This window comes from Oncorhynchus keta, chromosome 23 (genome assembly GCF_023373465.1).
Source record: "Oncorhynchus keta strain PuntledgeMale-10-30-2019 chromosome 23, Oket_V2, whole genome shotgun sequence".
Lineage (NCBI taxonomy): Eukaryota > Metazoa > Chordata > Actinopteri > Salmoniformes > Salmonidae > Oncorhynchus > Oncorhynchus keta.
Window position 1 is genome coordinate 8,612,124 of NC_068443.1, and position 66,511 is coordinate 8,678,634.

At 44.8% G+C, this 66,511-nt stretch overlaps 1 protein-coding gene and 1 long non-coding RNA gene across 2 annotated transcripts; one reads left to right on the forward strand and one right to left on the reverse strand.

Moving 5' to 3' along the window:
- Window positions 1–25,264: 25,264 nt before the first annotated feature.
- On the reverse strand, window positions 25,265–53,312 carry LOC127911135 (zinc finger protein basonuclin-2-like). The gene is made up of 8 exons (XM_052477397.1): window positions 53,292–53,312; window positions 53,079–53,181; window positions 35,530–35,705; window positions 34,265–34,330; window positions 27,020–27,253; window positions 26,480–26,944; window positions 26,072–26,236; window positions 25,265–25,774 (listed from the first exon to the last, which is right to left on the reverse strand). The coding sequence occupies exons 1-8, from the start codon at window positions 53,310–53,312 to the stop codon at window positions 25,265–25,267; spliced, it is 1,740 nt and encodes a 579-aa protein (XP_052333357.1).
- A 1,138-nt stretch (window positions 53,313–54,450) lies between these two features.
- Window positions 54,451–57,118, forward strand: LOC127910942 (uncharacterized). Its single transcript, XR_008076967.1, has 6 exons — window positions 54,451–54,475; window positions 54,518–54,559; window positions 54,845–54,886; window positions 54,929–55,054; window positions 56,324–56,407; window positions 56,908–57,118. It is a non-coding gene; the product is annotated as an uncharacterized LOC127910942 (long non-coding RNA).
- Window positions 57,119–66,511: the final 9,393 nt, after the last annotated feature.

Consider the following 66,511-nt stretch of genomic DNA (forward strand, 5'->3'; position numbering starts at 1 on the left):
TCTCTCTCTCTCTCTCTCTCTCTCTCTCTCTCTCTCTCTCTCTCCCCTCTCTGTGTCTCTCTCTCTCTCTCTCTCTCTCTCTCTCTCTCTCTCTCTCTCTCTCTCAATTCAATTCAATTCAATTCAATTCAAGGGCTTTATTGGCATGGGAAACATGTGTTAACATTGCCAAAGCAAGTGAGGTAGACAACATACAAAGTGAATATATAAAGTGAAAAACATCAAAAATTAACAGTAAACATTACACATACAACAGTTTCAAAACAGTAAAGACATTACAAATGTCATATTATATATATATATATATATATATATATATATATATATACACAATGTACAAATAATTAAAGGACACAAGATAAAATAAATAAGCATAAATATGGGTTGTATTTACAATGGTGTTTGTTCTTCACTGGTTGCCCTTTTCTCGTGGCAACAGGTCACACATCTTGCTGCTGTGATGTCACACTGTGGTATTTCACCCAGTAGGTATGGGAGTTTTTCAAAATTGGATATGTTTTCGAATTCTTTGTGGATCTGTGTGATCTGGGGAAATATGTCTCTCTAATATGGTCATACATTGGGCAGGAGGTTAGGAAGTGCAGCTCAGTTTCCACCTCATTTTGTGGGCAGTGAGCACATACCCTGTCTTCTCCTGAGAGCCATGTCTGCCTACGGCGGCCTTTCTCAATAGCAAGGCTATGCTCACTGAGTCTGTACATAGTCAAAGCTTTCCTTAATTTTGGGTCAGTCACAGTGGTCAGGTATTCTGCCGCTGTGTACTCTCTGTGTAGGGCCAAATAGCATTCTAGTTTGCTCTGTTTTTTTGTTAATTCTTTCCAATGTGTTAAGTAATTATCTTTTTGTTTTCTCATGATTTGGTTGGGTCTAATTGTGCTGTTGTCCTGGGGCTCTGTAGGGTGTGTTTGTGAACAGAGCCCCAGGACCAGTTTGCTTAGGGGACTCTTCTCCAGGTTCATCTCTCTGTTTGTGATGGCTTTGTTATGGAAGGTTTGTGAATCGCTTCCTTTTAGGTGGTTGTAGAATTTAATGGCTCTTTTCTGGATTTTGATAATTAGTGGGTATCGGCCTAATTCTGCTCTGCATGCATTATTTGGTGTTCTACGTTGTACACGGAGGATATTTTTGCAGAATTCTGCGTGCAGAGTCTCAATTTGGTGTTTGTCCCATTTTGTGAAGTCTTGGTTGGTGAGCGGACCCCAGACCTCACAACCATAAAGGGCAATGGGCTCTATGACTGATTCAAGTATTTTTAGCCAAATCCTAATTGGTATGTTGAAATTTATGTTTCTTTTGATGGCATAGAATGCCCTTCTTGCCTTGTCTCTCAGATCGTTCACACCTTTGTGGAAGTTACCTGTGGCGCTGATGTTTAGGCCAAGGTATGTATAGTTTTTGTGTGCTCTAGGGCAACAGTGTCTAGATGGAATTTGTATTTGTGGTCCTGGTGACTCGACCTTTTTTGGAACACCATTATTTTGGTCTTACTGAGATTTACTGTCAGGGCCCAGGTCTGACAGAATCTGTGCATAAGATCTAGCTGCTGCTGTAGGCCCTCCTTGGTTGGTGACAGAAGCACCAGATCATCAGCAAACAGCAGACATTTGACTTCGGATTCTAGTAGGGGGAGGCCGGGTGCTGCAGACTTTTCTAGTGCCCGCACCAATTCGTTGATATATATGTTGAAGAGGGTGGGGCTTAAGATGGTGGTCCTTCTGTAGCTCAGTTGGTAGAGCATGGCGCTTGTAACGCCAGGGTAGTGGGTTCGATTCCCGGGACCACCCATACGTAGAATGTATGCACACATGACTGTAAGTCGCTTTGGATAAAAGCGTCAGCTAAATGGCATATATTATTATATTATTATTATTATTATTATTAAGATGCATCCCTGTCTCACCCCACGACCCTGTGTGAAAATATGGTGTTTTTTGCCAATTTTAACCGCACACTTGTTGTTTGTGTACATGGATTTTATAATGTTGTATGTTTTACCCCCAACACCACTTTCCATCAGTTTGTATAGCAGACCCTCATGCCAAATTGAGTCGAAGGCTTTTTTGAAATCAACAAAGCATGAGAAGACTTTGCCTTTGTTTTGGTTTGTTTGGTTGTCAATTAAGGTGTGCAGGGTGAATACATGGTCTGTTGTACGGTAATTTGGTAAAAAGCCAATTTGACATTTGCTCAGTACATTGTTTTCATTGAGGAAATGTACGAGTCTGCTGTTAATAATAATGCAGAGGATTTTCCCAAGGTTACTGTTGACACATATTCCACGGTAGTTATTGGGGTCAAATTTGTCTCCACTTTTGTGGATTGGGGTGATCAGTCCTTGGTTCCAAATATTGGGGAAGATGCCAGAGCTAAGTATGATGTTAAAGAGTTTTAGTATAGCCAATTGGAATTTGTTGTCTGTATATTTGATCATTTCATTGAGGATACCATCGACACCACAGGCCTTTTTGGGTTGGAGGGTTTTTATTTTGTCCTGTAACTCATTCAATGTAATTGGAGAATCCAGTGGGTTCTGGTAGTCTTTAATAGTTGATTCTAAGATCTGTAGTTGATCATGTATATGTTTTTGCTCTTTGTTCTTTGTTATAGAACCAAAAAGATTGGAGAAGTGGTTTACCCATACATCTCCATTTTGGATAGATAATTCTTCGTGTTGTTGTTTGTTTAGTGTTTTCCAATTTTCCCAGAAGTGGTTAGAGTCTATGGATTCTTCAATTGCATTGAGCTGATTTCTGACTCTCTCTCTCTCTCTCTCTCTCTCTCTCTCTCTCTCTCTCTCTCTCTCTCTCTCTCTCTCTCCCCTCCCTCTGTCCCTCTCTGTGTCTCTCCCCTCTCTCTGTGTGTGTCTCTTTCTCTCTATTTCTCTGTCTGTCTATCTGTCTGTCTTTTTTGCAGGCTCTAACCAATAGTGTGAAAAATAAGTGTGTGTGTGTCTTTTTGTGTTTGTGTGTGTCTTTCTGTGTGTGTGTGTGTGTGTGTGTGTGTGTGTGTGTGTGTGTGTGTGTGTGTGTGTGTGTGTGTGTGTGTGTGTGTGTGTGTGTGTGTGTGTGTGTGTGTGTGTGTGTGTGTGTGTGTGTGTGTGTGTGTGTGTGTGTGTGTGTGTGTGTGTGTGTGTGTGTGTGTGTGTGTGTGTGTAGTAAAGTAAGTAAAGTAAGTAAAGAAATAAAACAACAGTAAAAAGCCATTTAAAATAAGAGTAGCAAGGCACCTGTCAGGCTGATTGATTGAGGTAGTATGTACATGTAGTTAAAGTGACTATGCATGTATGATCAACAGAGAGTAGCAGCAGCGTAAAAAGAGGGTTTGGAGGTGTGACGCAATGCAAATAGTCTGGGTAACCATTTGGTTACCTGTTCAGGAGTCTTATGGCTTGGGGGTAAAAACTGTTTATATTCTACCTCTGTCTCTCTCTCCCCCTCTCTCTCTCTCTCTCTCTCTCTCTCTCCCCTCTCTCTGTCTCTCTCTCCCCTCTCTCTGTCTCTCTCTCCCCTCTCTCTGTCTCTCTCTCCCGTCTCTGTCTCTCTCTCTCTCTCTCTCTCTCTCTCTCTCTCTCTCTCTCTCTCTCTCTCTCTCTCTCTGTCTCTGTCTCTCTCTCTCTATGTCTCTCTCTCTATGTCTCTCTCTGTCTCTATTTCTTTCTCCCCTCTGTCTCTCACTCTCACTTATTCTCTCCCCTCTCTCTCTCTCTCTCTCTCTCTCTGTCTCTCTCTCTCTCTCTCTCTCTCTCTCTCTCTCTCTCTCTCTCTCTCTCACTTCTTCTCTCCCCTCTCTCTGTCTCTCTTTCTTTCTCCCCTCTGTCTCTCTCCAGAGGAAATGTTTGCACTTGGGAGGTAACCTGGCATCAGTGCACAGCCTTCCCCAGTATCGTTTCCTTCAGTCTGTCATCAGGAAGAGTACCAGGAAAGTCCAGCGCACCTGGATAGGAGCCAACGACGCCATCAAGGTCAGAAACACCGTCTGTTCAACACTCCTGAAAACATATAGGATGTATTGACTACAGAACCTTAAGCCACAAATTCTGAAAGCTGCCCCTATTGAAGTTAACCTCACGTCCAACCTCATCCCACCTGGCCAACATCCAGTGAAATTGCAGATTGCCAAATTCAGAAACAGAAATACTCGTTACAAAAATTCATAAAACATACCAGAGTTATACATCGGTTTAAAGATGAACTTCTTGTTAATCCGGTCAGATTTCAAAAAGGCTTTACGGCGATTATCTGAGAATCTTCCTCTTCACAAGAAATGTTAGTTTTGTTCGATAAAGTAACTCTTTATATCCAAAAAAACTCTGTTTTGTTCAGTTATCCAAAAGCAGTCACACGAAAAAATCTGAAAAGTATCATCAGTAAAGTTTCGTAGAAACATGTCAAACGATGTTTATTATCAATCCTGTTTTTTTTTTTTAATTCATAATCAATAATATTTCAACCGGACAATAGCTTCATCAATACAAAAGGACTCTCGGTCGCGTCACATTAAAAACCTCTGGGACACTGCGGTGTCCACTCATTCAAATGAAAGGACTCTCGGTCGCGCACATTAAAAACCTCTGGGACACTGCAGTGTCCACTCATTCAAATGAAAGGACTCTCGGTCGCGCACATTAAAAACCTCTGGGACACTGCGGTGTCCACTCATTCAAATGAAAGGACTCTCGGTCGCGTCACATTAAAAACCTCTGGGACACTGCGGTGTCCACTCATTCAAATGAAAGGACTCTCGGTCGCGTCACATTAAAAACCTCTGGGACACTGCAGTGTCCACTCATTCAAAGTGCTCTTACTCAGAATACAAGCCTGAAACAGTTTCCAAAGACTGTTGACATCTAGTGGAAGCCATAGGAAGTGCAATTTGAGTCCTAAATCAATGGATACTGATACTGGCTGTAATCAATAGAAAACAAAAAAAAAAAATTAAATACCACTTCCTGATGGATTTTTCTCAGGTTTTCGCCAAATCAGTTCTGTTATACTCACAGACATTATCCAAATATACCAATTATATGCATATCATTGCTTCTGGGCCTGAGTAGCAGGCAGTTTACTTTGGGCACGCTTTTCATCCGGAGGTGAAAATTGTGCCCCCTACATACCAGTTCTTTTCAAAGCTTGTTACCTCATGCTTATCTCATAGATGGTCAGTCTCATGCTTATCACATAGATGGTCAGTCTCATGCTTATCACATAGATGGTCAGTCTCATGCTAATCTCATAGATGGTCAGTCTCATGCTTATCACATAGATGGTCAGTCTCATGCTTATCACATAGATGGTCAGTCTCATGCTTATCACATAGATGGTCAGTCTCATGCTTATCACATAGATGGTCAGTCTCATGCTTATCACATAGATGGTCAGTCTCATGCTTATCTCATAGATGGTCAGTCTCATGCTTATCTCATAGATGGTCAGTCTCATGCTTATCACATAGATGGTCAGTCTCATGCTTATGACATAGATGGTCAGTCCTAATGCTTATCACATAGATGGTCAGTCCTAATGCTTATCACATAGATGGTCAGTCTCATGCTTATCACATAGATGGTCAGTCTCATGCTTATCACATAGATGGTCAGTCTCATGCTAATCTCATAGATGGTCAGTCTCATGCTAATCTCATAGATGGTCAGTCTCATGCTTATCACATAGATGGTCAGTCTCATGCTTATCACATAGATGGTCAGTCTCATGCTTATCACATAGATGGTCAGTCTCATGCTTATCACATAGATGGTCAGTCTCATGCTTATCACATAGATGGTCAGTCTCATGCTTATCACATAGATGGTCAGTCCTAATGCTTATCACATAGATGGTCAGTCCTAATGCTTATCACATAGATGGTCAGTCTCATGCTTATCTCATAGATGGTCAGTCTCATGCTTATCACATAGGTGGTCAGTCTCATGCTTATCACATAGATGGTCAGTCTCATGATAATCTCATAGATGGTCAGTCTCATGCTTATCACATAGATGGTCAGTCTCATGCTTATCACATAGGTGGTCAGTCTCATGCTTATCACATAGGTGGTCAGTCTCATGCTTATCACATAGATGGTCAGTCTCATGCTAATCTCATAGATGGTCAGTCTCATGCTTATCACATAGATGGTCAGTCTCATGATAATCTCATAGATGGTCAGTCTCATGGTTATCACATAGATGGTCAGTCTCATGATAATCTCATAGATGGTCAGTCTCATGCTTATCACATAGATGGTCAGTCTCATGCTTATCACATAGATGGTCAGTCTCATGCTTATCTCATAGATGGTCAGTCTCATGCTTATCACATAGGTGGTCAGTCTCATGCTTATCACATAGATGGTCAGTCTCATGATAATCTCATAGATGGTCAGTCTCATGCTTATCACATAGGTGGTCAGTCTCATGCTTATCACATAGGTGGTCAGTCTCATGCTTATCACATAGGTGGTCAGTCTCATGCTTATCACATAGATGGTCAGTCTCATGCTTATCTCATAGATGGTCAGTCTCATGCTTATCACATAGGTGGTCAGTCTCATGCTTATCACATAGATGGTCAGTCTCATGATAATCTCATAGATGGTCAGTCTCATGCTTATCACATAGATGGTCAGTCTCATGCTTATCACATAGGTGGTCAGTCTCATGCTTATCACATAGGTGGTCAGTCTCATGCTTATCACATAGATGGTCAGTCTCATGCTAATCTCATAGATGGTCAGTCTCATGCTTATCTCATAGATGGTAAGTCCTGGTATCCATAACTCTGTTTAGGAATCTGAGTGGTTACATTTTTCCTGGCCCATCCCTCAGCTTTTTACCTAAACAGTGGTTTGCCTTTTTAAAGACAGTAACTACAGTGTGTATATATAGTGTTTACTGTCTGCTAGTGATGCATCGTCCTGTGTGCTCTGTAGGAGGGTCTCTGGCTGTGGAGCGACGGGTCCAGGTTTAACTACCAGAACTGGGCCCCGGGTCAACCCTCTAACTCTGACCACTTTGTTGTGAAAGACAACACGAACAGCCAGAAGCATTGCATGGAGATGAACTATGGAGGTACAATCCTGTCACCAGACTGCTCTCAGACTGTCACCATTTGGATAGAAGTGGTCTTAAAGGGAATTTGTTCCTTTTTTAGCTACATATTTATAAAACAAAAATAATACCTACCTCTCTGTGTTTCTCTCGTTCCCAGCTTCTCGCTGCCAGAACGATGCCCCTTGCTGGTTTACATTTCCCTTCCTGTGTTCCAGAAAGTTGTGATGTCCACATTTTGGGAGAGATGATCTCTAAAGATGAGATTGTTTTAAATAAAGGCACCATCTGCAATGTTACATTTTGTTCAGTGGTCATTTATACAAAACAAAACACCAGCTGGATCCAACTACTAAACTCTGTAGTAAATAACATCTTTGGTAAAATAAACTTTAAACAGTTGCTTCTCACTTTGTTTGATTGTCGTCAACATTTTCTACATTTTCAAAACAATGTAAATCACCTCCATCGTCAGATCGATTAATTATTAATTATTAATATTAATATATTATTATTATTATATTATTACATATATATATATATTATATATTATTATTATTAATATATTAATTATTCTCAAATTGCTAACACACATTTCTTACACCTGTCAAATCGTCTCAGATATCCTCATGAGGTCTAGGGCTTCAGGGTTAATGGTGACTGTACTGTCGTCCACTCCAACCAAACTAAAACACAGTGGTTCTCAATCGCTGAGCAAATACTGCCACCTTGTGGTCATTTGTCGCTAACCCATCTGGACAAGAGGAATACCTATGTGAGAATGCTGTTCATAGACTACAGCTCGGCATTTAACACCATAGTACCCTCCAAGCTCGTCATCAAGCTCGAGACCCTGGGTCTCGACCCCGCCCTGTGCAACTGGGTACTGGACTTCCTGATGGGCCGCCCCCAGGTGGTGAGGGTAGGCAACAACATCTCCACCCCGCTGATCCTCAACACTGGGGCCCCACAAGGGTGCGTTCTGAGCCCTCTCCTGTACTCCCTGTTCACCTACGACTGCGTGGCCACGCACGCCTCCAACTCAATCATCAAGTTTGCGGACGACACAACAGTGGTAGGCTTGATTACCAACAACGACGAGACGGCCAACAGGGAGGAGGTGAGGGCCCTCGGAGTGTGGTGTCAGGAAAATAACCTCACACTCAACGTCAACAAAACTAAGGAGATGATTGTGGACTTCAGGAAACAGCAGAGGGAACACCCCCCTATCCACATCGATGGAACAGTAGTGGAGAGGGTAGCAAGTTTTAAGTTCCTCGGCATACACATCACAGACAAACTGAATTGGTCCACCCACACAGACCGCATCGTGAAGAAGGCGCAGCAGCGCCTCTTCAACCTCAGGAGCCTGAAGAAATTCGGCTTGTCACCAAAAGCACTCACAAACTTCTACAGATGCACAATCGAGAGCATCCTGTCGGGCTGTATCACCGCCTGGTACGGCAACAGCTCCGCCCACAACCGTAAGGCTCTCCAGAGGGTAGTGAGGTCTGCACAACGCATCACCGGGGGCAAACTACCTGCCCTTCAGGACACCTACACCACCCGATGTCACAGGAAGGCCATAAAGATCATCAAGGACAACAACCACCCGAGCCACTGCCTGTTCACCCCGCTATCATCCAGAAGGCGAGGTCAGTACAGGTGCATCAAAGCTGGGACCGAGAGACTGAAAAACAGCTTCTATCTCAAGGCCATCAGACTGTTAAACAGCCACCACTAACATTGAGTGGCTGCTGCCAACACACTGACTCAACTCCAGCCAATTTAATAATGGGAATTGATGAGAAATGATGGGAAATATACAGTGCCTTGCGAAAGTATTCGGCCCCCTTGAACTTTGCGACCTTTTGCCACATTTCAGGCTTCAAACATAAAGATATGAAACTGTATTTTTTTGTGAAGAATCAACAACAAGTGGGACACAATCATGAAGTGGAATGACATTTATTGGATATTTCAAACTTTTTTAACAAATCAAAAACTGAAAAATTGGGCGTGCAGAATTATTCAGCCCCTTTACTTCCAGTGCAGCAAACTCTCTCCAGAAGTTCAGTGAGGATCTCTGAATGATCCAATGTTGACCTAAATGACTAATGATGATAAATACAATCCACCTGTGTGTAATCAAGTCTCCGTATAAATGCACCTGCACTGTGATAGTCTCAGAGGTCCGTTAAAAGCGCAGAGAGCATCATGAAGAACAAGGAACACACCAGGCAGGTCCGAGATACTGTTGTGAAGAAGTTTAAAGCCGGATTTGGATACAAAAAGATTTCCCAAGCTTTAAACATCCCAAGGAGCACTGTGCAAGCGATAATATTGAAATGGAAGGAGTATCAGACCACTGCAAATCTACCAAGACCTGACCGTCCCTCTAAACTTTCAGCTCATACAAGGAGAAGACTGATCAGAGATGCAGCCAAGAGGCCCATGATCACTCTGGATGAACTGCAGAGATCTACAGCTGAGGTGGGAGACTCTGTCCATAGGACAACAATCAGTCGTATATTGCACAAATCTGGCCTTTATGGAAGAGTGGCAAGAAGAAAGCCATTTCTTAAAGATATCCATAAAAAGTGTTGTTTAAAGTTTGCCACAAGCCACCTGGGAGACACACCAAACATGTGGAAGAAGGTGCTCTGGTCAGATGAAACCAAAATTGAACTTTTTGGCAACAATGCAAAACGTTATGTTTGGCGTAAAAGCAACACAGCTCATCACCCTGAACACACCATCCCCACTGTCAAACATGGTGGTGGCAGCATCATGGTTTGGGCCTGCTTTTCTTCAGCAGGGACAGGGAAGATGGTTAAAATTGATGGATGTAGCCAAATACAGGACCATTCTGGAAGAAAACCTGATGGAGTCTGCAAAAGACCTGAGACTGGGATGGAGATTTGTCTTCCAACAAGACAATGATCCAAAACATAAAGCAAAATCTACAATGGAATGGTTCAAAAATAAACATATCCAGGTGTTAGAATGGCCAAGTCAAAGTCCAGACCTGAATCCAATCGAGAATCTGTGGAAAGAACTGAAAACTGCTGTTCAGAAATGCTCTCCATCCAACCTCACTGAGCTCGAGCTGTTTTGCAAGGAGGAATGGGAAAAAATGTCAGTCTCTCGATGTGCAAAACTGATAGAGACATACCCCAAGCGACTTTCAGCTGTAATCGCAGCAAAAGGTGGCGCTACAAAGTATTAACTTAAATGGCATATATTATTATTATTATTATTAATTTTGCACGCCCAATTTTTCAGTTTTTGATTTGTTAAAAAAGTTTGAAATATCCAATAAATGTCGTTCCACTTGTTGTTGATTCTTCACAAACATACAGTTTTGTTTGAATCCTGAAATGTGGCAAAAGGTCGCAAAGTTCAAGGGGGCCGAATACTTTCGCAAGGCACTGTATCACTTGCCACTTTAAACAATGCTACCTAATATAATGTTACATACCCTACATTATTCATCTCATATGTATACGTATATACTGTACTCTATATCATCTACTGCATCTTTATGTAATACATGTATTACTAGCCACTTTAACTATGCCACTTTGTTTACATACTCATCTCATATGTATATACTGTACTCGATACCATCTACTGTATCTTGCCTATGCTGCTCTGTACCATCACTCATTCATATATCTTTATGTACATATTCTTTATCCCCTTACACTTCTGTCTATAAGGTAGTAGTTTTGGAATTGATTACGTGTTGGTTATTACTGCATTGTCGGAACTAGAAGCACAAGCATTTCGCTACACTCGCATTAACATCTGCTAACCATGTGTATGTGACAAATAAAATTTGGTTTGATTTGAAAAACACACTCTTTTGCTTCTGCTGGTATTCAAAGACAGTAGTGGTCTGCTATAGGTTAGATTTAGAATGGGGTCAGAGTTAATGGTTTAATGTACTGAACATTAGTGGTTCTATGAGCAAATACTGCCACCTGGTGGTCATTTAACAGTCCTAAAAACACTCAAACACACACACACTTCTGCTGGTATTCAATGACCGAATAGTGGTCTGCTATAGTTGACAGAAAGGAGGAGAGGAGTAGCGTGGAGAGGTAAGCAGCATCAGTAAAATAGTATGTATTAGAATGAATGAAGAGAAGTTGATATTTCAGCTGGAGCCTCGTCTATAGCTATTATTATATTACAGCCAACTCAGAGTCTGTAGTAGATTAGCATACTGGTTTTCCTTTCTCCTTCTGGACATGAATTGTAGAAATACAGTTGATAGAACTGCACAGGTACATTTTTGACTAGTTGATGAAACTGCACAGCTACGTTGATGACTAGTTGATGAAACTGGGCAGCTACGTTGTTGACTAGTTGATGAAACTGGGCAGCTACGTTGTTGACTAGTTGATGAAACTGCACAGCTACGTTGTTGACTAGTTGATGAAACTGCACAGCTACGTTGTTGACTAGTTGATGAAACTGCACAGCTACGTTGATGACTAGTTGATGAAACTGCACAGCTACGTTGTTGACTAGTTGATGAAACTGCACAGCTACGTTGTTGACTAGTTGATGAAACTGCACAGCTACGTTGTTGACTAGTTGATGAAACTGCACAGCTACATTTTTGACTAGTTGATGAAACTGCACAGCTACATTGTTGACTAGTTGATGAAACTGCACAGCTACGTTGTTGACTAGTTGATGAAACTGCACAGCTACGTTGTTGACTAGTTGATGAAACTGCACAGCTACATTGTTGACTAGTTGATGAAACTGCACAGCTACGTTGTTGACTAGTTGATGAAACTGCACAGCTACGTTGTTGACTAGTTGATGAAACTGCACAGCTACATTTTTGACTAGTTGATGAAACTGCACAGCTACGTTGTTGACTAGTTGATGAAACTGCACAGCTACGTTGTTGACTAGTTGATGAAACTGCACAGCTACGTTGTTGACTAGTTGATGAAACTGCACAGCTACGTTGTTGACTAGTTGATGAAACTGCACAGCTACGTTGTTGACTAGTTGATGAAACTGCACAGCTACGTTGTTGACTAGTTGATGAAACTGGGCAGCTACGTTGTTGACTAGTTGATGAAACTGCACAGCTACGTTGTTGACTAGTTGATGAAACTGTTGATGAAACTGCACAGCTACGTTGTTGACCAGTTAATGAAAATGCACAGCTACGTTGTTGACTAGTTGATGAAACTGCACAGCTACATTGTTGACTAGTTGATGAAACTGGGCAGCTACGTTGTTGACTAGTTGATGAAACTGGGCAGCTACGTTGTTGACTAGTTGATGAAACTGGGCAGCTACGTTGTTGACTAGTTGATGAAACTGGGCAGCTACGTTGTTGACTAGTTGATGAAACTGGGCAGCTACGTTGTTGACTAGTTGATGAAACTGCACAGCTACGTTGTTGACTAGTTGATGAAACTGGGCAGCTACGTTGTTGACTAGTTGATGAAACTGGGCAGCTACGTTGTTGACTAGTTGATGAAACTGGGCAGCTACGTTGTTGACTAGTTGATGAAACTGCACAGCTACGTTGTTGACTAGTTGATGAAACTGGGCAGCTACGTTGTTGACTAGTTGATGAAACTGGGCAGCTACGTTGTTGACTAGTTGATGAAACTGGGCAGCTACGTTGTTGACTAGTTGATGAAACTGGGCAGCTACGTTGTTGACTAGTTGATGAAACTGGGCAGCTACGTTGTTGACTAGTTGATGAAACTGGGCAGCTACGTTGTTGACTAGTTGATGAAACTGGGCAGCTACGTTGTTGATTAGAGATCTAATGAGCTGGGCCCATGCCTGTTTGGCTCCAGTGACTGTAAAAATTACCCCATTGTCTGTAGTAAAAGTAAAGGTACCTTAATTGAAAATGACTCAAGTAAAAGTGAAAGTCACCCAGTGAAATACTACTTGAGAATAAAGTCTTTAAAGTCTTTGGTTTAAAATATACTTAAGCATCAACGTTAAATGTAATTGATAAAATATACCTAAGTATCAAGTAGAAGTATAAATTATTTCATATTCCTTATATGAAGCAAACCAGACGGCACCATTTTTATTATTTTTTATTACAGATAGCCAGGGGAACACTCCAACACTCAGACATCATTACAGATAGCCAGGGGAACACTCCAACACTCAGACATCATTACAGATAGCCAGGGGAACACTCCAACACTCAGACATCATTTACAGATAGCCAGGGGAACACTCCAACACTCAGACATCATTACAGATAGGCAGGGGAACACTCCAACACTCAGACGTCATTACAGATAGCCAGGGGAACACTCCAACACTCAGACATTATTTACAGATAGCCAGGGGAACACTCCAACACTCAGACATCATTTACAGATAGCCAGGGGAACACTCCAACACTCAGACATCATTTACAGATAGCCATGGGAACACTCCAACACTCAGACATCATTACAGATAGCCAGGGGAACACTCCAACACTCAGACATCATTACAGATAGCCAGGGGAACACTCCAACACTCAGACATCATTACAGATAGCCAGGGGAACACTCCAACACTCAGACATCATTACAGATAGCCAGGGGAACACTCCAACACTCAGACATCATTACAGATAGCCAGGGGAACACTCCAACACTCAGACATCATTACAGATAGCCAAGGGAACACTCCAACACTCAGACATCATTACAGATAGCCAGGGGAACACTCCAACACTCAGACATCATTACAGATAGCCAGGGGAACACTCCAACACTCAGACATCATTACAGATAGCCAGGGGACACTCCAACACTCAGACATCATTACAGATAGCCAGGGGAACACTCCAACACTCAGACATCATTACAGATAGCCAGGGGAACACTCCAACACTCAGACATCATTACAGATAGCCAGGGGAACACTCCAACACTCAGACATCATTACAGATAGCCAGGGGAACACTCCAACACTCAGACATCATTACAGATAGCCAGGGGAACACTCCAACACTCAGACATCATTACAGATAGCCAGGGGCACACTCCAACACTCACACATCATTACAGATAGCCAGGGGAACACTCCAACATCATTACAGATAGCCAGGGGCACACTCCAACACTCAGACATCATTACAGATAGCCAGGGGCACACTCCAACACTCAGACATCATTACAGATAGCCAGGGGCACACTCCAACACTCAGACATCATTACAGATAGCTAGGGGAACACTCAGACATCATTACAGATAGCCAGGGGAACACTCCATCACTCAGGCATCATTACAGATAGCCAGGGGCACACTCCAACACTCAGACATCATTACAGATAGCCAGGGGCACACTCCAACACTCAGACATCATTACAGATAGCCAGGGGCACACTCCAACACTCAGACATCATTACAGATAGCCAGGGGACACTCCAACACTCAGACATCATTACAGATAGCCAGGGGAACACTCCAACACTCAGACATCATTACAGATAGCCAGGGGACACTCCAACACTCAGACATCATTACAGATAGCCAGGGGAACACTCCAACACTCAGACATCATTACAGATAGCCAGGGGAACACTCCAACACTCAGACATCATTACAGATAGCCAGGGGAACACTCCAACACTCAGACATCATTACAGATAGCCAGGGGAACACTCCAACACTCAGACATCATTACAGATAGCCAGGGGAACACTCCAACACTCAGACATCATTACAGATAGCCAGGGGAACACTCCAACACTCAGACACCATTACAGATAGCCAGGGGAACACTCCAACACTCAGACATCATTACAGATAGCCAGGGGAACACTCCAACACTCAGACATCATTACAGATAGCCAGGGGAACACTCCAACACTCAGACATCATTACAGATAGCCAGGGGAACACTCCAACACTCAGACATCATTACAGATAGCCAGGGGAACACTCCAACACTCAGACATCATTACAGATAGCCAGGGGAACACTCCAACACTCAGACATCATTTACAGATAGCCAGGGGCACACTCCAACACTCAGACATCATTACAGATAGCTAGGGGAACACTCAGACATCATTACAGATAGCCAGGGGAACACTCCATCACTCAGACATCATTACAGATAGCCAGGGGACACTCCAACACTCAGACATCATTACAGATAGCCAGGGGAACACTCCAACACTCAGACATCATTACAGATAGCCAGGGGCACACTCCAACACGCAGACATCATTACAGATAGCTAGGGGAACACTCAGACATCATTACAGATAGCCAGGGGAACACTCCAACACTCAGACATCATTACAGATAGCCAGGGGAACACTCCAACACTCAGACATCATTACAGATAGCCAGGGGAACACTCCATCACTCAGACATCATTACAGATAGCCAGGGGAACACTCCAACACTCAGACATCATTACAGATAGCCAGGGGAACACTCCAACACACAGACATCATTACAGATAGCCAGGGGAACACTCCAACACTCAGACATCATTACAGATAGCCAGGGGCACACTCCAACACTCAGACATCATTACAGATAGCCAGGGGAACACTCCAACACTCAGACATCATTACAGATAGCCAGGGCACACTCCAACACTCAGACATCATTACAGATAGCCAGGGGCACACTCCAACACGCAGACATCATTACAGATAGCTAGGGGAACACTCAGACATCATTACAGATAGCCAGGGGAACACTCCATCACCCAGACATCATTACAGATAGCCAGGGGCACACTCCAACACTCAGACATCATTACAGATAGCCAGGGGAACACTCCAACACTCAGACATCATTACAGATAGCCAGGGGAACACTCCATCACTCAGACATCATTACAGATAGCCAGGGGACACTCCAACACTCAGACATCATTACAGATAGCCAGGGGAACACTCCAACACTCAGACATCATTACAGATAGCCAGGGGAACACTCCAACACTCAGACATCATTACAGATAGCCAGGGGAACACTCCAACACTCAGACATCATTACAGATAGCCAGGGGAACACTCCAACACTCAGACATCATTACAGATAGCCAGGGGAACACTCCAACACTCAGACATCATTACAGATAGCCAGGGAACACTCCATCACTCAGACATCATTACAGATAGCCAGGGAACACTCCAACATCATTACAGATAGCCAGGGGAACACTCCAACACTCAGACATCATTACAGATAGCCAGGGGAACACTCCAACACTCAGACATCATTACAGATAGCCAGGGGAACACTCCAACACTCAGACATCATTACAGATAGCCAGGGGAACACTCCAACACTCAGACATCATTTATAGATAGCCAGGGGACACTCCAACACTCAGACATCATTACAGATAGCCAGGGGAACACTCCAACACTCAGACATCATTACAGATAGCCAGGGGAACACTCCATCACTCAGACATCATTACAGATAGCCAGGGGAACACTCCAACACTCAGACATCATTCCAGATAGCCAGGGGAACACTCCAACACACAGACATCATTACAGATAACCAGGGGAACACTCCAACACTCAGACATCATTACAGATAGCCAGGGGCACACTCCAACACACAGACATCATTACAGATAGCCAGGGGAACACTCCAACACTCAGACATCATTACAGATAGCCAGGGGCACACTCCAACACTCAGACATCATTACAGATAGCCAGGGGAACACTCCAACACTCAGACATCATTACAGATAGCCAGGGGCACACTCCAACACTCAGACATCATTACAGATAGCCAGGGGCACACTCCAACACTCAGACATCATTACAGATAGCTAGGGGAACACTCAGACATCATTACAGATAGCCAGGGGAACACTCCATCACCCAGACATCATTACAGATAGCCAGGGGCACACTCCAACACTCAGACATCATTACAGATAGCCAGGGGAACACTCCAACACTCAGACATCATTACAGATAGCCAGGGGAACACTCCAACACTCAGACATCATTACAGATAGCCAGGGACACTCCAACACTCAGACATCATTACAGATAGCCAGGGGAACACTCCAACACTCAGACATCATTACAGATAGCCAGGGGAACACTCCAACACTCAGACATCATTACAGATAGCCAGGGGAACACTCCAACACTCAGACATCATTACAGATAGCCAGGGGAACACTCCAACACTCAGACATCATTACAGATAGCCAGGGAACACTCCAACACTCAGACATCATTACAGATAGCCAGGGAACACTCCATCACTCAGACATCATTACAGATAGCCAGGGGAACACTCCAACATCATTACAGATAGCCAGGGAACACTCCAACACTCAGACATCATTACAGATAGCCAGGGAACACTCCAACACTCAGACATCATTACAGATAGCCAGGGGAACACTCCAACACTCAGACATCATTACAGATAGCCAGGGGAACACTCCAACACTCAGACATCATTTATAGATAGCCAGGGGACACTCCAACACTCAGACATCATTACAGATAGCCAGGGGAACACTCCAACACTCAGACATCATTACAGATAGCCAGGGGAACACTCCATCACTCAGACATCATTACAGATAGCCAGGGGAACACTCCAACACTCAGACATCATTCCAGATAGCCAGGGGAACACTCCAACACACAGACATCATTACAGATAACCAGGGGAACACTCCAACACTCAGACATCATTACAGATAGCCAGGGGCACACTCCAACACTCAGACATCATTACAGATAGCCAGGGGCACACTCCAACACTCAGACATCATTACAGATAGCTAGGGGAACACTCAGACATCATTACAGATAGCCAGGGGAACACTCCATCACCCAGACATCATTACAGATAGCCAGGGGCACACTCCAACACTCAGACATCATTACAGATAGCCAGGGGAACACTCCAACACTCAGACATCATTACAGATAGCCAGGGGAACACTCCAACACTCAGACATCATTACAGATAGCCAGGGGACACTCCAACACTCAGACATCATTACAGATAGCCAGGGGAACACTCCAACACTCAGACATCATTACAGATAGCCAGGGGAACACTCCAACACTCAGACATCATTACAGATAGCCAGGGGAACACTCCAACACTCAGACATCATTACAGATAGCCAGGGAACACTCCAACACTCAGACATCATTACAGATAGCCAGGGAACACTCCAACACTCAGACATCATTACAGATAGCCAGGGGAACACTCCATCACTCAGACATCATTACAGATAGCCAGGGGAACACTCCAACATCATTACAGATAGCCAGGGGAACACTCCAACACTCAGACATCATTACAGATAGCCAGGGAACACTCCAACACTCAGACATCATTACAGATAGCCAGGGAACACTCCAACACTCAGACATCATTACAGATAGCCAGGGGAACACTCCAACACTCAGACATCATTTATAGATAGCCAGGGGACCACTCCAACACTCAGACATCATTACAGATAGCCAGGGGAACACTCCAACACTCAGACATCATTACAGATAGCCAGGGGAACACTCCATCACTCAGACATCATTACAGATAGCCAGGGGAACACTCCAACACTCAGACATCATTCCAGATAGCCAGGGGAACACTCCAACACACAGACATCATTACAGATAACCAGGGGAACACTCCAACACTCAGACATCATTACAGATAGCCAGGGGCACACTCCAACACTCAGACATCATTACAGATAGCCAGGGGCACACTCCAACACTCAGACATCATTACAGATAGCTAGGGGAACACTCAGACATCATTACAGATAGCCAGGGGAACACTCCATCACCCAGACATCATTACAGATAGCCAGGGGCACACTCCAACACTCAGACATCATTACAGATAGCCAGGGGAACACTCCAACACTCAGACATCATTACAGATAGCCAGGGGACACTCCAACACTCAGACATCATTACAGATAGCCAGGGGAACACTCCAACACTCAGACATCATTACAGATAGCCAGGGGAACACTCCAACACTCAGACATCATTACAGATAGCCAGGGGAACACTCCAACACTCAGACATCATTACAGATAGCCAGGGGAACACTCCAACACTCAGACATCATTACAGATAGCCAGGGGAACACTCCAACACTCAGACATCATTACAGATAGCCAGGGGAACACTCCATCACTCAGACATCATTACAGATAGCCAGGGGAACACTCCAACATCATTACAGATAGCCAGGGGAACACTCCAACACTCAGACATCATTACAGATAGCCAGGGGAACACTCCAACACTCAGACATCATTACAGATAGCCAGGGGAACACTCCAACACTCAGACATCATTACAGATAGCCAGGGGAACACTCCAACACTCAGACATCATTTATAGATAGCCAGGGGACACTCCAACACTCAGACATCATTACAGATAGCCAGGGGAACACTCCAACACTCAGACATCATTACAGATAGCCAGGGGAACACTCCATCACTCAGACATCATTACAGATAGCCAGGGGAACACTCCAACACTCAGACATCATTCCAGATAGCCAGGGGAACACTCCAACACACAGACATCATTACAGATAACCAGGGGAACACTCCAACACTCAGACATCATTACAGATAGCCAGGGGCACACTCCAACACTCAGACATCATTACAGATAGCCAGGGGAACACTCCAACACTCAGACATCATTTATAGATAGCCAGGGAACACTCCAACACTCAGACATCATTACAGATAGCCAGGGGAACACTCCAACACTCAGACATCATTACAGATAGCCAGGGGAACACTCCATCACTCAGACATCATTACAGATAGCCAGGGGAACACTCCAACACTCAGACATCATTACAGATAGCCAGGGGCACACTCCAACACACAGACATCATTACAGATAGCCAGGGGAACACTCCAACACTCAGACATCATTACAGATAGCCAGGGGCACACTCCAACACTCAGACATCATTACAGATAGCCAGGGGAACACTCCAACACTCAGACATCATTACAGATAGCCAGGGGCACACTCCAACACTCAGACATCATTACAGATAGCCAGGGGCACACTCCAACACTCAGACATCATTACAGATAGCTAGGGGAACACTCAGACATCATTACAGATAGCCAGGGAAAACTCCATCACTCAGACATCATTACAGATAGCCAGGGGCACACTCCAACACTCAGACATCATTACAGATAGCCAGGGGAACACTCCAACACTCAGACATCATTACAGATAGCCAGGGGAACACTCCATCACTCAGACATCATTACAGATAGCCAGGGGACACTCCAACACTCAGACATCATTACAGATAGCCAGGGGAACACTCCAACACTCAGACATCATTACAGATAGCCAGGGGAACACTCCAACACTCAGACATCATTACAGATAGCCAGGGGAACACTCCAACACTCAGACATCATTACAGATAGCCAGGGGAACACTCCAACACTCAGACATCATTACAGATAGCCAGGGGAACACTCCAACACTCAGACATCATTACAGATAGCCAGGGGAACACTCCATCACTCAGACATCATTACAGATAGCCAGGGGAACACTCCAACACTCAGACATCATTACAGATAGCCAGGGGAACACTCCATCACTCAGACATCATTACAGATAGCCAGGGGAACACTCCAACATCATTACAGATAGCCAGGGGAACACTCCAACACTCAGACATCATTACAGATAGCCAGGGGAACACTCCAACACTCAGACATCATTACAGATAGCCAGGGGAACACTCCAACACTCAGACATCATTTATAGATAGCCAGGGGAACACTCCAACACTCAGACATCATTACAGATAGCCAGGGGAACACTCCAACACTCAGACATCATTACAGATAGCCAGGGGAACACTCCAACACTCAGACATCATTACAGATAGCCAGGGGAACACTCCAACACTCAGACATCATTACAGATAGCCAGGGGAACACTCCAACACTCAGACATCATTACAGATAGCCAGGGGAACACTCCAACACTCAGACATCATTACAGATAGTCAGGGGCACACTCCAACACTCAGACATCATTTATAGATAGCCAGGGGAACACTCCAACACTCAGACATCATTACAGATAGCCAGGGGAACACTCCAACAATCAGACATCATTTACAGATAGCCAGGGGAACACTCCAACACTCAGACATCATTTACTGATAGCCAGGGGCACACTCCAACAATCAGACATCATTTACAGATAGCCAGGGGAACACTCCAACACTCAGACATCATTTACAGATAGCCAGGGGACACTCCAACACTCAGACATCATTTACAGATAGCCAGGGGAACACTCCAACACTCAGACATTATTTACAGATAGCCAGGGGCACACTCCAACACTCAGACATCATTTACAGATAGCCAGGGGAACACTCCAACACTCAGACATCATGTACAGATAGCAAGGGGTACACAATAACACTCAAACATCATTACAGATAGCCAGGGGAACACTCCAACACTCAGACATCATTACAGATAGCCAGGTCCAACAATCAGACATCATTTACAGATAGCCAGGGGAACACTCCAACACTCAGACATCATTACAGATAGCCAGGGGAACACTCCAACACTCAGACATCATTTATAGATAGCCAGGGGACACTCCAACACTCAGACATCATTACAGATAGCCAGGGGAACACTCCAACACTCAGATATCATTACAGATAGCCAGGGGAACACTCCATCACTCAGACATCATTACAGATAGCCAGGGGAACACTCCAACACTCAGACATCATTCCAGATAGCCAGGGGAACACTCCAACACACAGACATCATTACAGATAACCAGGGGAACACTCCAACACTCAGACATCATTACAGATAGCCAGGGGCACACTCCAACACTCAGACATCATTACAGATAGCCAGGGGAACACTCCAACACTCAGACATCATTTATAGATAGCCAGGGGAACACTCCAACACTCAGACATCATTACAGATAGCCAGGGGAACACTCCAACACTCAGACATCATTACAGATAGCCAGGGGAACACTCCATCACTCAGACATCATTACAGATAGCCAGGGGAACACTCCAACACTCAGACATCATTACAGATAGCCAGGGGCACACTCCAACACACAGACATCATTACAGATAGCCAGGGGAACACTCCAACACTCAGACATCATTACAGATAGCCAGGGGCACACTCCAACACTCAGACATCATTACAGATAGCCAGGGGAACACTCCAACACTCAGACATCATTACAGATAGCCAGGGGCACACTCCAACACTCAGACATCATTACAGATAGCCAGGGGCACACTCCAACACTCAGACATCATTACAGATAGCTAGGGGAACACTCAGACATCATTACAGATAGCCAGGGAAAACTCCATCACTCAGACATCATTACAGATAGCCAGGGGCACACTCCAACACTCAGACATCATTACAGATAGCCAGGGGAACACTCCAACACTCAGACATCATTACAGATAGCCAGGGGAACACTCCATCACTCAGACATCATTACAGATAGCCAGGGACACTCCAACACTCAGACATCATTACAGATAGCCAGGGGAACACTCCAACACTCAGACATCATTACAGATAGCCAGGGGAACACTCCAACACTCAGACATCATTACAGATAGCCAGGGGAACACTCCAACACTCAGACATCATTACAGATAGCCAGGGGAACACTCCAACACTCAGACATCATTACAGATAGCCAGGGGAACACTCCAACACTCAGACATCATTACAGATAGCCAGGGAACACTCCATCACTCAGACATCATTACAGATAGCCAGGGGAACACTCCAACACTCAGACATCATTACAGATAGCCAGGGAACACTCCATCACTCAGACATCATTACAGATAGCCAGGGAACACTCCAACATCATTACAGATAGCCAGGGAACACTCCAACACTCAGACATCATTACAGATAGCCAGGGAACACTCCAACACTCAGACGTCATTACAGATAGCCAGGGAACACTCCAACACTCAGACATCATTTATAGATAGCCAGGGGAACACTCCAACACTCAGACATCATTACAGATAGCCAGGGAACACTCCAACACTCAGACATCATTACAGATAGCCAGGGGAACACTCCAACACTCAGACATCATTACAGATAGCCAGGGGAACACTCCAACACTCAGACATCATTACAGATAGCCAGGGAACACTCCAACACTCAGACATCATTTACAGATAGCCAGGGGACACTCCAACACTCAGACATCATTTACAGATAGCCAGGGGAACACTCCAACACTCAGACATTATTTACAGATAGCCAGGGGCACACTCCAAAACTCAGACATCATTTACAGATAGCCAGGGGAACACTCCAACACTCAGACATTATTTACAGATAGCCAGGGGCACACACTAACACTCAGACATCATTTACAGATAGCCAGGGGAACACTCCAACACTCAGACATCATTACAGATAGCCAGGTCCAACAATCAGACATCATTTACAGATAGCCAGGGGAACACTCCAACACTCAGACATCATTTACAGATAGCCAGGGGACACTCCAACATCATTTACAGATAGCCAGGGGACACTCCAACACTCAGACATCATTTACAGATAGCCAGGGGAACACTCCAACACTCAGACATTATTTACATATAGCCAGGGGCACACTCCAACACTCAGACATCATTTACAAAGGAAGCATTTGTGTTTAGTGAGTCCTCCAGATCATAGGCAGTAGGGATGACCAGGGATGTTCTCTGTTTAGTGACTCCTCCAGATCAGAGGCAGTAGGGATGACCAGGGATGTTCTCTGTTTAGTGACTCCTCCAGATCAGAGGCAGTAGGGATGACCAGGGATGTTCTCTGTTTAGTGACTCCTCCAGATCAGAGTAGTAGTACCACTATATAGGGAATAGGGCTCTGGTCTATAGTAGTACCACTATATAGGGAATAGGGCTCTGGTCTATAGTAGTACCACTATATAGGGAATAGGGCTCTGGTCTATAGTAGTACCACTATATAGGGAATAGGGCTCTGGTCTATAGTAGTACCACTATATAGGGAATAGGGCTCTGGTCTATAGTAGTACCACTATATAGGGAATAGGGCTCTGGTATATAGTAGTACCACTATATATGGTATAGGGCTTTGGTCCATAGTAGTACCACTATATAGGGAATAGGGCTCTGGTCTATCATAGTACCACTATATAGGGAATAGGGCTCTGGTCTATAGTAGTACCACTATATAGGGAATAGGGCTCTGGTCTATAGTAGTACCACTATATAGGGAATAGGGCTCTGGTCTATAGTAGTACCACTATATAGGGAATAGGGCTCTGGTCTATAGTAGTACCACTATATAGGGAATAGGGCTCTGGTCTATCATAGTACCACTATATAGGGAATAGGGCTCTGGTCTATAGTAGAGCACTATATAGGGAATAGGGCTCTGGTCTATAGTAGTACCACATATAGGGAATAGGGCTCTGGTCTATAGTAGTACCACTATATAGGGAATAGGGCTCTGGTCTATAGTAGTACCACTATATAGGGAATAGGGCTCTGGTCTATAGTAGTACCACTATATAGGGAATAGGGCTCTGGTCTATAGTAGTACCACTATATAGGGAATAGGGCTCTGGTCTATAGTAGTACCACTATATAGGGAATAGGGTACCATTTGGGACACTGTATAGAACTGACTGTCTTCAAGTGAACATGTGATCATTAAACAAGTGAAGGAGGGATCAGTCCCCTCCTCCTCCTCCTCATGTTCTGTCTCTCATCCATCCTGCTCCTCCTCTCATGTTCTGTCTCTCATCCATCCTCCTGCTCCTCCTCTCATGTTCTATCTCTCATCCATCAATCCTCCTCCTCCTCCTCCTCCTGTCCTCTCTCATGTTCTGTCTCTCATCCATCCTCCTGCTCCTCCTCTCATGTTCTATCTCTCATCCATCAATCCTCCTCCTCCTCCTCCTCCTCCTCCTCCTGTCCTCTCTCATGTTCTGTCTCTCATCCATCCTCCTCCTCCTCATTCTCTCATGTTCTGTCTCTCATCCTCCACTCCGTCTTCCTCCCTTATTGCGTCTCTGTTCCAGAACAGTTTGTGAAGTTGGAGTCCCTCGTTGCCTAGCGACCTGTTTAAACAGCCTCTGTCCTATTACCTTCTCCCTCCTCTTCCTCTCTCTCCTCTTCCTCCCCCTGTCGTCTGCACTCCTCCGTTGAGACAGTTACTTTCTTCTCCATCTTAAGAGGCATGCTAGACTTCCGGGGTTTCTTCTTGGGGGCGGGATTAGCGGAAGTACACCAACCTCCTTGATTGCATGACCCGAGAGCCTTGGCCCCTTCCACTGACCCGGAGGAAGAAGCCAATTGGTCCAACAGAGATGAGGAGGAGGGAAGAGGGGAGGTCTGTCGTGTAGCACGGTAGAACTGAGACAGTGGTTGGACTTCTCCCAGAGAAGAAACCAATAGCTGGGTCTGGAAGGAGGACAGAGGAGCAGTGATGCCCACTGAGGGATACCCTGTCCTGGGGAAGATGGGCCCCCTGTGGGGGTCTGGCCTGTAGGGTTTGTCTGGCTCTGGTTGGGGGGCTGGGGTGGGGTTTGAAAGGTGAGTCAGAGGGGTGTGTTGTCGTTGCTGCTGTGGATGCTGGGGGTGGTTTAGGGGTACGGCTGTGGCTGTGTTGTGGGACCTCTGTTGTTTAGGAAGTTTGTCGTAGGTGTGTGTGTGTTGACTCCAGGTGTGTGTGTGTTGACTCCAGGTGTGTGTGTGTCGTGTGTGTGTGTTTGCGGTCTCCCTGTCCCTGTGTGGTGTTGGTGCGTGTCTAAGTGTATCCATGTGTAATCTGGGATTGGGGTTAGCGCTGTGTCTGTTGCGGCTCCTCAGTGAGCTAAACACCATATCACACCCGTCCACAGTGCACCTGTGCTTAATCTTCAGGTGTACCGCGTTGTAGTGGATCTTCAAGGTTCCTTTGTCATAGAAGCTCTTGTCGCAGGCACCACAGCAAACCCTGCCCTTACGGAGGGAGGGCGAGACCTCTGGGAAGAGCCAGCCCTTAGGGAGGGAGGAGGAGCAGGGGGGAGAGGACACGTCAGGGAAGAGCCAGCCCTTAGGGGGGGAGGGGGAGCAGGGGGGAGAGGACACATCAGGGAAGAGCCTGTCGTTACGGAGGGAGGAGGATGAGGAGGGGCGGGACACTACACGGAACAGGCTCTGGGCCAGCTTAGAAAGAGAGGAGGAGGAGGATGGAGAGGAGGAAGAGAGGGAGGAGGAGGAAGAGAGGGAGGAGGTGTTGTTGCTGTCGTTGTTGGACAGCCCAAAGTTTTTCTTCTGTAGCTCAGGGTTGGTTACTTGATAACTGAGTCGACGACGGGGGAGGCGTTGATCGTCATGGTTACCGGCCGGCTGCTGCTGGTCGTGGTCACGGTGTGGCTGCCCTGACGACGACCTCTTCGGTGACTCGTTGTGTTCAGGTTTAGGTTCCATCGTCTTGGTCCCAGTTCCGTTTCCTATTTCTCCTCCTAGACCGTTAACGGCAGCCGGTACCGGACTCACCAGGTTACCGTATGGAAACACAGACAGGGACCCAGACTCAGACACGCTGCTTTCTGACTGGTGCTGTGGTCCTTCACTCCGTTTGACCCTCCCGGGCCTCCGTAGTCCACCCAGCCTGGTGGGAGGGGCCAAACCCTGTAAGGGGGAGGGGCTATGGAACTGGAATGGGAGGAGCATAGAGAGACTGGCAGGAAAGTTATCAAAATGGTGGAGATTGGCAGGACTGCCCTTCTCAAAATGGTGCCCAGTCGCCGGAATGCCCTTCTCAAAGTGGTGGCCCTTCTCAAAATGGTGAACACTCACAGGACTGCCCTTCTCAAAATGGTGAACACTCACAGGACTGCCCATCTCAAAATGGCCGCTCTGCCTGCTGCTCTCAATGAACGCTTGGATGTTGGAGACCGTCCGGGAGGAGGAGGGACCAGAGAGGTCATTTCCCAGCGAGTCCTGAAAGGTCATGAGCTCTACGATTGTCCGCGTTTCTCCGAACCTCAGGAACTGTTGTAGAGTCACAATCTCTTCCTTATGACAGACCACTGTCCAACGCTCCAATACGCTGCCGGAAGAGTTCTAGAGGAGGAGAGAGGAGGGGGGACAGTACAGACTCTGTGAGCATAGCCTTGCTATTGAGAAATGCCACTATAGGCAGATCTGGTTCTCTAGAGCAGACAGGCAATGTGCTCACTGCCCACAAAATGAGGTGGAAACTGAGCTGCACTTCCTAACCTCCTGCCCAATGTATGACCATATGAGAGACACATATTTCCCTCAGATTACACAGACCCACAAAGAATTTGAAAACAAACCCAATTTTGATAAACTCCCATATCTCCTGGGTGAAATACCACAGTGTGCCATCTCAGCAGCAATATCTGAAATGTATCTATTCTTTTGGAACTTGTGTGATATATTTGTGATATATATTTGTGATATATTTATCCTGCGTGGTGCAGCGGTCTATGGCACCGCCATGCTAGAGGATTCACTACAGAGTAGTATGTATCCTCTATCCTCCCTACCTGTAGTATGTATCCTCTATCCTCCCTACCTGTAGTATGTATCCTCTATCCTCTATCCCCCCTACCTGTAGTATGTATCCTCTATCCTCTATCCCCCCTACCTGTAGTATGTATCCTCTATCCCCCTACCTGTAGTATGTATCCTCTATCCTCTATCCCCCCTACCTGTAGTATGTATCCTCTATCCCCCTACCTGTAGTATGTATCCTCTATCCCCCTACCTGTAGTATGTATCCTCTATCCTCTATCCCCCTACCTGTAGTATGTATCCTCTATCCTCTATCCCACCTACCTGTAGTATGTATCCTCTATCCTCTATCCCCCTACCTGTAGTATGTATCCTCTATCCTCTACCCCCTACCTGTAGTATGTATCCTCTATCCCCCTACCTGTAGTATGTATCCTCTATCGTCCTACCTGTAGTATGTATCCTCTATCCCCCTACCTGTAGTATGTATCCTCTATCCCCCTACCTGTAGTATGTATCCTCTATCCTCTGTCCCCCTACCTGTAGTATGTATCCTCTATCCTCTATCCCCCTACCTGTAGTATGTATCCTCTACCCCCTACCTGTAGTATGTATCCTCTACCCCCTACCTGTAGTACGTATCCTCTATCCCCTACCTGTAGTATGTATCCTCTACCCCCCTACCTGTAGTACGTATCCTCTACCCCCTACCTGTAGTATGTATCCTCTATCCCCCTACCTGTAGTATGTATCCTCTATCCTCTATCCCCCTACCTGTAGTATGTATCCTCTATCCTCTACCCCTACCTGTAGTATGTATCCTCTACCCCCTACCTGTAGTACGTATCCTCTATCCCCTACCTGTAGTATGTATCCTCTACCCCCCTACCTGTAGTACGTATCCTCTATCCCCTACCTGTAGTATGTATCCTCTACCCCCTACCTGTAGTATGTATCCTCTATCCCCCTACCTGTAGTATGTATCCTCTACCCCCCTACCTGTAGTATGTATCCTCTATCCCCCTACCTGTAGTATGTATCCTCTACCCCTACCTGTAGTATGTATCCTCTATCCCCCTACCTGTAGTATGTATCCTCTATCCCCCCTACCTGTAGTATGTATCCTCTATCCTCTATCCCCCTACCTGTAGTATGTATCCTCTATCCTCTATCCCCCTACCTGTAGTATGTATCCTCTATCCCCCTACCTGTAGTATGTATCCTCTATCCCCCTACCTGTAGTATGTATCCTCTATCCTCTATCCCCCTACCTGTAGTATGTATCCTCTATCCCCCTACCTGTAGTATGTATCCTCTATCCCCCTACCTGTAGTATGTATCCTCTATCCCCCTACCTGTAGTATGTATCCTCTATCCCCCTACCTGTAGTATGTATCCTCTATCCTCTATCCCCTACCTGTAGTATGTATCCTCTATCCTCTATCCCCCTACCTGTAGTATGTATCCTCTATCCCCCTACCTGTAGTATGTATCCTCTATCCCCCTACCTGTAGTATGTATCCTCTATCCTCTATCCCCCTACCTGTAGTATGTATCCTCTATCCCCCTACCTGTAGTATGTATCCTCTATCCCCCTACCTGTAGTATGTACCCTCTATCCTCTATCCCCCTACATGTAGTATGTATCCTCTATCCTCTATCCCCCTACCTGTAGTATGTATCCTCTATCCCCTACCTGTAGTATGTATCCTCTATCCCCCTACCTGTAGTATGTATCCTCTACTCCCCCTACCTGTAGTATGTATCCTCTATCCTCTATCCCCCTACCTGTAGTATGTATCCTCTATCCTCTATCCCCCTACCTGTAGTATGTATCCTCTACCCCCCTACCTGTAGTATGTATCCTCTATCCCCCTACCTGTAGTATGTATCCTCTACCCCCCTACCTGTAGTATGTATCCTCTATCCCCCTACCTGTAGTATGTATCCTCTATCCCCCTACCTGTAGTATGTATCCTCTATCCCCCTACCTGTAGTATGTATCCTCTATCCCCCTACCTGTAGTATGTATCCTCTATCCCCCTACCTGTAGTATGTATCCTCTATCCCCCCTACCTGTAGTATGTATCCTCTATCCCCCTACCTGTAGTATGTATCCTCTATCCTCTATCCCCCTACCTGTAGTATGTATCCTCTATCCTCTATCCCCCTACCTGTAGTATGTATCCTCTATCCCCCTACCTGTAGTATGTATCCTCTACCCCCTACCTGTAGTATGTATCCTCTACCCCTACCTGTAGTATGTATCCTCTATCCTCTACCCCCTACCTGTAGTATGTATCCTCTATCCTCTATCCCCCTACCTGCAGTATGTATCCTCTATCCCCCTACCTGTAGTATGTATCCTCTATCCCCCTACCTGTAGTATGTATCCTCTGTCCCCCTACCTGTAGTATGTATCCTCTGTCCCCCTACCTGTAGTATGTATCCTCTACCCCCCTACCTGTAGTATGTATCCTCTATCCCCTACCTGTAGTATGTATCCTCTATACCCCTACCTGTAGTATGTATCCTCTATCCCCCTACCTGTAGTATGTATCCTCTATCCTCTATCCCCCTACCTGTAGTATGTATCCTCTATCCCCTACCTGTAGTATGTATCCTCTATCCCCCTACCTGTAGTATGTATCCTCTATCCCCCCTACCTGTAGTATGTATCCTCTATCCCCCCTACCTGTAGTATGTATCCTCTATCCCCCTACCTGTAGTATGTATCCTCTATCCCCCTACCTGTAGTATGTATCCTCTATCCCCCTACCTGTAGTATGTATCCTCTATCCCCCTACCTGTAGTATGTATCCTCTATCCTCTATCCCCCTACCTGTAGTATGTATCCTCTATCCTCTATCCCCCTACCTGTAGTATGTATCCTCTATCCTCTATCCCCCTACCTGTAGTATGTATCCTCTATCCCCCTACCTGTAGTATGTATCCTCTATCCCCCTACCTGTAGTATGTATCCTCTATCACCCCTACCTGTAGTATGTATCCTCTACCCCCTACCTGTAGTATGTATCCTCTATCCCCCTACCTGTAGTATGTATCCTCTACCCCCCTACCTGTAGTATGTATCCTCTATCCCCCCTACCTGTAGTATGTATCCTCTATCCCCTACCTGTAGTATGTATCCTCTATCCCCCTACCTGTAGTATGTATCCTCTTATCCTCTATCCCCCTACCTGTAGTATGTATCCTCTATCCTCTATCCCCCCTACCTGTAGTATGTATCCTCTATCCCCCCTACCTGTAGTATGTATCCTCTATCCCCCTACCTGTAGTATGTATCCTCTATCCCCCTACCTGTAGTATGTATCCTCTGTCCCCCTACCTGTAGTATGTATCCTCTGTCCCCCTACCTGTAGTATGTATCCTCCCCCTACCTGTAGTATGTATCCTCTATCCCCCTACCTGTAGTATGTATCCTCTATACCCCTACCTGTAGTATGTATCCTCTATCCCCCTACCTGTAGTATGTATCCTCTATCCTCTATCCCCCTACCTGTAGTATGTATCCTCTATCCCCTACCTGTAGTATGTATCCTCTATCCCCCCTACCTGTAGTATGTATCCTCTATCCCCCTACCTGTAGTATGTATCCTCTATCCTCTATCCCCCCTACCTGTAGTATGTATCCTCTATCCCCCCTACCTGTAGTATGTATCCTCTATCCCCCTACCTGTAGTATGTATCCTCTATCCCCCTACCTGTAGTATGTATCCTCTATCCCCCTACCTGTAGTATGTATCCTCTATCCTCTATCCCCCTACCTGTAGTATGTATCCTCTATCCCCCTACCTGTAGTATGTATCCTCTATCCCCCTACCTGTAGTATGTATCCTCTATCCCCCTACCTGTAGTATGTATCCTCTATCCTCTGTCCCCCTACCTGTAGTATGTATCCTCTATCCTCTATCCCCCTACCTGTAGTATGTATCCTCTACCCCCTACCTGTAGTATGTATCCTCTATCCCCTACCTGTAGTATGTATCCTCTATCCCCCTACCTGTAGTATGTATCCTCTATCCCCCTACCTGTAGTATGTATCCTCTATCCCCCTACCTGTAGTATGTATCCTCTATCCCCCTACCTGTAGTATGTATCCTCTATCCCCCTACCTGTAGTATGTATCCTCTATCCCCCTACCTGTAGTATGTATCCTCTATCCCCCTACCTGTAGTATGTATCCTCTATCCCCCTACCTCTAGTATGTATCCTCTATCCCCCTACCTGTAGTATGTATCCTCTATCCTCTATCCCCTACCTGTAGTATGTATCCTCTATCCTCTATCCCCCTACCTGTAGTATGTATCCTCTATCCTCTATCCCCTACCTGTAGTATGTATCCTCTATCCCCCTACCTGTAGTATGTATCCTCTATCCTCTATCCCCCTACCTGTAGTATGTATCCTCTATCCTCTACCCCCCTACCTGTAGTATGTATCCTCTATCCCCCTACCTGTAGTATGTATCCTCTATCCCCCTACCTGTAGTATGTATCCTCTATCCTCTATCCCCCTACCTGTAGTATGTATCCTCTATCCCCCTACCTGTAGTATGTATCCTCTATCCCCCTACCTGTAGTATGTATCCTCTATCCTCTATCCCCTACCTGTAGTATGTATCCTCTATCCTCTACCCCCTACCTGTAGTATGTATCCTCTATCCCCTACCTGTAGTATGTATCCTCTATCCCCTACCTGTAGTATGTATCCTCTATCCCCCTACCTGTAGTATGTATCCTCTATCCCCCTACCTGTAGTATGTATCCTCTATCCTCTATCCCCCTACCTGTAGTATGTATCCTCTATCCCCCTACCTGTAGTATGTATCCTCTACCCCCTACCTGTAGTATGTATCCTCTACCCCCTACCTGTAGTATGTATCCTCTACCCCCTACCTGTAGTATGTATCCTCTATCCTCTATCCCCCTACCTGTAGTATGTATCCTCTATCCCCTACCTGTAGTATGTATCCTCTATCCCCCCTACCTGTAGTATGTATCCTCTATCCCCCTACCTGTAGTATGTATCCTCTATCCCCCTACCTGTAGTATGTATCCTCTATCCCCCTACCTGTAGTATGTATCCTCTATCCTCTATCCCCCTACCTGTAGTATGTATCCTCTATCCCCCTACCTGTAGTATGTATCCTCTATCCCCCTACCTGTAGTATGTATCCTCTATCCCCCTACCTGTAGTATGTATCCTCTATCCTCTATCCCCCTACCTGTAGTATGTATCCTCTATCCCCCTACCTGTAGTATGTATCCTCTATCCTCTATCCCCCTACCTGTAGTATGTATCCTCTATCCCCCTACCTGTAGTATGTATCCTCTATCCTCTATCCCCCTACCTGTAGTATGTATCCTCTATCCCCCTACCTGTAGTATGTATCCTCTATCCCCCTACCTGTAGTATGTATCCTCTATCCTCTACCCCCCTACCTGTAGTATGTATCCTCTATCCCCCTACCTGTAGTATGTATCCTCTATCCTCTATCCCCCTACCTGTAGTATGTATCCTCTATCCCCTACCTGTAGTATGTATCCTCTATCCCCCCTACCTGTAGTATGTATCCTCTATCCCCCTACCTGTAGTATGTATCCTCTATCCTCTATCCCCCTACCTGTAGTATGTATCCTCTATCCTCTATCCCCCCTACCTGTAGTATGTATCCTCTATCCTCTGTCCCCCTACCTGTAGTATGTATCCTCTATCCTCCTACCTGTAGTATGTATCCTCTACCCCCTACCTGTAGTATGTATCCTCTATCCCCCTACCTGTAGTATGTATCCTCTATCCCCCTACCTGTAGTATGTATCCTCTATCCTCTATCCCCCTACCTGTAGTATGTATCCTCTATCCTCTATCCCCCTACCTGTAGTATGTATCCTCTATCCCCCTACCTGTAGTATGTATCCTCTATCCTCTATCCCCCTACCTGTAGTATGTATCCTCTATCCCCCTACCTGTAGTATGTATCCTCTATCCCCCTACCTGTAGTATGTATCCTCTATCCTCTATCCCCCTACCTGTAGTATGTATCCTCTATCCTCTATCCCCCTACCTGTAGTATGTATCCTCTATCCCCCTACCTGTAGTATGTATCCTCTATCCCCCTACCTGTAGTATGTATCCTCTATCCTCTATCCCCCTACCTGTAGTATGTATCCTCTATCCTCTACCCCCCTACCTGTAGTATGTATCCTCTATCCCCCTACCTGTAGTATGTATCCTCTATCCCCCTACCTGTAGTATGTATCCTCTATCCCCCTACCTGTAGTATGTATCCTCTATCCCCCTACCTGTAGTATGTATCCTCTATCCTCTATCCCCCTACCTGTAGTATGTATCCTCTATCCTCTATCCCCCTACCTGTAGTATGTATCCTCTACCCCCTACCTGTAGTATGTATCCTCTATCCCCCCTACCTGTAGTATGTATCCTCTATCCCCCCTACCTGTAGTATGTATCCTCTATCCCCCCTACCTGTAGTATGTATCCTCTATCCCCCCTACCTGTAGTATGTATCCTCTATCCCCCTACCTGTAGTATGTATCCTCTATCCCCCTACCTGTAGTATGTATCCTCTACAGTAATCTTGAAGGGTCCACCCCAGACTGTTTAGAATGTATAGAACCTGCAACACATAAATAGTTGAGAGCTGTTAGAAAACAGAAGATAATTTAACACAGAACGGCATGAATTTTTTAAAAAAATGAGATTTTGTGTCAATGATCTACACACATGATGTCGACATTTCATTATGGTTATCAAAAGTTTTTTGAAAATAATTAACAAAAGAAAAAAGCTGAAATGTCTTGAGTCATTAAGTGTTCCACCCTTTTGTTCTGACTAAATAAGTTCTGGAGTCAAATGTAACAAGTCACAAAAATAGTGTTTAACATGATTTTTGAAGGACAAGAGTGAACATTCCAGGTGAAGCTGGTTGAGAGAATGCCAAGAGTGTGCAAAGGGTGGCTACTTTGAAGAATCTCAAATATAAAATATATTTTCATTTGTTTAACACTTTTTTTGGTTACTACATGACTCCATACGAGTTATTTCATAGTGTTGATGTCTTCACTATTATTCTACAATGTAGAAAATAGTCAAAATAAAGAAAAACCCTTGGATGAGTAGGTGTGCTACAACTTTTCACCGGTAGTGTATAAGCATTAGGTATTATTATTTTTATTATTCTAGTTATTCTAGTTATTATTATTGAATATGTAGTGATATTATTATTAGTGTAGCTATTATTCTTGTTAGCTGTAACGGCGTTCTTCGTTTGTAGAAAGAGAGTCGGACCGAAATGCAGCGTGGTGGTTTTACTCATGTCTTTAATGAATGAAATGACGATACATGAAAATAACGTAATATACAAAAACAACAAAACGGAACGTGAAACCTAATTACAGCCTATCTGGTGAAACTACACAGAGACAGGAACAATCACCCACGAAATACACAGTGAAACCCAGGCTACCTAAATACGGTTCCCAATCAGAGACAACGAGAATCACCTGACTCTGATTGAGAACCGCCTCAGGCAGCCAAGCCCATACAACACCCTTACTCAGCCGCGATCCCAATGCCTACAAAACCCCAATACGAAATACCACAAAATAAACCCATGTCACACCCTGGCCTGAACAAATATATAACAAAAACACAGAACACTATGACCAAGGCGTGACATTAGCATTATTTTTATAGTAATTATTCTTATTGTTATAAATATTGTTATTTAGTGTTGTCATTATTCATATTGTTGTTGTTGTTATTATTACTTAGTGTTATTATTATTGCTATTACTGTCATTAAGAGTTACCATACCTGATCCCGGGTCAGTACACTGAGCAGTCTGTCTAATAGGATCTTCAGTCTGATGGGGAGAGCCGTGGCTCCATAAAGGACCAGGGAGGCCAGGTCAAATACTACCCCAGGATGGGCCACCTCTACTTGGGTAGCAGAGAGCAGGGGCTGGGCGGGCTGGAAGAGCTTGTCCAATGCTGGAGGTTGAGGAGGGAGAGGGCAAAAGATACACAATATGGTCACAGCAATAAAATGTCTCTGTGTCTCTCTCTGTCTCTGTCTCTGTCTGTCTCTGTCTCTGTCTCTGTCTCTGTCTCTCTCTCTCTCTCTCTCTCTCTCTCTCTCTCTCTCTCTCTCTCTCTCTCTCTCTCTCTCTCTCTCTGTTTCCCTCTCCTCTCTCTGTCTCCCTCTCTCTCTCTGTCTCTCTCTCTCTCTCTCTCTCTCTCTCTCTCTCTGTCTCCTCTCTCTCTCTGTCTCTCCTCTCTCTGTCTCTTCACTTTAATACAGGCAACAGGTTTAATAATAATAATAATGTAAATACATAAAAATAATAATTGAAATATTTAAATACTCATTTAAATAATTATAACAATGACATCGTCCTTTATCAGAAGGTTGGCTACTAGACCTAACGGTTTAACACTGTATATACAAAAGCATGTGGATCAGGTTGAATGGTCCTCTCTTAAGTCCCCGTAGATCACTTCATTTCTCCCTTTTCGATCACAAAGCTCTTCTGCACAAGCTTCCAACATCACACTGCTGTGTTAAAGTATGTAAATACAGGGCACCAACCCGCTCACAGGGTTGGTTAATCTGCCTTTAGTTTTAACCAGTGGCGGTGGACGATCATGTTTTAAATTACCTTATTTCTATACTACAGCTGGATGACTGTCATTAGGTTACTGTCATTCATATTCACCCAGTTCAATGTAACAGTGACAGGTTTAGGTTACTGTCATTCATATTCACCCAGTTCAATGTAACAGTGACAGGTTTAGGTTACTGTCATTCATATTCACCCAGTTCAATGTAACAGTGACAGGTTTAGGTTACTGTCATTCATATTCACCCAGTTCAATGTAACAGTGACAGGTTTAGGTTACTGTCATTCATATTCACCCAGGTCAATGTAACAGTGACAGGTTTAGGTTACTGTCATTCATATTCACCCAGTTCAATGTAACAGTGACAGGTTTAGGTTACTGTCATTCATATTCACCCAGTTCAATGTAACAGTGACAGGTTTAGGTTACTGTCATTCATATTCACCCAGTTCAATGTAACAGTGACAGGTTTAGGTTACTGTCATTCATATTCACCCAGTTCAATGTAACAGTGACAGGTTTAGGTTACTGTCATTCATATTCACCCAGTTCAATGTAACAGTGATGGGTTTAGGTTACTGTCATTCATATTCACCCAGTTCAATGTAACAGTGAAAGGTTTAGGTTACTGTCGTTCATATTCACCCAGTTCAATGTAACAGTGATGGGTTTAGGTTACTGTCATTCATATTCACCCAGTTCAATGTAACAGTGACAGGTTTAGGTTACTGTCATTCATATTCACCCAGTTCAATGTAACAGTGACAGGTTTAGGTTACTGTCATTCATATTCACCCAGTTCAATGTAACAGTGACAGGTTTAGGTTACTGTCATTCATATTCACCCAGTTCAATGTAACAGTGACAGGTTTAGGTTACTGTCATTCATATTCACCCAGTTCAATGTAACAGTGACAGGTTTAGGTTACTGTCATTCATATTCACCCAGTTCAATGTAACAGTGATGGGTTAAGGTTACTGTCATTCATATTCACCCAGTTCAATGTAACAGTGACAGGTTTAGGTTACTGTCATTCATATTCACCCAGTTCAATGTAACAGTGAAAGGTTTAGGTTACTGTCGTTCATATTCACCCAGTTCAATGTAACAGTGACAGGTTTAGGTTACTGTCATTCATATTCACCCAGTTCAATGTAACAGTGACAGGTTTAGGTTACTGTCATTCATATTCACCCAGTTCAATGTAACAGTGACAGGTTTAGGTTACTGTCGTTCATATTCACCCAGTTCAATGTAACAGTGACAGGTTTAGGTTACTGTCATTCATATTCACCCAGTTCAATGTAACAGTGACAGGTTTAGGTTACTGTCTTTCATATTCACCCAGCTCAATGTAACAGTGACAGGTTTAGGTTACTGTCGTTCATATTCACCCAGTTCAATGTAACAGTGACAGGTTTAGGTTACTGTCGTTCATATTCACCCAGTTCAATGTAACAGTGGCAGGTTTAGGTTACTGTCATTCATATTCACCCAGTTCAATGTAACAGTGACAGGTTTAGGTTACTGTCATTCATATTCACCCAGTTCAATGTAACAGTGACAGGTTTAGGTTACTGTCATTCATATTCACCCAGTTCAATGTAACAGTGACAGGTTTAGGTTACTGTCATTCATATTCACCCAGTTCAATGTAACAGTGATAGGTTTAGGTTACTGTCATTCATATTCACCCAGTTCAATGTAACAGTGACAGGTTTAGGTTACTGTCATTCATATTCACCCAGGTCAATGTAACAGTGACAGGTTTAGGTTACTGTCATTCATATTGAGTTGTTGTGTTTATTCTTGTTGTTGTGTTTATTCTTGTTGTTGTGTTTATTAGTGTTGTTGTGTTTATTAGTGTTGTTGTGTTTATTAGTGTTGTGTTTATTAGTGTTGTTGTGTTTATTAGTGTTGTTGTGTTTATTAGTGTCGTTGTGTTTATTAGTGTTGTTGTGTTTATTAGTGTTGTTGTGTTTATTAGTGTTGTTGTGTTTATTAGTGTTGTTGTGTTTATTATTGTTGTTGTGTTTATTAGTGTTGTTGTGTTTATTAGTGTTGTTGTGTTTATTCTTGTTGTTGTGTTTATTAGTGTTGTTGTGTTTATTAGTGTTGTTGTGTTTATTAGTGTTGTTGTGTTTATTAGTGGTGTTGTGTTTATTAGTGTCGTTGTGTTTATTAGTGGTGTTGTGTTTATTAGTGTTGTTGTGTTTATTAGTGTTGTTGTGTTTATTAGTGTTGTTGTGTTTATTATTGTTGTTGTGTTTATTAGTGTTGTTGTGTTTATTAGTGTTGTTGTGTTTATTCTTGTTGTTGTGTTTATTAGTGTTGTTGTGTTTATTAGTGTTGTTGTGTTTATTAGTGTTGTTGTGTTTATTCTTGTTGTTGTGTTTATTAGTGTTGTTGTATTTATTAGTGTTGTTGTGTTTATTTGTGTTGTTGTGTTTATTAGTGTTGTTGTGTTTATTAGTGTTGTTGTGTTTATTAGTGTTGTTGTGTTTATTAGTGTTGTTGTGTTTATTAGTGTTGTTGTGTTTATTAGTGTTGTTGTGTTTATTAGTGTTGTTGTGTTTATTCTTGTTGTTGTGTTTATTCTTGTTGTTGTGTTTATTAGTGTCGTTGTGTTTATTAGTGTTGTTGTGTTTATTAGTGTTGTTGTGTTTATTCGTGTCGTTGTGTTTATTAGTGTTGTTGTGTTTATTAGTGTTGTTGTGTTTATTCGTGTTGTTGTGTTTATTAGTGTTGTTGTGTTTATTAGTGTTGTTGTGTTTATTAGTGTTGTTGTGTTTATTATTGTTGTTGTGTTTATTAGTGTTGTTGTGTTTATTCTTGTTGTGTTTATTAGTGTTGTTGTATTTATTAGTGTTGTTGTATTTATTAGTGTTGTTGTGTTTATTCGTGTTGTTGTGTTTATTAGTGTTGTTGTGTTTATTAGTGTTGTTGTGATTATTAGTGTTGTTGTGTTTATTAGTGTTGTTGTGTTTATTAGTGTTGTTGTGTTTATTAGTGTTGTTGTGTTTATTAGTGTTGTTGTGTTTATTAGCGTTGTTGTGTTTATTAGCGTTGTTGTGTTTATTAGTGTTGTTGTGTTTATTAGTGTTGTTGTGTTTATTAGTGTTGTTGTGTTTATTAGTGTTGTGTTTATTAGTGTTGTTGTGTTTATTAGTGTTGTGTTTATTATTGTTGTGTTTATTAGTGTTGTTGTGTTTATTCTTGTTGTTGTGTTTATTAGTGTTGTTGTGTTTATTAGTGTTGTGTTTATTAGTGTTGTGTTTATTAGTGTTGTTGTGTTTATTCTTGTTGTTGTGTTTATTAGTGTTGTTGTGTTTATTCGTGTTGTGTTTATTAGTGTTGTGTTTATTAGTGTTGTTGTGTTTATTCTTGTTGTTGTGTTTATTAGTGTTATTGTGTTTATTCGTGTTGTTGTGTTTATTAGTGTTGTTGTGTTTATTCGTGTTGTTGTGTTTATTAGTGTTGTTGTGTTTATTAGTGTTGTTGTGTTTATTAGTGTTGTTGTGTTTATTCGTGTTGTTGTGTTTATTAGTGTTGTTGTGTTTATTAGTGTTGTTGTGTTTATTAGTGTTGTTGTGTTTATTAGTGTTGTTGTGTTTATTCGTGTTGTTGTGTTTATTAGTGTTGTTGTGTTTATTCGTGTTGTTGTGTTTATTAGTGTTGTTGTGTTTATTCGTGTTGTTGTGTTTATTAGTGTTGTTGTGTTTATTCTTGTTGTTGTGTTTATTAGTGTTGTTGTGTTTATTTGTGTTGTTGTGTTTATTAGTGTTGTTGTGTTTATTAGTGTTGTTGTGTTTATTAGTGTTGTTGTGTTTATTAGTGTTGTTGTGTTTATTTGTGTTGTTGTGTTTATTAGTGTTGTTGTGTTTATTAGTGTTGTTGTGTTTATTAGTGTTGTTGTGTTTATTTGTGTTGTTGTGTTTATTAGTGTTGTTGTGTTTATTAGTGTTGTTGTGTTTATTAGTGTCGTTGTGTTTATTAGTGGTGTTGTGTTTATTCGTGTTGTTGTGTTTATTAGTGTTGTTGTGTTTATTAGTGTTGTTGTGTTTATTCGTGTTGTTGTGTTTATTAGTGTTGTTGTGTTTATTCGTGTTGTTGTGTTTATTAGTGTTGTCGTGTTTATTAGTGTTGTTGTGTTTATTAGTGTTGTGTTTATTAGTGTTGTTGAGATGTGGAGGTTTATTAGTGTTGTTGAGATGTAGAGGTTTGATCTCTTCCACCCTCTGTCTCTCTCCCTCCCCTCCCTCCCTCCTCCACCCTCCTCCACCCTCTGTCCCTCCCTCCCTCCCTCCCTCCCTCCTCCACCCTCTCTCTCCCCCTCTCCCCCTCTCCCTCTCTCTCTCCCTCCCCCTCCCTCCCTCCCTCCCTCCTCCCTCTGCCCCTCCCTCCCTCCTCCACCCTCCTCCACCCACTGTCTTTAATGCCTGTGCCATTAAACCCCTACAACTCATCCAGAACGCCGCAGCCCGTCTGGTGTTCAACCTTCCCAAGTTCTCTCACGTCACCCCGCTCCTCCGCTCTCTCCACTGGCTTCCAGTTGAAGCTCGCATCCGCTACAAGACCATGGTGCTTGCCTACGGAGCTGTGAGGGGAACGGCACCTCAGTACCTCCAGGCTCTGATCAGGCCCTACACCCAAACAAGGGCACTGCGTTCATCCACCTCTGGCCTGCTCGCCTCCCTACCACTGAGGAAGTACAGTTCCCGCTCAGCCCAGTCAAAACTGTTCGCTGCTCTGGCTCCCCAATGGTGGAACACACTCCCTCACGACGCCAGGACAGCGGAGTCAATCACCACCTTCCGGAGACACCTGAAACCCCACCTCTTTAAGGAATACCTAGGATAGGATAAAGTAATCCTTCTCACCCCCCTTAAAAGATTTAGATGCACTATTGTAAAGTGGCTGTTCCACTGGATGTCATAAGGTGAATGCACCAATTTGTAAGTCGCTCTGGATAAGAGCGTCTGCTAAATGACTTAAATGTAAATGTAAATGTAAATGTATTTTTCTCTCTCCCCCTCCCTCTCTCCCTCCCTCCCCTCCCCTCCCTCCCTCTCTCTCTCTCCCCCTCCCCCTCTCCCTCTCCCCCTCCCTCCCTCCCTCTCTCTCCCTCCCTCCCTCCTCCACCCTCCTCCACCCTCTGTCTTTTCTCTCTCCCCTCCCTCTCTCCCTCTCTCCCCCTCCCTCTCTCCCTCCCTCCCCTCTCCCTCTCCCTCTCCCCCTCCCTCCCTCCCTCCCTCCTCCCTCTCCCCTCCCCTCCCTCTCTCCCTCCCTCCCCTCTCCCCTCTCCCTCTCCCCCTCCCTCCCTCCCTCCCTCCCTCCCTCCCTCTCCCTCTCCCCCTCCCTCCCTCCCTCTCTCCCTCCCTCCCTCCCTCCTCCCTCCTCCACCCTCTCTCTCCCCCTCCCCCTCCCTCTCCGTCCCTCCCTCTCCCCCTCCCTCTCTCCCTCTCTCCCCCTCCCTCCCTCTCCCTCCCTCCCTCCTCCTCCACCCTCCTCCACCCTCGGTCTTTCTCTCTCTCCCCCTCCCTCTCTCCCTCTCTCCCCCTCCCACCCCTCTCCCTCCTCCTCCCTCCCTCCTCCACCCTCTGTCTTTCTCTCTCTCCCCCTCCCTCTCTCCCTCTCTCCCCTCCCACCCTCTCCCTCCTCCTCCCTCCCTCCTCCACCCTCTGTCTTTCTCTCTCTCCCCCTCCCTCTCTCCCCCTCCCTCCCTCCTCCTCCCTCCCTCCTCCACCCTCTGTCTTTCTCTCTCTCCCCCTTCCTCTCTCCCTCTCTCCCCCTCCCTCCCTCCCTCCCTCCCTCCCTCTTCCCTCCCTCCCTCTTCTCTCCCTCCCTCCCTCCCTCCCCCTCCCTCCTCCACCCTCTGTCTTTCTCTCTCTCCCCCTCCCTCTCCCTCTCCCCCTCCCTCCCTCCCTCCCTCCCTCCCTCCCTCCCTCCCTCCTCCCTCTCCCCCTCCCTCTCTCCCTCCCTCCCTCTCCCTCTCCCTCTCCCCCTCCCTCCCTCCCTCCTCCCTCCCTCCCCTCCCCTCCCTCTCCCCCTCCCTCCCTCCCTCTCTCCCTCCCTCCCTCCCACCCCCTCCCTCCCTCCCTCCCTCCCTCCCTCTCCCTCCCTCCCCCTCCCTCTCTCTCACTAACAGATGTCAAAGGATCAAGCATCTGCGTTTCCATATGTTGATCCCAGGTCTCTAACAGTCTGACAGATTCCATGCATCAACCATAACGTGTGTGTGTGTGTGTGTGTGTGTGTGTGTGTGTGTGTGTGTGTGTGTGTGTGTGTGTGTGTGTGTGTGTGTGTGTGTGTGTGTGTGTGTGTGTGTGTGTGTGTGTGTGTGTGTGTGTGTGTGTGTGTGTGTGTGCGTGTGTCAGTGTGTGTGTGTGTGTCAGTGTGTGTGTCAGTGTGCGTGCGTGTCTTATGTGCAGCGTTGGTTCGGTTACTCTCTAAATGTAGTCCGTTACAGTAACTAGTTAAATATCAGTAATTTTACTTTTAGATTACCCAAAACTCAGTAATGTAATGTGATTACATTCAGTTACTTTTAGATTACCCAAAACTCAGTAATGTAATCTGATTACATTCAGTTACTTTTAGATTACCCAAAACTCAGTAATGTAATCTGATTACATTCAGTTACTTTTAGATTACCCAAAACTCAGTAATGTAATCTGATTACATTCAGTTACTTTTAGATTACCCAAAACTCAGTAATGTAATCTGATTACATTCAGTTACTTTTAGATTACCCAAAACTCAGTAATGTAATCTGATTACATTCAGTTACTTTTAGATTACTTCCCCCCTTTAAGAGGCATTAGAAGAAGACATTGATAGATAAATAGATAAATCAATTCCAAATTGATAGACCTCTATTGCAGGATAAATCAATTCCAAATTGATAGACCTCTATTGCAGGATAAATCAATTCCAAATTGATAGACCTCTATTGCAGGATAAATCAATTCCAAATTGATAGACCTCTATTGCAGGATAAATCAATTCCAAATTGACAGACCTCTATTGCAGGATAAATCAATTCCAAATTGACAGACCTCTATTGCAGGATAAATCAATTCCAAATTGACAGACCTCTATTGCAGGATAAATCAATTCCAAATTGATAGACCTCTATTGCAGGATAAATCAATTCCAAATTGACAGACCTCTATTGCAGGATAAATCAATTCCAAATTGATAGACCTCTATTGCAGGATAAATCAATTCCAAATTGACAGACCTCTATTGCAGGATAAATCAATTCCAAATTGATAGACCTCTATTGCAGGATAAATCAATTCCAAATTGACAGACCTCTATTGCAGGATAAATCAATTCCAAATTGACAGACCTCTATTGCAGGATAAATCAATTCCAAATTGACAGACCTCTATTGCAGGATAAATCAATTCCAAATTGATAGACATCTATTGCAGGATAAATCAATTCCAAATTGATAGACCTCTATTGCAGGGTAAATCAATTCCAAATTGACAGACCTCTATTGCAGGATAAATCAATTCCAAATTGACAGACCTCTATTGCAGGATAAATCAATTCCAAATTGACAGACCTCTATTGCAGGATAAATCAATTCCAAATTGACAGACCTCTATTGCAGGATAAATCAATTCCAAATTGATAGACCTCTATTGCAGGATAAATCAATTCCAAATTGATAGACCTCTATTGCAGGATAAATCAATTCCAAATTGATAGACCTCTATTGCAGGATAAATCAATTCCAAATTGACAGACCTCTATTGCAGGATAAATCAATTCCAAATTGATAGACCTCTATTGCAGGATAAATCAATTCCAAATTGATAGACCTCTATTGCAGGATAAATCAATTCCAAATTGATAGACCTCTATTGCAGGATAAATCAATTCCAAATTGATAGACCTCTATTGCAGGATAAATCAATTCCAAATTGATAGACCTCTATTGCAGGATAAATCAATTCCAAATTGACAGACCTCTATTGCAGGATAAATCAATTCCAAATTGACAGACCTCTATTGCAGGATAAATCAATTCCAAATTGATAGACCTCTATTGCAGGATAAATCAATTCCAAATTGACAGACCTCTATTGCAGGATAAATCAATTCCAAATTGACAGACCTCTATTGCAGGATAAATCAATTCCAAATTGATAGACCTCTATTGCAGGATAAATCAATTCCAAATTGACAGACCTCTATTGCAGGATAAATCAATTCCAAATTGACAGACCTCTATTGCAGGATAAATCAATTCCAAATTGACAGACCTCTATTGCAGGATAAATCAATTCCAAATTGACAGACCTCTATTGCAGGATAAATCAATTCCAAATTGATAGACATCTATTGCAGGATAAATCAATTCCAAATTGATAGACCTCTATTGCAGGATAAATCAATTCCAAATTGACAGACCTCTATTGCAGGATAAATCAATTCCAAATTGACAGACCTCTATTGCAGGATAAATCAATTCCAAATTGACAGACCTCTATTGCAGGATAAATCAATTCCAAATTGATAGACCTCTATTGCAGGATAAATCAATTCCAAATTGACAGACCTCTATTGCAGGATAAATCAATTCCAAATTGACAGACCTCTATTGCAGGATAAATCAATTCCAAATTGACAGACCTCTATTGCAGGATAAATCAATTCCAAATTGACAGACCTCTATTGCAGGATAAATCAATTCCAAATTGATAGACCTCTATTGCAGGATAAATCAATTCCAAATTGATAGACCTCTATTGCAGGATAAATCAATTCCAAATTGATAGACCTCTATTGCAGGATAAATCAATTCCAAATTGACAGACCTCTATTGCAGGATAAATCAATTCCAAATTGATAGACCTCTATTGCAGGATAAATCAATTCCAAATTGATAGACCTCTATTGCAGGATAAATCAATTCCAAATTGATAGACCTCTATTGCAGGATAAATCAATTCCAAATTGATAGACCTCTATTGCAGGATAAATCAATTCCAAATTGATAGACCTCTATTGCAGGATAAATCAATTCCAAATTGACAGACCTCTATTGCAGGATAAATCAATTCCAAATTGACAGACCTCTATTGCAGGATAAATCAATTCCAAATTGATAGACCTCTATTGCAGGATAAATCAATTCCAAATTGACAGACCTCTATTGCAGGATAAATGAATTCCAAATTGACAGACCTCTATTGCAGGATAAATCAATTCCAAATTGATAGACCTCTATTGCAGGATAAATCAATTCCAAATTGACAGACCTCTATTGCAGGATAAATCAATTCCAAATTGACAGACCTCTATTGCAGGATAAATCAATTCCAAATTGATAGACCTCTATTGCAGGATAAATCAATTCCAAATTGACAGACCTCTATTGCAGGATAAATCAATTCCAAATTGACAGACCTCTATTGCAGGATAAATCAATTCCAAATTGATAGACCTCTATTGCAGGATAAATCAATTCCAAATTGATAGACCTCTATTGCAGGATAAATCAATTCCAAATTGATAGACCTCTATTGCAGGATAAATCAATTCCAAATTGATAGACCTCTATTGCAGGATAAATCAATTCCAAATTGATAGACCTCTATTGCAGGATAAATCAATTCCAAATTGACAGACCTCTATTGCAGGATAAATCAATTCCAAATTGATAGACCTCTATTGCAGGATAAATCAATTCCAAATTGATAGACCTCTATTGCAGGATAAATCAATTCCAAATTGATAGACCTCTATTGCAGGATAAATCAATTCCAAATTGATAGACCTATATTGCAGGATAAATCAATTCCAAATTGATAGACCTCTATTGCAGGATAAATCAATTCCAAATTGACAGACCTCTATTGCAGGATAAATCAATTCCAAATTGACAGACCTCTATTGCAGGATAAATCAATTCCAAATTGATAGACCTCTATTGCAGGATAAATCAATTCCAAATTGACAGACCTCTATTGCAGGATAAATCAATTCCAAATTGACAGACCTCTATTGCAGGATAAATCAATTCCAAATTGACAGACCTCTATTGCAGGATAAATCAATTCCAAATTGATAGACATCTATTGCAGGATAAATCAATTCCAAATTGATAGACCTCTATTGCAGGATAAATCAATTCCAAATTGACAGACCTCTATTGCAGGATAAATCAATTCCAAATTGACAGACCTCTATTGCAGGATAAATCAATTCCAAATTGATAGACCTCTATTGCAGGATAAATCAATTCCAAATTGACAGACCTCTATTGCAGGATAAATCAATTCCAAATTGACAGACCTCTATTGCAGGATAAATCAATTCCAAATTGACAGACCTCTATTGCAGGATAAATCAATTCCAAATTGACAGACCTCTATTGCAGGATAAATCAATTCCAAATTGATAGACCTCTATTGCAGGATAAATCAATTCCAAATTGATAGACCTCTATTGCAGGATAAATCAATTCCAAATTGATAGATCTCTATTGCAGGATAAATCAATTCCAAATTGACAGACCTCTATTGCAGGATAAATCAATTCCAAATTGATAGACCTCTATTGCAGGATAAATCAATTCCAAATTGATAGACCTCTATTGCAGGATAAATCAATTCCAAATTGATAGACCTCTATTGCAGGATAAATCAATTCCAAATTGATAGACCTCTATTGCAGGATAAATCAATTCCAAATTGATAGACCTCTATTGCAGGATAAATCAATTCCAAATTGACAGACCTCTATTGCAGGATAAATCAATTCCAAATTGACAGACCTCTATTGCAGGATAAATCAATTCCAAATTGATAGACCTCTATTGCAGGATAAATCAATTCCAAATTGACAGACCTCTATTGCAGGATAAATCAATTCCAAATTGACAGACCTCTATTGCAGGATAAATCAATTCCAAATTGATAGACCTCTATTGCAGGATAAATCAATTCCAAATTGACAGACCTCTATTGCAGGATAAATCAATTCCAAATTGACAGACCTCTATTGCAGGATAAATCAATTCCAAATTGATAGACCTCTATTGCAGGATAAATAAATTCCAAATTGACAGACCTCTATTGCAGGATAAATCAATTCCAAATTGACAGACCTCTATTGCAGGATAAATCAATTCCAAATTGATAGACCTCTATTGCAGGATAAATCAATTCCAAATTGATAGACCTCTATTGCAGGATAAATCAATTCCAAATTGATAGACCTCTATTGCAGGATAAATCAATTCCAAATTGATAGACCTCTATTGCAGGATAAATCAATTCCAAATTGATAGACCTCTATTGCAGGATAAATCAATTCCAAATTGACAGACCTCTATTGCAGGATAAATCAATTCCAAATTGACAGACCTCTATTGCAGGATAAATCAATTCCAAATTGATAGACCTCTATTGCAGGATAAATCAATTCCAAATTGATAGACCTCTATTGCAGGATAAATCAATTCCAAATTGATAGACCTATATTGCAGGATAAATCAATTCCAAATTGATAGACCTCTATTGCAGGATAAATCAATTCCAAATTGACAGACCTCTATTGCAGGATAAATCAATTCCAAATTGATAGACCTCTATTGCAGGATAAATCAATTCCAAATTGATAGACCTCTATTGCAGGATAAATCAATTCCAAATTGATAGACCTCTATTGCAGGATAAATCAATTCCAAATTGATAGACCTCTATTGCAGGATAAAACAATTCCAAATTGATAGACCTCTATTGCAGGATAAATCAATTCCAAATTGATAGACCTCTATTGCAGGATAAATCAATTCCAAATTGATAGACCTCTATTGCAGGATAAATCAATTCCAAATTGATAGACCTCTATTGCAGGATAAATCAATTCCAAATTGACAGACCTCTATTGCAGGATAAATCAATTCCAAATTGACAGACCTCTATTGCAGGATAAATCAATTCCAAATTGATAGACCTCTATTGCAGGATAAATCAATTCCAAATTGATAGACCTCTATTGCAGGATAAATCAATTCCAAATTGATAGACCTCTATTGCAGGATAAATCAATTCCAAATTGACAGACCTCTATTGCAGGATAAATCAATTCCAAATTGATAGACCTCTATTGCAGGATAAATCAATTCCAAATTGATAGACCTCTATTGCAGGATAAATCAATTCCAAATTGACAGACCTCTATTGCAGGATAAATCAATTCCAAATTGATAGACCTCTATTGCAGGATAAATCAATTCCAAATTGATAGACCTCTATTGCAGGATAAATCAATTCCAAATTGACAGACCTCTATTGCAGGATAAATCAATTCCAAATTGACAGACCTCTATTGCAGGATAAATCAATTCCAAATTGACAGACCTCTATTGCAGGATAAATCAATTCCAAATTGACAGACCTCTATTGCAGGATAAATCAATTCCAAATTGATAGACCTCTATTGCAGGATAAATCAATTCCAAATTGATAGACCTCTATTGCAGGATAAATCAATTCCAAATTGATAGACCTCTATTGCAGGATAAATCAATTCCAAATTGATAGACCTCTATTGCAGGATAAATCAATTCCAAATTGATAGACCTCTATTGCAGGATAAATCAATTCCAAATTGATAGACCTCTATTGCAGGATAAATCAATTCCAAATTGATAGACCTCTATTGCAGGATAAATCAATTCCAAATTGATAGACCTCTATTGCAGGATAAATCAATTCCAAATTGATAGACCTCTATTGCAGGATAGATCTGTGTTAGAGTTTATGTTGATGTTGCATTTCACTCTGCGGTTATTACGCTTCTCCTAACCCATTCCTTTCTACTACATATCATAATACGATTCAATTATATCTTTTGCATTTAAAAACCCAAAGTCTGGCAGACTTTCCCAGTCTTTCCAATTCATGTAAAACCCCCTTGATCTTCAAGGACAACCAGCCTCTGTTGTGGTAGAAAGCTGGTTGGTCGGGATGGTCCTGGAGAAATGTAACCACATTACATTATTTTACATGTATTTATTTATTTTATATTTTACCTTTATTTAACGAGGCAAGTCAGTTAAGAACAAATTCTTATTTTCAATGACGGCCTGGGAACAGTGGGTTAACTGCCTGTTCAGGGGCAGAACGACAGATTTGTACCTTGTCAGCTCGAGGGTTTGAACTTGCAACCTTCCGGTTACTAGTCCAACGCTCTAACCACTAGGCTACCCTGCCGCCCCAAATTAGATTAATAGATTCATAGACAGAGCTGTGGATGCAAGGACTGACCATCCATGATATCAACATTATAGTTATAACCATCCATGATATCAACATTATAGTTATAACCATGTTATGAGGCTATACAGGACTGACCATCCATGATATCAACATTATAGTTATAACCATCCATGATATCAACATTATAGTTATAACCATCCATGATATCAACATTATAGTTATAACCATCCATGATATCAACATTATAGTTATAACCATGTTATGAGGCTATACAGGACTGACCATCCATGATATCAACATTATAGTTATAACCATGTTATAAGGCTATACAGGACTGACCATCCATGATATCAACATTATAGTTATAACCATGTTATGAGGCTATACAGGACTGACCATCCATGATATCAACATTATAGTTATAACCATGTTATGAGGCTATACAGGACTGACCATCCATGATATCAACATTATAGTTATAACCATGTTATGAGGCTATACAGGACTGACCATCCATGATATCAACACTATAGTTATAACCATGTTATGAGGCTATACAGGACTGACCATCCATGATATCAACATTATAGTTATAACCATGTTATGAGGCTATACAGGACTGACCATCCATGATATCAACATTATAGTTATAACCATGTTATGAGGCTATACAGGACTGACCATCCATGATATCAACATTATAGTTATAACCATGTTATGAGGCTATACAGGACTGACCATCCATGATATCAACATTATAGTTATAACCATGTTATGAGGCTATACAGGACTGACCATCCATGATATCAACATTATAGTTATAACCATGTTATGAGGCTATACAGGACTGACCATCCATGATATCAACACTATAGTTATAACCATGTTATGAGGCTATACAGGACTGACCAGCCATGATATCAACATTATAGTTATAACCATGTTATGAGGCTATACAGGACTGACCATCCATGATATCAACATTATAGTTATAACCATGTTATGAGGCTATACAGGACTGACCATCCATGATATCAACACTATAGTTATAACCATGTTATGAGGCTATACAGGACTGACCAGCCATGATATCAACATTATAGTTATAACCATGTTATGAGACTATACAGGACTGACCAGCCATGATATCAACATTATAGTTATAACCATGTTATGAGACTCTACAGGACTGACCATCCATGATATCAACATTATAGTTATAACCATGTTATGAGGCTATACAGGACTGACCATCCATGATATCAACACTATAGTTATAACCATGTTATGAGGCTATACAGGACTGACCAGCCATGATATCAACATTATAGTTATAACCATGTTATGAGGCTATACAGGACTGACCATCCATGATATCAACATTATAGTTATAACCATGTTATGAGGCTATACAGGACTGACCATCCATGATATCAACATTATAGTTATAACCATGTTATGAGGCTATACAGGACTGACCATCCATGATATCAACATTATAGTTATAACCATGTTATGAGGCTATACAGGACTGACCATCCATGATATCAACACTATAGTTATAACCATGTTATGAGGCTATACAGGACTGACCATCCATGATATCAACATTATAGTTATAACCATGTTATGAGGCTATACAGGACTGACCATCCATGATATCAACACTATAGTTCTAACCATGTTATGAGGCTATACAGGACTGACCATCCATGATATCAACATTATAGTTATAACCATGTTATGAGACTATACAGGACTGACCATCCATGATATCAACACTATAGTTCTAACCATGTTATGAGGCTATACAGGACTGACCATCCATGATATCAACATTATAGTTATAACCATGTTATGAGGCTATACAGGACTGACCATCCATGATATCAACATTATAGTTATAACCATGTTATGAGGCTATACAGGACTGACCATCCATGATATCAACATTATAGTTATAACCATGTTATGAGGCTATACAGGACTGACCATCCATGATATCAACATTATAGTTATAACCATGTTATGAGGCTATACAGGACTGACCATCCATGATATCAACATTATAGTTATAACCATGTTATGAGGCTATACAGGACTGACCATCCATGATATCAACATTATAGTTATAACCATGTTATGAGGCTATACAGGACTGACCATCCATGATATCAACATTATAGTTATAACCATCCATGATATCAACACTATAGTTATAACCATGTTATACAGTGTTTGTTTACATTGACCCTGTTTACAAACATTGGAGAAAAACAAGTTTATATTTTAGGTTCTCAGTTGAACAAAGCTCATGAGGCATTTATAAACTATATTCTTCAACAGTCAATGGATATGTATATATATATATATATCATTTTCAAGTCCAAACATTGATGTAGCAACTACAGATTGGTCCTTTTTCAAACGTGGAGGAGTTTGAGCATGTGTCCGTTAGGCCTGTGACATTTTTTGAGAATCAGCACAAATTAGATTGAGCAATAAAAAGCCCCACTCGTGGCCTTCTTAAATGAAACTCGTTTTTTGACAGCATGGAGCATCGATACCAGGATAAGTTGAGATGGGAGGAACTCCCTCAAACGTTTATTCCACAGGCTGGGATCCACACTATGTAGCTGTTGCAAGCAGCAGAGTGATTCACATCACAGAGAGCAGCAGAGCGATTCACATCACAGAGAGCAGCAGAGCGATTCACATCACAGAGAGCAGCAGAGTGATTCACATCACAGAGAGCAGCAGAGTGATTCACATCACAGAGAGCAGCAGAGTGATTCACATCACAGAGAGCAGCAGAGTGATTCACATCACAGAGAGCAGCAGAGTGATTCACATCACAGAGAGCAGCAGAGTGATTCACATCACAGAGAGCAGCAGAGTGATTCACATCACAGAGAGCAGCAGAGTGATTCACATCACAGAGAGCAGCAGAGTGATTCACATCACAGAGAGCAGCAGAGTGATTCACATCACAGAGAGCAGCAGAGTGATTCACATCACAGAGAGCAGCAGAGTGATTCACATCACAGAGAGCAGCAGAGTGATTCACATCACAGAGAACATCTGTGTGTGTGTCTCTATCCGTGTGTGTGTATGTGTGTGTGTGTGTGTTTGTGTGTGTGTTTTTATCCATGTGTGTGTGTGTGTGTCTATATCCATGTGTGTGTGTGTGTGTGTGTGTGTGTGTGTGTGTGTGTGTGTGTGTGTGTGTGTGTGTGTGTGTGTGTGTGTGTGTGTGTGTGTGTGTGTGTGTGTGTGTGTGTTTGTGTGTGTGTTTTTATCCATGTGTGTGTGTGTGTCTATATCCATGTGTCTGTGTGTGTGTGTGTGTGTGTGTGTGTGTGTGTGTGTGTGTGTGTGTGTGTGTGTGTGTGTGTGTGTGTGTGTGTGTGTGTGTGTGTGTGTGTGTGTGTGTGTGTGTGTGTGTGTGTGTGTGTGTGTGTGTGTGTGTGTGTGTGTGTGTGTGTGTGTGCTCACCATGAGCTACCCAGCCATGTCTACAGTGGTCACATATCCTGAGGTTGGTCTTGGCTGGTCTGAAACACTGACAGGTACAGTTCACCTGGGTACATCTGATTACCTGGGGAACGAGGAGGAAGAGAGAGATGACGAAGAAGAAGATTACATTTAGAGATGCTTTTATAGCTGCTTGTGGGACAAGAGGGAGTTAAAGTTACACACACAGCATACCTGGTCCAAGTTGGGAGACATCTTCACCATATTACACCATCTTTGACCTTTAAGACTGTAGAAATAGATTATTACAACATAGAATAATCTATCTATTCCATTTCAAACATGAAAACTTTATTAACAAAATGATATATATCCATGTTCAGACGTGTTGGTAAATGAGCTTGTATTGTTTTAACTTCTGCTTCTGTAGCTCAGTTGGTAGAGCATGGCTCTTGTAACGCCAGGGTAGTGGGTTCGATTCCCGGGACCACCCATACGTAGAATGGATAAAAGCATCTGCTAAATGGCATATATTATTATTATTTTATTATTAACTATCTATGGTGCGGTTCAATGACAGACGTGTATTTGGTTTAAAATCTATCACATGATGGTTTCATTTCAGAGAGACAATTAATCATGTTTTTTTTTTTTTCAAGTTAAATTATGCATATCCACCTCTCTGATAAATACCTAGTACTGATAGGTTTTCCACAGTCAAACGTAATAAATAACTACATTTGTAATAAACAACTTCAGTAGTAATATGAGATCTGTATGTAAAACATTTAGTTGTTGAGCAGATGCTCTTATCCAGAGTGACTTAAAGTTTGTCCGTTCATCTGCAGATAGCTAGGTGGACCAGTCATAGTCAGGACATTCATCTCCAGATAGCTAGGTGGACCAGTCATAGTCAGGACATTCATCTCCAGATAGCTAGGTGGACCAGTCATAGTCAGGACATTCATCTCCAGATAGCTAGGTGGACCAGTCATAGTCAGTACATTCATCTTCAGATAGCTAGGTTGACCAGTCATAGTCAGTACATTCATCTCCAGATAGCTAGGTGGACCAGTCATAGTCAGCACATTCATCTCCAGATAGCTAGGTGGACCAGTCATAGTCAGTACATTCATCTCCAGATAGCTAGGTGGACCAGTCATAGTCAGTACATTCATCACCAGATAGCTAGGTGGACCACCAGTCATCTCCAGATAGCAGTGAACCAGTCATTCAGTACATTCATCTTCAGATAGCTAGGTGGACCAGTCATAGTCAGTACATTCATCTCCAGATAGCTAGGTGAACCAGTCATAGTCAGTACATTCATCACCAGATAGCTAGGTGGACCAGTCCAGTACATTCATCTCCAGATCAGGTGGACCAGTCATTCAGGACATTCATCTGCAGATAGCTAGGTGGACCAGTCATAGTCAGTACATTCATCTCCAGATAGCTAGGTGGACCAGTCATAGTCAGGACATTCATCTGCAGATAGCTAGGTGGACCAGTCATAGTCAGTACATTCATCTCCAGATAGCTAGGTGGACCAGTCATAGTCAGTACATTCATCTCCAGATAGCTAGGTGAACCAGTCATAGTCAGTACATTCATCACCAGATAGCTAGGTGGACCAGTCATAGTCAGTACATTCATCTCCAGATAGCTAGGTGGACCAGTCATAGTCAGGACATTCATCTGCAGATAGCAGTGGACCAGTCAGTCAGTACATTCATCTCCAGATAGCTAGGTGGACCAGTCATAGACATTCATCTCCAGATAGCTAGGTGGACCAGTCATAGTCAGTACATTCATCTTCAGATAGCTAGGTGGACCAGTCATAGTCAGGACATTCATCTCCAGATAGCTAGGTGGACCAGTCATAGTCAGGACATTCATCTGCAGATAGCTAGGTGGACCAGTCATAGTCAGTACATTCATCTCCAGATAGCTAGGTGGACCAGTCATAGTCAGGACATTCATCTGCAGATAGCTAGGTGGACCAGTCATAGTCAGTACATTCATCTCCAGATAGCTAGGTGGACCAGTCATAGTCAGTACATTCATCTCCAGATAGCTAGGTGGACCAGTCATAGTCAGTACATTCATCTCCAGATAGCTAGGTGGACCAGTCATAGTCAGTACATTCATCACCAGATAGCTAGGTGGACCAGTCATAGTCAGTACATTCATCTCCAGATAGCTAGGTGAACCAGTCATAGGTACATTCATCTTCAGATAGCAGGTGGACCAGTCATAGTCAGTACATTCATCTCCAGATAGCTAGGTGGACCAGTCATAGTCAGTACATTCATCACCAGATAGCTAGGTGGACCAGTCATAGTCAGTACATTCATCTCCAGATAGAGGTGGACCAGTCTAGTCAGGACATTCATCTGCCAGTGGACCAGTCATAGTCAGTACATTCATCTCCAGATAGCTAGGTGAACCAGTCATAGTCAGTACATTCATCTCCAGATAGCTAGGTGGACCAGTCATAGTCAGTACATTCATCTCCAGATAGCTAGGTGGACCAGTCATAGTCAGTACATTCATCTCCAGATAGCTAGGTGAACCAGAGTCAGTACATTCATCACCTAGCTAGGTGGACCAGTCATAGTCAGTACATTCATCTCCAGATAGCTAGGTGGACCAGTCATAGTCAGTACATTCATCTGCAGATAGCTAGGTGGACCAGTCATAGTCAGTACATTCATCTCCAGATAGCTAGGTGGACCAGTCATAGTCAGACATTCATCTCCAGATAGCTAGGTGGACCAGTCATAGTCATCATTCATCTTCAGATAGCTAGGTGGACCAGTCATAGTCAGGACATTATAGTCAGGACATTCATCTGCAGATAGCTAGGTGGACCAGTCATAGTCAGTACATTCATCTCCAGATAGCTAGGTGGATCTGCAGATAGCTAGGTGGACCAGTCATAGTCAGTACATTCATCTCCAGATAGCTAGGTGGACCAGTCATAGTCAGCACATTCATCTCCAGATAGCTAGGTGGACCAGTGGACCAGATAGCTAGGTGGACCAGTCATAGTCAGTACACATTCAGATCTAGGTGGACCAGATAGTACATTCATCTCCAGATAGCTAGGGACCAGTCATAGTCAGTACATTCATCTTCAGATCTAGGTGGACCAGATCAGTACATTCATCTCCAGATAGCTAGGTGGACCAGTCATAGTCAGTACATTCATCACCAGATAGCTAGGTGGACCAGTGTCAGTACATTCATCTCCAGATAGCTAGGTGGACCAGTCATAGTCAGGACATTCATCTGCAGATAGCTAGGTGGACCAGTCATAGTCAGTACATTCATCTCCAGATAGCTAGGTGAACCAGTCATAGTCAGTACATTCATCTCCAGATAGCTAGGTGGACCAGTCATAGTCAGTACATTCATCTCCAGATAGCTAGGTGAACCAGTCATGTCAGTACATTCATCTCCAGATAGCTAGGTGGACCAGTCATAGTCAGGACATTCATCTCCAGATAGCTAGGTGGACCAGTCATAGTCAGGACATTCATCTCCAGATAGCTAGGTGGACCAGTCATAGTCAGGACATTCATCTCCAGATAGCTAGGTGGACCAGTCATCAGGACATTCATCTCCAGATAGCTAGGTGGACCAGTCATAGTCAGTACATTCATCTCCAGATAGCTAGGTGGACCAGTCATAGTCAGGACATTCATCTCCAGATAGCTAGGTGGACCAGTCATAGTCAGTACATTCATCTCCAGATAGCTAGGTGGACCAGTCATAGTCAGTACATTCATCTCCAGATAGCTAGGTGGACCAGTCATAGTCAGGACATTCATCTCCAGATAGCTAGGTGGACCAGTCATAGTCAGTACATTCATCTCCAGATAGCTAGGTGGACCAGTCATAGTCAGTACATTCATCTCCAGATAGCTAGGTGGACCAGTCATAGTCAGTACATTCATCTCCAGATAGCTAGGTGGACCAGTCATAGTCAGTACATTCATCACCAGATAGCTAGGTGGACCAGTCATAGTCAGTACATTCATCTCCAGATAGCTAGGTGGACCAGTCATAGTCAGTACATTCATCATCATTCATCTTCAGATAGCTAGCTGAGACAACCACATATCACAGCCAAATACAGAGGAAATGAACATTCCATCTTAACAATAGATATAATGCGCTTTGCAATTTTTAATTTAATTTTTAAGGACGTCTAAAATCTATGAATTAAACATCTGGAAACAGTAATATTTTACACACACTTGAAGGTACCCAGAAGCAATCATTTCTGATGAAAAAACACAACTGTGAAAAATGTGTCCTTTCATGGTAAGATATTGTGTGAGAGAACAATAAGAATTCACAAACATTCAAAGCTTTAGTTTAGTTTACGCCACAGAAGAAAGTAACAATAAAAGTAATCTATCGAGAAAAGAAACATCAAGCGTCTCAAGAAAAGAACATTACACTTTATATAAAAAAAACTTTGCACGTCATTTTAACAATTTAATTATACAACAATTTAGGCTAGAGTTCTCGATTATTTGTGGGCACACCCGCGTGTCTTAAACTCACCTGTACGTTGGTTGTGTGGGTCAGGTTGGTGTCAGGGGTTTGCTGTCTCTTAGTGCCTCTCCTCTCTCCTGTTCTGGACTGTGTAGGCTAGAAGATCTTGACAACTGCTGTTACTTCTCTCTCTCTCTATGTCTGTCTCTCTCTCTCTGTCTCTCTCCCTCTCTCTCTGTCTCTCTCTCTCTGTATCTATCTCTCGCTCTCTGTCTCTCTCTGTCTCTGTCTCTCTCTCTCTCTCTGTATCTCTCTCTCTCTCTCTATCTCTCTCTCTCTCTCTCTATCTCTCTCTCTCTCTCTCTCTCTCTCTCTCTCTCTCTCTCTCTCTCTCTCTCTCTCTCTCTCTCTCTCTCTCTCTCTCTCTCTCTCATTTTTTTGAGTCCCTAATCTTGGCTCCTCCCATTTAAATTTGGGTGAGGATCTGGGATGTGAGACTGAGCCAAGAGAGAGAGAGAGAGAGAGAGAGAGAGAGAGAGAGAGAGAGAGAGAGAGCGTCTGTCTATATGTACACTGATTGTGTGTGTATCAGTGGGCCATAGGGAGAAGGATATATACGGTGTATTACATTTACATTTAAGTCATTTAGCAGACGCTCTTATTCAGACCCCTTGACTTTTTTCCACATTTTATTACGTTAGATCCTTATTCTATAATTGATTTAATTGTCCCCCCCCCCTTATCAATCTAAACACGATACACTTTGATGCAGAAACAGGTTTTTAGAGAAAACCCGGAAATACCACATTTACATAAGTATTCAGACCCTTTACTCAGTACTTTGTTGAAGCACCTTTGGCAGCAATTACAGCCTCCAGTCTTCTTGGGTAGGACGCTACAAGCTTGGCACACCTGTATTTGGGGAGTTTCTCCCATTCTTCTCTGCAGATCCTCTCAAGCTCTGTCAGGTTGGATGGGGAGCGTCGCTGCATAGCTATTTTCAGGTCTCTCCAGAGATGTTCGATCTGGTTCAAGTCCGGGCTCTGGCTGGGCCAGTCATGGACATTCAGAGACTTGTCCTAAAGCCACTCCTGTGTTTTCTTGGCTGTGTGCTTAGGGTCGTTGTCCTGTTGGAAGATGAACCTTTACCCCAGTCTGAGGTCCTGAAAGCTCTGGAGCAGATTTTCATCCAGGATCTCTCTGTATTTTGCTCTGTTAATCTTTCCCTCGATCCTGACTAGTCTCCCAGTCCCTGCCGCTGAAAAACATCCCCACAGCATGATGCTGCCACCACCATGCTTCACCGTAGGGATTGTGCCACCACCATGCTTCACCGTAGGGATTGTGCCACCACCATGCTTCACCGTAGGGATTGTGCCACCACCATGCTTCACCGTAGGGATTGGGCCACCACCATGCTTTGTGCCACCACCATGCTTCACCGTAGGGATTGTGCCACCACCATGCTTCACCGTAGGGATTGTGCCACCACCATGCTTCACCTTGCCACCACCACTTCACCGTAGGGGGATTAGGGAGGGTGCCACCACCATGCTTCACCGTAGGGATTGTGCCACCACCATGCTTCACCGTAGGGATTGTGCCACCACCATGCTTCACCGTAGGGATTGTGCCACCACCATGCTTCACCGTAGGGATTGTGCCACCACCATGCTTCACCGTAGGGATTGTGCCACCACCATGCTTCACCGTAGGGAGGGTGCCACCACCATGCTTCACCGTAGGGATTGTGCCACCCACCATGCTTCACCGTAGGGTGCCACCACCATGACCGTAGGGGTGCCACCACCATGCTTCACCGTAGGGAGGGTGCCACCATCATGCTTCACCGTAGGGAGGGTGCCACCACCATGCTTCACCGTAGGGAGGGTGCCACCACCATGCTTCACCGTAGGGAGGGTGCCACCACCATGCTTCACCGTAGGGAGGGTGCCAGGTTTCCTCCAGACGTGACGCTTGGTATTCAAGCCTTTTACAAAGGCTTCCGTCAGAGTGACCATTGGGTTCTTGATCACCTCCCTGACCAAGGCCCGATTACTCAGTTTGGCCGGGCGAAGGAAGAATCTTGGTGGTTCTAAATCTCTTCCAGGTCTGGAACCTGGGAATGTTCAATGCTGTGTATATATATTTTAGTACCTTTTGACTGAGACTTGTGCCGCGACACAATACTGTCTCTAAGCTCTACGGACAACACCTTCGACATCATGGCTTGGTTTTTGCTCTGACATGCACTGTCAGCTGTGGGACCTTTAAAAGATAGGTGTGTGCCTTTCCAAATGATCTCCAATCAATTGAATTTACCAAAGCTGGACTCCAATCAAGGTGTAGATAGATCTCAAGGTTGCAGGTCCCCTACCAACCCCCCTAACCCCAGGTCCCCTACCAACCTCCCTAACCCCAGGTCCCCTACCAACCCCCCAAACCCCAGGTCCCCTACCAACCCCCCCAAACCCCAGGTCCCCTACCAACCCCCCAAAACCCCAGGTCCCCTACCAACCTCTCTAACCCCAGGTCCCCTACCAACCTCCCTAACCCCAGGTCCCCTACCAACCCCCCTAACCCCAGGTCCCCTACCAACCCCCCTAACCCCAGGTCCCCTACCAACCTCCTAACCCCAGGTCCCCTACCAACCCCAGGTCCCCTACCAACCCCCCTAACCCCAGGTCCCCTACCAACCCCCCTAACCCCAGGTCCCCTACCAACCCCAGGTCCCCTACCAACCTACCAACCCCCTAACCCCAGGTCCCCTACCAACCCCAGGTCCCCTACCAACCTCCCTAAACCCAGGTCCCCTACCAACCCCAGGTCCCCTACCAACCCCAGGTCCCCCACCAACCCCCTAACCCCAGGTCCCCTACCAACCCCAGGTCCCCTACCAACCCCCTAACCCCAGGTCCCCTACCAACCTCCCTAACCCCAGGTCCCCTACCAACCCCTAACCCCAGGTCCCCTACCAACCCCTAACCCCGGGTCCCCTACCAACCCCCTAACCCCAGGTCCCCTTCCAACCCCCTAACCCCAGGTCCCCAACCAACCCCCTAACCCCAGGTCCCCTACCAACCCCAGGTCCCCTACCAACCCCCCTAACCCCAGGTCCCCTACCAACCCCAGGTCCCCTACCAACCTCCCTAACCCCAGGTCCCCTACCAACCCCCTAACCCCAGGTCCCCTACCCCCCAACCCCCCCGTACCAACCCCAGGTCCCCTACCAACCCCCCTAACCCCAGGTCCCCTACCAACCGCAGGTCCCCTACCAACCGCAGGTCCCCTACCAACCCCAGGTCCCCTACCAACCTCCCTAACCCCAGATCCCCTACCAACCCCAGGTCCCCTACCAACCTCCCTAACCCCAGATCCCCAACCAACCCCCCTAACCCCAGGTCCCCTACCAACCCCAGGTCCCCTACCAACCCCTAACCCCAGGTCCCCTACCAACCCCAGGTCCCCTACCAACCCCAGGTCCCCTAACCCCCTAACCCCAGGTCCCCTACCAACCCCCATAACCCAGGTCCCCTACCAACCTCCCCAAACCCCAGGTCCCCTACCAACCTCCCTAACCCCAGGTCCCCTACCAACCCCCTATCCCCAGGTCCCCTACCAACCCCAGGTCCCCTACCAACCCCAGGTCCCCTACCAACCTCCCTAACCCCAGGTCCCCTACCAACCCCCTAACCCCAGTTCCCCTACCAACCCCCACAACCCCAGTTCCCCTACCAACCCCCATAACCCCAGGTCCCCTACCAACCCCCTAACCCCAGGTCCCCTACCAACCCCAGGTCCCCTACCAACCCCCTAACCCCAGGTCCCCTACCAACCCCAGGTCCCCTACCAACCCCCTAACCCCAGGTCCCCTACCAACCCCAGGTCCCCTACCAACCCCTAACCCCAGGTCCCCTACCAACCTCCTCAAACCCCAGGTCCCCTACCAACCCCCTAACCCCAGGTCCCCTACCAACCCCCCTAACCCCAGGTCCCCTACCAACCCCCCAAACCCCAGGTCCCCTACCAACCTCCCTAACCCCAGGTCCCCTACCAACCCCTAACCCCAGGTCCCCTACCAACCCCAGGTCCCCTACCAACCTCCCTAACCCCAGGTCCCCTACCAACCCCCAAACCCCAGGTCCCCTACCAACCCCCTAACCCCAGTTCCCCTACCAACCCCCATAACCCCAGGTCCCCTAACCCCAGGTCCCCTACCAACCCACCAAACCCCAGGTCCCCTCCCAACCCCCCCAAACCCCAGGTCCCCTACCAACCCCCTAACCCCAGGTCCCCTACCAACCTCCCTAACCCCAGGTCCCCTACCAACCCCACTAACCCCCAGTTCCCCTACCAACCCCCATAACCCCAGGTCCCCTACCAACCCCTAACCCCAGGTCCCCTACCAACCCCCCCAGGTCCCCTACCAACCCCAGGTCCCCCCAACCTCCCTAACCCCAGGTCCCCTATCAACCCCCTAACCCCAGGTCCCCTACCAACCCCCTAACCCCAGTTCCCCTACCAACCCCCATAACCCCAGGTCCCCTACCAACCCCAGGTCCCCTAACCCCAGGTCCCCTACCAACCCCAGGTCCCCTACCAACCCCAGGTCCCCTACCAACCTCCCTAACCCCAGGTCCCCTACCAACACCCCAAACCCCAGTTCCCCTACCAACCCCCATAACCCCAGGTTCCCCTACCAACCCCCTAACCCCAGGTCCCCTACCAACCCCACCAACCTCCTAACCCCAGGTCCCCTATCAACCCCCTAACCCCAGGTCCCCTACCAACCCCCTAACCCCAGTTCCCCTACCAACCCCCATAACCCCAGGTCCCCTACCAACCCCAGGTCCCCTACCAACCCCCTAACCCCAGGTCCCCTACCAGCCTCCCTAACCCCAGGTCCCCTACCAACCCCAGGTCCCCTACCAACCCCCTAACCCCAGGTCCCCTACCAACCCCAGGTCCCCTACCAACCCCAGGTCCCCTACCAACCCCTAACCCCAGGTCCCCTACCAACCTCCCCAAACCCCAGGTCCCCTACCAACCTCCCTAACCCCAGGTCCCCTACCAACCCCTAACCCCAGGTCCCTCCCAACCTCCCCAAACCCCAGGTCCCCTACCAACCTCCCTAACCCCAGGTCCCCTACCAACCCCCTAACCCCAGGTCCCCTACCAACCCCAGGTCCCCTACCAACCTCCCTAACCCCAGGTCCCCTACCAACCCCCCAAACCCCAGGTCCCCTACCAACCCCCTAACCCCAGTTCCCCTACCAACCCCCATAACCCCAGGTCCCCTACCAACCCCAGGTCCCCTACCAACCCACCAAACCCCAGGTCCCTCCCAACCCCAGGTCCCCTACCAACCCCCTAACCCCAGGTCCCCTACCAACCCCCTAACCCCAGGTCCCCTACCAACCCCCTAACCCCAGTTCCCCTACCAACCCCCATAACCCCAGGTCCCTACCAACCCCCTAACCCCAGGTCCCCTACCAACCCCAGGTCCCCTACCAAGGTCCCCACCAAACCCCAGGTCCCCCCAACCCCCAACCCCAGTTCCCCTAACCCCAGGTCCCCTACCAACCCCCCCTAACCCCTAACCCCAGGTCCCCTACCAACCCCAGGTCCCCTACCAACCCCCTAACCCCAGGTCCCCTACCAACCTCCCTAACCCCAGGTCCCCTACCAACCCCCTAACCCCAGGTCCCCTACCAACCCCTAACCCCAGTTCCCTACCAACCCCCATAACCCCAGGTCCCCTACCAACCCCAGGTCCCCTACCAACCCCCTAACCCCAGGTCCCCTACCAACCCCAGGTCAACCCCCCTAACCCCAGGTCCCCTACCAACCCCCATAACCTCCCCTACCAACCCCAGTCCCCTACCAACCCCCATAACCCCAGGTCCCCTACCAACCCCAGGTCCCCTACCAACCCCTAACCCCAGGTCCCCTACCCCTAACCCCAGGTACCAACCCCCCCTACCACCCCCTAACCCCCTAAACCCAGGTCCCCTACCAACCCCAGGTCCCCTACCAACCCCCCTAACCCCAGGTCCCCTACCAACCGCCCAAATCTGAAATTGTTTCAAATGTCAAATTTCAAAGTTTCAAGTTTAGGTATTAAATCCACATTTTTAAGGCTAGGAATTAAATCCAAATTTCTAACCCACCCTCAGGGGGACGAAGAGCGGAGTAAGCCCGCCCCTAGGCCAACCCATTGAAACCACCCTGAGGAACGTTGGAAACGCTGACATCAGCACTATGTCATGAAGATGACATCGCTTTGAAGAGGCAATGTCCACAATGACACACTATTCCCTTTATAGTGCACTACCTTATACCCTATTCCCTATTTGGTGCACTACCTTACACCAGAGGGACTATATAGAAAATAAGGGGCCAATCAGGACACATCCAGAGAGAGAGGGAGTAGGAGGGAGGGAGAGAGAGAGAGAGAGAGAGAGTGAGAGAGATGAGAGAGAGAGAGAGAGAGAGAGAGAGAGAGAGAGAGAGAGAGAGAGAGAGAGAGAGAGAGAGAGAGAGAGAGGGAGAGAGAGAGAGAGAGAGAGAGAGAGAGAGAGAGGAGATGAGAGAGAGAGATGGGAGAGGGAGAGAGAGAGAGAGAGAGGAGATGGGAGAAGAGAGAGAGAGATGGGAGAGGGAGATGGAGAGAGATGGGAGAGGGAGACAGAGAGAGAGATGGGAGAGAGATGGAGAGGGAGACAGAGAGAGAGAGAGATGGGAGAGGGGGAGAGATGGGAGAGGGAGACAGAGATGGGAGAGAGATGGGAGAGGGAGAGAGATGGAAGAGGACAAAGAGGGACAACTCAGGCGTTCCGCCTCTAGCGCAAACTTTTCTTCACTTCTAAATGTACTGTGAATGCAAAATAAAAACTTTACTTGAATTTGAACCCCTGAGAATAACCTTGGTTTCTCAGCCTAACGTGCCTCTAGGTACGAGCTATAGACAGACAGGTATAAGATGAGATGATGACAAGAGACCAGGGACTGGGGCCTTCCTATCCTCACAGCTCTCTCTCTCCATATTCACTTTTTTTTAATCAATCTCGCTAACTTAAACTTTCTGTTCTTCCAAGGTGGACAGGACTTATCCTCTGCTATAAGGAAGGAGAGAGGGAAGGATAGAGGAATCGATAGATGGAGAGATAAAGGGATATATGGAGTGAATGATAGAGAGAGGGATAGAGGTATGGATAGAGGAATAGAGAGAGGGATAGAGGCATATATAGAGTGATAGAGAGAGGGCAGGATAGAGGGAGAGAGAGTGAAGGAGAGGGGGAGAGGGAGAGAAGGATAGAGAGAGGGGTAGAGGGAGGGAGAGAGAGGGGTAGGGGGAGAGAGGGAGGGAACGATAGAGAGAGGGGTAGAGGGAGAGAGGGAGGGAAAGATAGAGAGAGGGGTAGAGGGAGGGAGAGAGAGGGGTAGAGGGAGAGAGGGAGGGAAGGATAGAGAGAGGGGTAGAGGGAGAGAGGGAGAGAGGGAGAGAAGGATAGAGAGAGGGGTAGAGGGAGGGAGAGAGAGGGGTAGAGGGAGAGAGGGAGGGAAGGATAGAGAGAGGGGTAGAGGGAGAGATAAAAGGGAGAGAGGAAGTCATTTGGCCATAGCTTGAGTCCTTGATGACACAATAATGGAAATGTTCCCTGGTTCCACCTGGACCTCAGATCACTGTGATGGGGAGAGGGGGAATCTAATAACTGTGATGGGGAGAGGGGGAATCTAATAACTGTGATGGGGAGAGGGGGAATCTAATAACTGTGATGGGGAGAGGGGGAATCTAATAACTGTGACAGTGGGGTAGTTGGGCCAGGACCCTAAACTCATTGGCCCGTGGCCCAGGGCCCTAACTCATTGGCCCGTTTCCCAGGGCCCTAACTCATTGGCCCGTTTCCCAGGGCCCTAACTCACTGGCCCGTGGCCCAGGACCCTAACTCATTGGCCCGTGGCCCAGGACACTAACTCATTGGCCCGTGGACCAGGACCCTAACTGATTGGCCCGTGGCCCAGGACCCTAACTCATTGGCCCGTGGCCCAGGGCCCTAACTCATTGGCCCGTGGCCCAGGGCCCTAACTCATTGGCCCGTTTCCCAGGGCCCTAACTCATTGGCCCGTGGCCCAGGGTGGGCCTAACTCATTGGGTTTCCCAGGGCCCTAACTCATTGGCCCGATTCCCAGGGCCCTAACTCATTGGCCCGTGGCCCAGACACTAACTCATTGGCCGTGGACCAGGACTAACTGATTGGCCTGTGGCCCAGGACCCTAACTCATTCCCAGGGCCCCCTAACTCATTGGCCCGTGGCCCAGGGCCCTAACTCATTGGCCCGTTTCCCAGGGCCCTAACTCATTGGCCCATTTCCCAGGGCCCTAACTCATTGGCCCGTGGCCCAGGGCCCTAACTCATTGGCCCATTTCCCAGGGCCCTAACTCACTGGCCCGTGGCCCAGGACCCTAACTCATTGGCCCGTGGCCCAGGACACTAACTCATTGGCCCGTGGACCAGGACCCTAACTGATTGGCCCGTGGCCCAGGACCCTAACTCATTGGCCCGTGGCCCAGGGCCCTAACTCATTGGCCCGTGGCCCAGGGCCCTAACTCATTGGCCCGTTTCCCAGGGCCCTAACTCATTGGCCCGTGGCCCAGGGCCCTAACTCATTGGCCCGTGGCCCAGGGCCCTAACTCATTGGCCCGTTTCCCAGGGCCCTAACTCATTGGCCCATGGCCCAGGGCCCTAACTCATTGGCCCGTTTCCCAGGGCACTAACTCATTGGCCCATTTCCCAGGGCCCTAACTCATTGGCCCGTGGCCCAGGGCACTAACTCATTGGCCCGGCCCAGGGCCCTAACTCATTGGCCCGTTTCCCAGGGCCCTAACTCATTGGCCCTAACTCATTGGCCCGTTTCCCAGGGCCCCAACTCATTGGCCCGTTT

Coding starts and splice junctions, on each gene's coding strand:
- LOC127911135 (XM_052477397.1), bottom strand. CDS start 53,312: ATGTCTCCCAACTTGGACCAG. Junction 26,945..27,019: donor ATTTTGAGATGGGCAGTCCT/GTGAGTGTTCAC, acceptor CACTTTGAGAAG/GGCATTCCGGCGACTGGGCA. Junction 26,237..26,479: donor GTCGTCGACTCAGTTATCAA/GTAACCAACCCT, acceptor TCCCCCCCTAAG/GGCTGGCTCTTCCCTGACGT.